General features: G+C 39.4%; 2 protein-coding genes and 1 pseudogene across 6 annotated transcripts; all 3 read left to right on the top strand.

Annotated features, from left to right (window-relative positions):
• LOC107762500 (putative transcription elongation factor SPT5 homolog 1) overlaps nucleotides 1-615 on the top strand; it is a 19,069-nt pseudogene extending 18,454 nt beyond the window's left edge.
• A 27,117-nt stretch (nucleotides 616-27,732) lies between these two features.
• On the top strand, nucleotides 27,733-58,368 carry LOC107818865 (WAT1-related protein At3g28050). Of its 5 annotated transcripts, XR_001655527.2 has the most exons (9): nucleotides 27,733-28,032; nucleotides 28,129-28,242; nucleotides 29,211-29,442; nucleotides 29,524-29,682; nucleotides 31,088-31,239; nucleotides 31,329-31,505; nucleotides 33,577-33,635; nucleotides 57,959-58,005; nucleotides 58,258-58,368. XR_001655527.2 is itself a non-coding variant. In XM_075240706.1 (7 exons), the coding sequence occupies exons 1-6, from the start codon at nucleotides 27,782-27,784 to the stop codon at nucleotides 31,477-31,479; spliced, it is 1,059 nt and encodes a 352-aa protein (XP_075096807.1). In that variant the 5' UTR covers nucleotides 27,733-27,781; the 3' UTR covers nucleotides 31,480-31,505; nucleotides 35,068-35,458. The 5 variants fall into 5 exon arrangements, 2 of the variants coding, with proteins under 2 accessions (XP_075096807.1, XP_016500408.1); XR_001655528.2 differs by lacking the exon at nucleotides 57,959-58,005 and having other exon boundaries at nucleotides 58,258-58,348; XR_012703697.1 differs by lacking the exons at nucleotides 57,959-58,005; nucleotides 58,258-58,368 and adding an exon at nucleotides 35,068-35,458.
• Nucleotides 58,369-64,558: 6,190 nt separating this feature from the next.
• On the top strand, nucleotides 64,559-68,641 carry LOC107818866 (WAT1-related protein At1g70260). Its single transcript, XM_016644924.2, has 7 exons — nucleotides 64,559-64,941; nucleotides 65,027-65,089; nucleotides 65,548-65,664; nucleotides 66,688-66,937; nucleotides 67,496-67,654; nucleotides 67,754-67,905; nucleotides 68,171-68,641. Exons 1-7 carry the CDS (start codon nucleotides 64,661-64,663, stop codon nucleotides 68,349-68,351), a joined length of 1,203 nt encoding a protein of 400 aa, XP_016500410.1. The 5' UTR covers nucleotides 64,559-64,660; the 3' UTR covers nucleotides 68,352-68,641.
• The last annotated feature ends 3,448 nt before the right edge of the window (nucleotides 68,642-72,089 follow it).

The raw sequence follows: 72,089 nt of genomic DNA, 5'->3' as shown, positions 1-72,089 counted from the left end.
ACTGTGTTAACTGCTTCACGTGTCGTAGCACACAAATCGTAGTTGTTGTTTACATAATTCTAAGAAGGTTAAAAAAGAAAAAAGATTCTAAGAAGGTGATTGCTTTGATCAGAGATTTTTTCTCCTATATGATCTCTGGCTGAGAACCATAGTTAAAATCTCCTTTTCAAAGAGGATAATCTGTCTTTTTCTTCGGAGAATAACCAAATGATCTTTAACTTCTGGTGCAGGACGGTTCCTGTAGCGTTGCTCTCAGATCAAGCGGCAGTGGTGACACTATCATCGCACACGCAACTGAAATTGAGATAGTTGTACCGAAGAAGTCGGATAAAATCAAGATCATAGGTGGCCCACAACGTGGTTCCACTGGTAAACTTATTGGTGTTGATGGCACTGACGGTATTGTAAAGGTTGATGATACCCTTGATGTTAAAATATTAGACATGGTAATTTTGGCGAAGTTAGCGAATGCAGAGTGAATATATTTCATGTCGTGTTAATCATGAATATGAGGTTAATCTTAAAGGTAATATTACTGTTAGTAGGTTGCAGGAGCGTCGATGGTTGTAGTAGTAAGTAATAGATTGCCCAAGTCATTTTTCTTTTCCGTGCTGTTGTCTGCTGATTTGGCAGTATGCAGATTTTGCACTATTTTTCGGGAATCGGCTTTTATTTTTTCTGGATCCGGCTGCTCTTCGTTAAAGATTCTTTTTATTTCCTCAAGTTTATAATTAGATAATTGACGCTTATCTTCTTTGAAATTTTAAAGGCTTAGATTAAATTAACTTAACAAAAATTTTAATCGTAATCAGTGAGATAAATTTTGGGGAAAAACTCACTATCATTGTTAAGCAAAATCTGAATTCCCACTAGTATCGCTACAACCACTAGTATCGCTACAACCACTAGTATAATTTTGGCAATGTAATCTTCTTTCTCTTTCCCTCTCATGTAACCTGTTATGCGGCGCCTTCCTGAGATATCTTGGAAGGGCGATGTAAGGCTAAGCAATCAATATTCGTGTAGTTATTAACCGCTAACTAGGATCCCCTCCGTACGTTAGACGAGTGTTGTACGGGAAAATAGATGTCAAGAGCAACTGAGAGAACAAAAAAGAGAATGAGATGAAAGAAAGCTTGATTGCATTAATGAAACCTATTACAAAAAGGCAATACGATATCGACGGGGAGATACAACAGTAGAGAAAAAAAGGACTTAAATTAAATTGTCTCTTTCTTTTTCCTCTCGACGCACCTTAGCATGCCTTTGCTAACTTGCGCCACCAGTGGAAAATGCCTCGGGGGAGACCGAAAAGGAATACTATGAAGCTCAATTTGATGGAGATTCTGACCACGAGAAGGAAGAAACTCTGGGAAAGGGGTGGTAATTTTGCCTCAAGTTGCGCAAAATCGAGATGTAGCAAAAACTCTAACTCATCCAATTAGGGTAGAAGATTCACAAAACCCACCTGCAAATACAGTGGGAAATGTAGAGAAAAAGATCGTAACGCCTACAATTGCCATCAGGGACGAAACAAAGTCAGATATGATAGAGGTAAGGATAGAGAAAATAGCAACAAAGGAGCCTGTCGGTGCACAGAGGAAATTGAATATGGCCGCTGAAAAATAGGGAAAGGCTTGGCATAACCTCTTTACGGGGAATAGATTTGCTGCAAAGGGGATGGATCTAGAGTATATTGCCCCATTGATACAGGATGGAGTCAAGGTGGTACAACTACAGAAAGAAGAAGTTGAAGCTGAAAATGATAAATAGAGGAAGACAATAATCTTGTACGTTGTCGGAGACTCTCCCACAATTGGGGCACTGGAAAGGTTCATTGTTGCTCAATGGAATTTCACAGCAAAGCCCAGAATATACTACCACCATGAAGGGTACTTTGTCGTTCTCTTTAATAGTTTGGATGACAAAAATGAGGCATTGTACTCGGGATCACATACTATGAATAATAGGCCACTTATTGTGAAATCATGGACGACAAACTTTAATTTTCACGATGAAGTTCTGAAAACCATTCCAATGTGGGTGCAGTATCCTAATTTGCCTTTGAATTGTTGGAGCAAAAAGTTACTAAGTAGAATTAGCGGTGGTTTGGGCACTTCTCTGTACGCGGATGAATGTACATCTAGTGTTGACAGAATTTCATATGCTAGAGTGTTAGTAGAGATGGACATTACAAGGCCCTTATCGAGAAGTACGCGCTGCAAGATCCTGAAGGGAAAGTGTTTGAACAAGTTGTTGATTATGATTGGATCCCAGAATATTGTAATGTATGTTTGCAAGTTGGCCACACGTGTATAGAGAAAAGCAAACAAGTTATACCATAATCTAAAAAGAAGATACAAAAGCCAAACCTTCAGTGGAGGAACAAACAAACACAAGATCAAAATAAAGAGATATGTGTTGCTACAACACAGGAAATAGAGGCAGGAAAGAATGATACACAGTCACAGAAGGCAAATACTGCTACCCAACCAGGAGTGATAATACAGGAGGGTAATCAACCATTGAAGGGTACTCAACAAGGTAATGAAGAGTGGCAAGAGGTTTGGGGAATCAGCAGGAAAGGCTCAACTAGTTGCAAATATATCTTCAAGTACGGTGCTAACTAACAATGGATAGTATGTTAGAGCAACAAAGAATTGAACCTAACTGTACAAATATAGGAAAGTACAGAGGAAAATGTAGTTTTGGCGGGACAAGTTCTGGTACTCAACCCTTATCAATTCCAATACGAAAGTAGTAACATGGAATGTAAGGGGATTAAATAATGTATATAAGCAGAAGGAGGTAAAGGAGTTTTTTAGGAATAATAAAGTTAGTATGCTTGCAATAACTGAGCATAGGGTGAATGAACAATATGCTAGTCAAATAATAAAGAAGATCACAGGTAGGTGGAGATGGTGTGATAACTACAATACATGCACAAGAGAGAGAATTTGGCTAATATGGGATTTAGATTTGATGGACTTTACTTTGATTGAAGCACATACTCAGTTCATTCATGGTTTGTCGAACATCTATGCACTAAATATGCAAATCACCATTACAGCAGTCTATGGCCTTCACACTATTAACGATAGAAGGGGATTGTGGAATGAACTTGGAAATATGGTTCATACAGTGCAGGGACCTTGGATAGCCTTGGGTGATTTCAACTCTATAATAGACACAGATGACAAAATAGGAGGGGCACCAATTCAAGATGTCGAAACTAGAGAATTTAGAAAGTTCCTATTAGACTCTGGTTTGGTCGAATTGAAAAGTGTGGGCAGAAGATATACCTGGACAAACTCACATATGTTCAGCAAGATCGGGCCTTTGTCAACTCAGATTGGATGCAAAGTCTACTATACTTAGAAGGTATAGTTATGGATCTGAGACCCCATTGCAATTAACTTTGAAGATGCTCCGGATATGGGTCAAAGACCTTTCAGATTCCTCAATTGCCTGGCTGATCATCCTATTTTCCTGCATCTTGTAAAAGAAACATGGACGATGCAGGATCATAACCAATCCATGTACAATGTATGTGCACGACTAAAGGGTATCAAGCAGGTAATGAAGCAGCTGAATAAAAAAGAGTTATGTGGCATTAAGCATAAAATTACTATTATCAGAAGTCAGCTTAATGAATTACAGTCAAGAATGAGGGATCCAAGTCAAACAACAGATCAATTTGAAGAGGAAAAATCTTTAAAGACTCGGTTGGAAAAATGGTCATTGATTGAGGAAGGCATAGCTAGGAAAAAGTCTAGGATACAATGGTTGAATGCAGGGGACGCCAACACCAAATTTTTCTATGCAAGTATGAAAGGCAGATAAGTACAAAATCGGATAAGAAGATTAGTAAATACAGAGGGAGAGCTATTGAACTCTATGACTAATGTTGAAGCTGAAATTACTGGCTTTTATAGGAAATTGCTTGGAACTGCTGCGACTCACCTCCCAACAATTGATCCTAGAATACTGAAGATGGGACATAGACTAACAAGATAACAACAATTATATCTCATAAAACCTATCACTGAACAGGAAGTGTATGATGATGTTACAAACATAGATGATAACAAGGCTCCATGAGTTGATGGTTTTAATGCATTTTTCTTCACAAAGGCTTTTTTAGTTGTGGGTAAAGATATTACTCAGGCAATCTTGGGTTTTTTTTGCTTCTACTAATATATGCAAGCCTTTGAATTGTACAGCTGTGACACTAATACCAAAAGTAAATAACCCTTCAACTATAAAAGAGTTTATACCCATATCCTATTGTACTACTGTGTACAAGATCATTTCAAAAATCATTACCGGAAGGATGCAAAAGGTAATGGATAGCTTAATTGACTCTAGTTAGGCCGCATTTATCCCAGGGAGGATAATAACAGATAATATTATTTTGGGACATAAACTAGTCAAAGGGTACATTAGGAAGGACATATCCCCGAGGTGTATGTTGAAAATTGATATGCAGAAGGCATACGACTCAATAGAATGGCCTTTCTTTGAGCAAGTTCAGATTCATCTATGCTTCCCTGAGAAATTTATAAAGTGGATCCTCGCATGTGTTAAGACAATATTTTATTCTATTGTCATCAATGGTAAGCCTACTGTACCGTTTGAGGCTAAGAAAAGATTGAGACAATGGGACCCCATCTCCCCCTTTCTTTTTGTGCTTGTCATGCAGTATTTTGGTAGGATATTAAAGATATTAGAAACTACAAATGGTTTCAAGTATCATCCAAAGTGTGCCAAACTAAGACTTATTCAACTTGGTTTTGCTGACGACCTACTTTTGTTCTGTAGAGGTGACATAACTTCCATCACTTATCTTTATGACTGTTTTCAAAAAAATTCGACTACATCAAGGCTGATTGAAAATATCTCCAAAATCTCAATTTATTTTGTTGGGGTTAAGGAAGTAGTACAACAACAGATTATCCATCTGCTCGGGTTTGTTAAAGGTGAGCTGTCATTTAGGTACCTTGGAGTGCCCATTAGCATAAAAAGGTTATCGATTATGCAATATCAACCTCTTCTGGAAAAGATGACTGATAGAATAACTAAATGGATAACCAAATTTCTATCTTATGCGGGCAAAGTACAACTTATCAAAAGGGTACTGTTTTCAATTCAGACATTCTGGTCCCAAGTATTTGTTCTGCCAAAGAAGATTCTCAAAAAGATTGAAGCATTGTGTATAAGCTTTCTGTGGACAAGTGGTGTTGATACATCCAAGAAGGCACTAGTTTCATGGGACAAACTATGTTATCCTAACTCAGCATGTGAGATTAATCTTATATATGCAAATATGGAACAAAGCAGCCATTGCAAAATTATTGTGGAATCTAAGCAAAAAGAAAAACACACTTTGGATATAATGGGTACTCATTTACTATGTGAAGCAAGGGCTAGTATGGGATACATATCCCAAGCAAGCCTCATGGGTTATTCAGAAGATATTCAGAGCAAAGATATATGCTGAGGAGGTTGGGTACGACTATACAAAATTCCAAGCAATGAAGAACTTCTCTATCAAACATTCTACCAAAAGTTACTTGGTGTATTTCCTAAGGTGCCTTGGAGGAGATTAGTGTGTAACAACTATGGAAGTCCTAAATGGATCTTTATTATCAGACTAGCTGCTTTGGGGAAATTGGCTACTAAAGACAGACTTGCAAAGTGGGGGAATAAATGTCGATATAAAGTGCCCTTTGTATTTGATTGAAAATGAGGCAGTGTCTTACCTTTTCTTTGAGTGCCAATTTGCTTCTAAAGTTGGAAAAAAAATGCTCCGATGGTAAAGAATAAGTCGACAAGCTTTCAGGTGGCAGGAGGAGTTGGAATGGATGGTAAACAATTGCAAAGGGAAGTCTGCCAGTTCTCACATCTATAGAATTGCTATTGCTGGTTGTATATACCATGTCTGGAAAGAGAGGAACCTGAGACTTTTTCAAGGCAAAAGTACAAGTGTAGAAGGCATTGTTAGAACTGTCATACAAGAGATCTTCTACTTGGGAAGCTTGAAGTCCAAGATTAAGTTGGAAAATCTAAATTTCTACCCTTCTTAGAACTAGGAATCAAGAATAATAGTTAGGTGTTGTTTGTTGTTGGACATGTGATACAGGGTTCCAGCAATTCTTTTCTCTCTGCTTGTAATTCTTTAATTGGTTAATAAAATTCTTTTATTTACCAAAAAAGGGACTTAAATTCCTACAAGGTAAAAGTAATTCCATTGGTGGCAACCTTGTCTTTAGCATCAGGGTCTGCACGTGACGCCGCTGGCTACAGGGCATGGGTCGATTGTGTTGACGACGGGCACGTGCTGGGCGTAACCTGCCAAGGGGCGCTGTTGGCATCTATCTGCGGCTGGGCGCTAGTGAGGCCTATTTATGGGGCGACACAGGCACATGCGTGCTTGTCACTTGGTGGCCAAGACCACTGGGACGTCTATGGCGCTAGGCGTTAGGGGCCTTGCTAGGGCGCCATGGGGCACATCCAAGGGGTCATGGGGCATGGTTGGAAAGCTGCTCATGACATTCTCCCCACCTGGGATGGCAATGTCCTTGGTGCCGTACTTGCAAGATAATCATCGATCAGACTCCTGTAAGCTTTGAGGTTTGTTCCCCTCTCCCAAGTATTCTCCTTTGTATCACAGTCCTGCCATTTTACCAAGAAATCTTTGTGATCTTTCCTTGAAGCGTGAACACTCGATCATTAATGATAGCTTCTACATGCCTTTTCCTGGTTGAATTGGGGCCTCGAATACTGTGTATTGTGAGTTGGCTCCGTGAAATATCCTCCATGTCTTCTCGAAAAGGTTTCAGAAGGCTGACATAGAAGACTGGATAAATCTTCCATCAAGCTGAGGTATCCACCCGGTATGCAATTTTTCCAATGAGCTTCTCAATGGATAAGGGCCCAATGTATTTTTGCAATAGGTGAGGGGCCATGGACCCCTATAACAAAGTGACGATTTTGATCAGCATGTTTTTTCATCCTCTTTTGGGCTTTCACAAGATAGTTTCGCACTATCTCTAAATTTTGATTTCATTCTTTCAAGAAGCTAGTAGCTTCAGGAGATTTTGACATGTTTGGGGCATTCACAGTGTGTGGGAGTAGCGGTTGTTGTCTGATAATAATTTGGAAAGCGCTTATGTTCATACTAGAGCTCTTTTGTGAATTGAAACACAATTGAGCAGCATCCAAAAGCTTCACCCAATTCTTCTGGGATCTGGTAACAAAATGACGAAGGTATTCCTCCAGTATTCCATTGAACCGCTCCATCTGACCATCAGATTGCGGATGAAAACTTGAACTGTGGCTCAGCTTGGACCCGAAGCACTTAAAGAGCTGAGTCCAAAAGTTGCTAGTGAAGCGAGAGTCGCGATCACTGATAGAGGCCAACCCTATACTACTACAAAGTAGAAAGAGAGGTCGAAGCAACTTTTACCCGAGAAGGTCGGGATAGATTTCCACAGGGAGATAGATATTGGAGTTGAGTTTCTATATAAATTGGTGTTGTGTAATTGTTCCTAATTGCACTGCTAATTATTGTTGGTTTTGATTTTAATTCTAATTTATGCTAAATTAAGCTAAGATTAAACTATTGAAGGTTGTTCAAATAGATAAAAGGCACTAGAGTAGTGACTTTCTTCTAGGTGGCTAATTGATGGATTCTTGAGTCTAAGACTAGATTGTCACATTTGGGGAGTATGATATAACCATTGCACGATTCTACTCACTCTATACCTCTCGGTAGTTCGAGTGATTTTACCCGAATTAACTTTCTCATGACCAATTGGGTATGATAATTTGTGCAAGCAATTGAGGTTCAAGTCGGGTATTACTATCTCTAGATTTAACCCTTTAATTGGGGCTATCAATCTCTTGAATAAGCCCCAATTCCTTGTTGGACCAATTTTATAGACTTAGGCTCTCTTTCTCAAAAAGAGCCAAAGTCAACTAGGCATAAACTAGTGTTTGCAACCACTAATTCAACATTAAAACCCTAAATTAGTCCAAATATCAAACACCCATAGACAATCAAGCATCAAAACACATGACCCACCAATTACCCACACTAGGGTTGAGCCACAACCCAAGCTAATTGGTCTAGGTACTCATAATTATAGAAGAAAACAAAGAAATAGATGAAGAAAAGCCCATAATAATTAATTACTAGATAAAACTTGAAGATTCAATGATGAAACTAAGCTAAAATTACTCAAAATGTAAAAGAGAAGTGTTCACGAGTGCAACCCTGTCCCAAAATCTATCTGATGACCTAAAAATGGGAAAAGAAACTATTTATGCTAGGCTGAAAATTCTGGACAAAAATACCCCTGCGGGGCTAGTGCGGGCTGCACTCTATCCGCACAAAATCGAGTGCGGCTGCATTAAGGCTCTTGACTGAATAATCTGCTCTCTAAAGTTGGCCACCGCGGACCGCACAAAATGCATTGTGATTGCGGTGGCTTCTATTGCGGTCCGCACAAAATGGACCACGGACCGCATTGGGCATAATCCTCCAATTGGAAACTCTATGATCTTGGGCTCTGCGGACCGCACAAAATCGAGTGTGGCTGCAATGAAATCAATGTGGTCCGCACAAAATCCTTTGCGGTCGTATTGCTTGGTTGCCTGAAATGTCTACTCTCTGAACTTCATCTTTGCGGACCACACAGAATGGTGTGCGGCCGCATTGGCCCTGTTTGACTGAGCTTGGCCTTGGTCTTGGTACTTGTGCATGTTTCACTCCTTTTCTAGCTAGTTTTTGACAAATTGTCACCTTGTTGATCAAATCCTGCAATCAAGTACAACATGTGAGCCTTTGGGACTATTTTGTACACATTTCTAATAAAAACTTAAGCAAGAAGGAGTGTAAAATGCATCATACTCCCTAGTTATCAACTCTCCCAAACTTAAGCTTTTGCTTGTCCTCAAGCAAACAAAATAAGACCCTCATTTAAGAGACAATCCAAGAAAATTCAGCTGACCTAAAGTGACCTCATCTAGCATCAATTGGGACTAACAATTGCCCTCAATTCAAATGAATCATTAATAACATTCACTCTTTTAAACACCATGGATTTAGTGCGACACAAGAGTATCAAGAGTTGACTCAACACATCAAAGAAACTTTTTCTATTACTTTGGTCGTTGTGGAACCCAAACTCACACATCCTCAGCTCTCCCTAAGCAAACCTCACCTTCAGGATAGTGGCACTCAGAACGAGGTTAATGGAAATTCACTCATCTTTCTCAAGGAAAAGTCACAAGTCCGACTCTAAGTACCATATGCTTTCCCCTTATGTGAGTCACTACTAATGTAAGTTTCATTCAACTCAAGATCATATAGGGCTTTTATGGGGACACAGTGAAGGCTTTTGGTTCAGGGTAGGAAATGTTTGGTCTAAGTAGGTTCCATCTTCCCTTTAGTACTTCTTTTGCTTCATTTTGGCACGCATTACTTGGCTTTTTAAGTCATTTCACTTCTTTCTAAGGGGTTATAGAGACGCACTGTCACTCTTTCTTGTACATTTCAAATCTTTTCTCCTTTCTCAACTTTCCACACCTTTCATTCTTTGCTTTTATTGAATCCCTTTATTCATTTCTACATTGAACATTCTTTTTGTCTTTTTGCTTTTCTTTTTTTTAATTGCCTTTCCTTTTCTTCATTCTGTACTTTTTACCACTTTGTTGCCATCCTCATCTCCCCCCCCAAACTTATACTTTTGCCATGTGCTAAGGAAAGATCGGGTGCCAAGAGAGGGTATCTTTAGAATGGGTAAAGGCTTGTATCGTGATTCTTGAAAGAAAAAGGTCTAAGGATCAAAAGGGTTGACTAAGGATTTTATCATTGGTGGGATATGGAAGTGTTCAAGATATCATTTGGATCAAGGAGAGCTTATAATCATGTCTCAAGTCAAATTACACTTAGAATTTCGCCTAGACAACATTTAGGGCAAGTTATAGACCAATGGCTCGGAACTTGGACTTGCAATGCAATTTCTCACCACACAAGCTTTGGGATCGCTAAAGACACAGTCGAGGGACCACAACAACCTTAGATAAGATTTAAGCACACAATGGTCCCGAAAAACCACTTGATGATTATCGACCAACAAGAGTCTCAAGGTCACAACTTTCACCATCCTATACACAACAATTTGTTTTTGACCATAGGATCAAAGGCAAATGTGTTAGGACCAAGTGAAGCTTTGCTTGAGGCACCCTTACCACTAACTACTAAAAAGCAAAAAGAAAACCAGACTCAAACCCTTAAGAAGGTTGTCATGCCATCCATCATCGGGAAGAGCCACTCGGTTCACACAAATTCTACCTTTGGAAAGAACCGTGACATTGAGAAAACCAAAGGCTTATTGCAAAAACTCAAAACAAGAAGCTACAAATATAAAATAAGAAGCTAAAAAAAAGGAAAATGCGGAAAGTAGAATGAATATGTACAAGAGGGGATTTAATCGAATATACAATAGGAGAGATGAATATATACATAAGAACATAACTTTTATATATAGACCTAAGGTAAAAAAAAGTACAAAAAATGTAATGAAATGCTGAAATTATATACATACCAAAGATAAAAAAGAAAAAAGAAAGAAATCATAAAATCTTCCATATGTACAGTCATCCAAATCCAAGTAGGGTCTACCCCCTCAAATGAAAGCTGGCATTGTCGTCACTACCAACTAAGCAAAATATGCACAAAAATAGATGAAAGAGGAAAAAGAGACTCCCTATAGGCCATCCGTCTGTATGAGATCGTGAGTTTGGGTCCCTGGGTCCTCTATATGCTCGGGAACCTTTGACTGGCTCTATGTGGTCTGTGGCTCTACTGGGACATGGGCTTGGATTGGCTCCTGAGCTGCATCTTGGGGCTGGCTGGATGAATCCTCCGGTGGGTCCGCCAACTGAATGACTGCATCGTCAGACTAGGGGATCACCCTCTTCCTCTTAGGAGGCCTCTCGGACTGTTCTGGCTGGGGATGGGCTGCTGGTGCTGGGTCATGTAGTAGCAAATCTAAAGGCAGGTGATCCGCCTTCAATCTCTCAACCTTGACCCGCAACTCCTTCACCGACTCTTTGGAAGCCCTAGCCTTCCTCATCTTTTTTTCCTCCCTAGCAAGCTCCTTGAGAGCCTTTCCATGTGAATCAACAGCGTCTATAAGCAATTTTTGAGTCTCTAGGATCTTGTTCTGGTTGTCCAAAAGATGCTTGAGAGTGTCCTCAATGGACTGTGGGACCTGTGGGAGGAGGAGGTGCTGACTGAGCTGCTACAATAGTAGATAATACAGACATCTTAGAAGTAGTTGTCTGCATCCAAATGTTGATGCTAGTGAGGGCCTGACTCAGACGGTGGGCAGTCAATTGATAGGCAGTGGTGGAGGGTATCTCTGGAGCTGTGAAAGTGGATGGACCTGGAGCCATGTCCACTGAAGTGGAAAGAGGTTGCGGAGTAGTCACTACCACTACTGGCTCTTCAGACTGGCCAGTTGAAGTAGTTGATTTCCCTTTGAAGTGCTTTCCCTTAGGGTTGTCATTACCCTGTAGGCTATACCATGAGAAAGGTGCCTTTGCCTTCACTTTCACGTCAAATTTGCACTTCTCCACATTGAGGTCCTCCAAATACATCGTCAGGAAGTTGGGGAATGGGTAAGACATGTCACCCTCATTCATTACCTGTGTAATGACCCGGGATATCACATTCCCGACATTGATCGGGTACCCTACCATGATGGATGCTACCAAGATCGCCTGCTGAATTGGGAGTGAGTTGTCGTGGGTGGTCGGGTCTAGCCTGCTGCACACAAATGTCTCCCACCCTTTAGCCTTAAAGTTCAACATTCTCCTCAATATCTTCACCCCCGCAGTCAACCACTCGGGGGGTGGTACCTGGGATTGCCAAGTACTCCGCCAATCATGGACGGGCTTCTTCACCCGACTTCATCTTGTCCAAGTATAGGGACTCATCCTCCTCCGTGAAGCCTAAGTAGTCATTGATGGTCTTGCCATCAAACTTCACCTTTAAGTTCCGCACTTTGGTGACTATGGTACCCTTTTTGATGTGGGTCACATTGGTGTAGAATTCTTTCACCAAGTGCTCATTGGCGTCATCCACATGCCCTATGAAGTAGTCCTATCCAGATCTATCTCTGAATTGCCTCAACACATTGGGGTTGTGAGGTAGAAGATCCTGGGTGATGATTTTTCTCTCAGGTATCAACCTTTTCTCGGGCCACCACTCTCTGAATTTGTGGTAGGTAATCTCACTAACAAACCAGTCCTCCCATGCCTCCGGGTTCCTAGTCCTCTCTACCCCGCCAACTTGGGTCTCACCCCCTTCTGCTTCTTCCCCTTCTTCTGCTACTGCACCCTCTCCGAATAATGAAGTTGTAGGAGAGGTGGAGTACTCATCCCTACTGCCTTTAGCTGACCCCTTAGACGAATCAGAAGATATATGAACTGAGGCTTGGGCAGTGGGGTATGCTGGAGGTGTATCTCTCAACCGGTTTCTCTCCGGCCAGTCAGGATAGTATTCTGGCACTGAATCTAAAGATGCCTCCTGGGCGGGCTCATACTCACTCTCCGATTGGTCAATAGTCCTGTCTGCAGCTTTCATGATCCTCCTTGTGTTCTTTATGTTCTGCCGGACTTGTGGGGTCAATCTTAACATTCCTTGCTTCCCACCCCGGGAGGACTCTCCTCTTCCTGGTTGTTTACCACCTTTGCCCCATGATTTCACCATTGTCTGCAAACAACATTCAATCATGCTTTGTTAGTATATAGGAACAATGAATTTTAAAGTTGCAGAAAAAACTATATTGCATACAGTTATATTGCAGAGTACGGACCGCACAAAATGCAGTGTGGCTGCAAAGAGGCCATTGCGGACCGCACAAAATCCATTGTTGTCCGCAAAAAGGTGGGGTTTAGACTACCCACTCTCTAAATCTATGCACCGCGGACCACACAAAATGGAAATGCGGTCCGCATTGAGGCACCGCGGACTGCACAAAATCCAATGCGGTCGCGGTCCTCAAATGTTCAGCTTTCAGGACTTTGTCATTGCGGTCCACACAAAATACCATTGCGGATTGTACAGGGGCACCACAGACCGCACAAAATCCACCGCGGCGCGCACTAAATGCCCAGCAGCAATGCCAACCTAAGGTTCATGGTTTGTTCAATTTTTGTCCAATTTATGCACCTATTAATGATTCCCTAAGTGTTGGCATTGTGTTTTAACTACCTAGTCCTAACTAAAACAAAACAATTAACTAACCTAAGCTACAAAATTGAAAGAAATACGGACAGGGAAAAAAGAAGAAACACGAAAAACAAAAATTCAAAGAAAATAATAAAATTAAACAAAGGAAAGGGTATTAAAGGTACCAGAAGTGAGATGTAGTGATGATGAATAAGCCTTAGCAGTTAATCACGTGCAATTGAGAGAGATGAACAGTAATTTTTTTATGCTCTGAGAGTAAAAGGGTCGAAAAGTTCAAATGTAGGGCCTCAGGTCCTATTTATAGAAAAAGGTCCTAGGGCCCAGCTTGCTTACCCATCGCGGACCTCACAAAATGGCACCGCAGTCTGCGGTGCTCAGAATCATAAGGCACAAACAAATCGACCACTGCAGTCCGCACAAAATGCAATGCGGCCGCAGTGGACCATTGCAGACCGCACACAATGTAATGCGGTCGCGGTGGAAAACTTTAGAGAGTCCTAACTTTTGTCAAATCATCAGTGCGGTCCGCATTGATTTCTTGCCCCCACACAAAAGTGTTTGGGGCCGCATAAGATGAGTGCAATCCGTATTGACAACTTCAGAGAGAGGTCATTTTCCAATTTTTTTCCTGCACTGCATCAACACAATCCTACAACATCTCACAACCAGTCAGTCCAAAAATAAATGCTACACTACAATGAAAATCAAAGAAAAACAAGAAGAAAAACACATGGGTTGCCTTCCAAGAAGCGCCTGATTTAACATCGTGGCACGACATAGGTTACCATCAAATCATTTGAGGTGAAGAAGTTCCCCCACGTGGCTGTCATTAATTTTTCCCAAGTAATGCTTGACCCTGTGCCTATTCACTCTGAAAACTTCCCCATTTTTGTTCTTCAAGTCAAGTGCACCAAACGAGGTCACAAACACCACCTTCAAAAGGTCCACTCCATTTTGACTGCTTTCCCGAAAACAGACGTAACCGAGAGTTGAACAAGAGAACCAAATCACCCACTTTGAACTCCTTGCTACAAGCATATTTATCATGAAGGTACTTCATCTTGTCCTTGTACAAGCACGAACTGGAGTAGGCATGGAATCGAAATTTATCAAGTTCATTAAGCTGCTCCACACGAAGATTTGCTGCCACATCCTATTCAAGATTTAACTTCCTCAAAGCCCACATGGCCTTGTGCTCTAACTCAACCAGTAGATGAAAAGCTTTCCCAAACACCAATCGATACAGAGGCATACCAATCGGAGTCTTGTAAGCAGTCCTATAAGCCCATAGAGCATCATCCAACTTCTTTGACCAATCGGTCCTATTTGCATTGACCATCTTTGACAATATACTCTTGATTTCCCTGTTTGACACTTCAACTTGGCCACTCGCTTGAGGATGATAAGGGGTGAAAACTTTGTGGTTGACACCATACTTTGCAAGTAAAGTGTCAAAAGCTCTATTACAAAAATGAGACCCCCCTATCACTTATGATTGCACGGGGAGTGCCAAACCTTGTAAAAATGCTTTTATTGAGAAATGCAACAACACTCCGGGCCTCATTGTTGGGTAAAGCCACGTACTCAACCCACTTCGAAATATAGTCAACCGCCACAAGAATGTACGTGTTCCCACACTAGCTAACAAACGGGCCCATAAAATCAATGCCCCCATACATTAAAAATATCAACCTCAAGAATGGTGTTGAGAGTCATCTCATCTTTCTTCGAAATTCCACTTGCTCTTTGACATTCGTCACACCTCTTCACAAGTTCACTTGCATCTTTGTACAAAGTTGCCAATAAAACCCACAACTAAGAACTTTGGAAGCCGTCATTGCCCTGCCATGATGGCCACTATATGGAAGGAATGACAAGCCTCCAAGATACTCAATTGTTCTTCCTCCGGGACACACCTTCAGATCACACCATCCATTCAAATCTTGAACAAGTACAACTCATCCCAATAGAAATACAAACTATCCCATTTGAGCTTCTTCCTTTGGTTAGAAGAGAGCTCATACGGGATTATACTAGTCACAAAGAAATTAGCAATGTCCGCAAACCATGGAATACCATTCACTGACACCAAAAGGAGTTGTTCATCGGGAAATGAATCATTGATCTCTAGGCCATCACGAGGCCTCCCCTCCTCCTCCAAGCGGGACAAGTGGTCCGCCACTTGGTTTTCACTACCCTTCCGGTCCATAATCTCCAAATCAAACTCTTGAAGTAACAAGACCCATCGTATCAGTCTAGCTTTGGAATCCTTCTTCGTCATCAAGTACCTGAGTGCGACATGATCGGTATGGACTATAACATTGGCACCCATAAGATACGGCCAAAATTTATCCATTGCGAACACAATAGCCAAAAGTTCTTTCTCGATGACCGTGTAGTTCACTTGAGCATCATTCATTATCTTGCTCACATAGTACACCGGATGAAACATTTTGTTCACTCTTTAACCCAAAACTGCTCGAACCGCAACATCGCTCGCATCACACATGAGCTCAAAGGGCAAGCTCCAATTAGGTGCGGTAATGATAGGAGTGGTGGTCAACTTGTGCTTGAGAAGCTCAAAGGCTTGCATACATCTCTCATCGAACACGAACTTGGCATACTTTTCCAATAGCTTGCATAAGGGATTCACTACATTCGAAAAATCTTTGATAAATCGCCGGTAGAACCCTATATGCCCAAGAAAACTTCTAACTCCCTTGACAGAATTAGGGGAGGGAGCCCTGAAATTACATCAATTTTTTCTTTGTCTACCTCAATACCATGCTTTGAAATTTTATGCCCAAGAACTATGCCCTCTTCCACCATGAAATGGCATTTCTCCCAATAAAGAACAAGATTGGTTTCTTCACAACGGGCCAAAACTCTATCAAGATTTTTCAAACACTCATCAAATGAATCACCCACAACACTGAAGTCGTCCATGAACACCTCCAAAATATCTTCCACCGTATCAGTGAAAATGGCTATCTTACACCGCTGAAATGTAGCCGGTGCATTACACAACCCAAAAGGCATCCGAGAAAAGGCAAATGTGCCATATAGACAAGTGAATGTGGTCTTCTCCTGATCTTCCAGAGCAATCAAGATTTGGTTGTACCCAGAATATCCATCCAAGAAACAGTAAAAGGCACTCCCAGCAAGTCGGTCTAACATCTGATCAAGAAAAAGCAATGGAAGATGATCCTTGCAAGTCATTTTATTCAACTTGCGACAGTCCATGCATACCCTCCAACCGGTGACGGTTCTAGTAGGAATCAACACATTTTTTGAATTTGCAACCACGATCATGCCACCCTTCTTCGGTACACATTGCACCGGCAAAGTCCAAGAGCTATCAAAGATGGGGTACACAACCACGTCATCCAACCATTTGATCACCACCTTTTTCACAACTTCTTGCATTGTTTTGCTCAACCTCCTTTGATATTCCAAGGAGGGCTTTGCATCATCTTCCAAAATAATCTTGTGCATACAAAATGCGGGGTTTATCCCCCGAATATCAGCTAACGTCCATTCAATTGCCTTTTTCTGCTTTTGAAGCACTGCCAATGTGGCATCAACCTGCATGTTAGTAAGACAAGAGGAAAGAATAACTAGCAAAGTAGAACTAGGTCCTAAGAACTCATACCTGAGGTGTGGAGGCAACAGTTTCAACTCCAACACCGGGGGTTCCTCAATTGAAGGTTTTGTTGGTGGAGTCTTCCTATTCTCAAGGTCCAAAGATAGTTTTCTAGGCTCGTAAGAGTAAGATCCCATCCCATATAAAACATTCACACACTCCACTCGGCCCTCATCATCATTGACATCAAGATTCAACAATACAACGTCCAGAGTGTCCTACACATTGTTCATTACACTGGTATCATCAACTATCACTGTCATGACAAGGTCCACAAAAGAGCACACCTTGGAACTGTTGGGCTACTTCATTGACTTGCACACATGAAAGACCACTTTTTCATCACCCACCCGGAAGGTGAGTTCCCTTGCTTTCACATCAGCTAAGGCCTTCCCAGTAGCAAGGAAAGGTCTCCCTAATATGATTGGAACTTCATAATCCACCTCACAATCCAAGATCACAAAATCAGTTGGCAAGATAAATTTGTCCACACGGACAAAGACACCATCAATAATACCCAATGGTCTCTTCATCATTCTATCCGCCATTTACAATCTCATGGAAGTCGGTCTCGGTTGCCCAATACCCAAAGTCTTAAAAACTGAGTAGGACATCAAGTTGATACTTGCCCCAAATCACATAGAGCCTTAGCAAAGTCCACACTCCCAATGGTGCAAGGAATGGTGAAAGCACCGGGATCTTCAAGCTTCGGCGCCATTGAATGCACTATTGCACTAACTTGGTGGGTAATCTTTATAGTTTCACAATCCATGGATCGTTTCTTTGTCACCAAGTCCTTTATGAATTTAGCATAGCCCGACATTTGTTCAAGAGCCTCTACCAAAGGCACATTGATGGATAAGCTCTTCATCATATCAATGAACTTTTTAAACTGATTCTCATTTTTATGCTTCACGAGCCTTTGAGGATAAGGTGGAGGTGGGCTTGGCAAAGGAGCCTTGGCTTTAGGCATAACCGGCTCCGGCATGTCTATTACGTGTTCCCTAGACGGGTTCACATCATTTTGAGTTTCCACCTCGGCATCTTGAATATCAATCTTCACTTATTCATTCACATTCTCATCAATCACATTTTCAACCACCAAAGGAACTCCATCTTCTTGCAACTCAACTTCATCACTCAAAATTTTCTTTTGTTTGGAGGCATTCACATCACCGCCTCATCCACTCTTTGTAGTTACCACCATAACATGATTGTTCCCACCCTTAGGGTTTACTACCGTATCACTTGGTAGAGCTCCCTTAGGGTGAGTATTCAAGGACTATGATATTTGGCCTAATTGCACCTCCAAATTTCTAATTGAAGTATTATGGGAAGACAACTGAGCATCATTATCCGCACTCTTTTTCATCATCTGTTCAAACATCATTTCAATTCTCCCCATGTCATTGTTGGAAGAACTAGGACCTTGGGATGAAAATGGGGGTGGATTGTTCGGTTATTTGTACATTGGGGGCCTTTGAAAGCCTTGCCCCCAGTTTCCTTGATTGTCATTATTCCACCCACCTTGATTGTTGTTACCACCCCAGTTGTTGTTGTTCTCATTCCAATTACCCTGATTGTTCTGATTGGGCCAGTTGGAGTTGTGGTTGTTGTTCCCCTAATTAGTATTGCCTTGTTGTTGTTGATTGCCCAAATTGCCTTGGGGTCTCCATTGTTGTTGGTTGGAAGAATTGTCCCTTTGTCCTTAATAATTTTTCACGTATTGCACCTCTTCATTCTGCCCATCATAACTATCATCTTGGAATCCGCCACAATCATTGTCAAATTGCTCTAAATTCCCTTGGTTCTGTTGACCTCTTTGTCTTCTTTTGTTGACTAGCATGTTGACACCCTCCATAACATTCACTTGGCGAGGATTTTGAACTTGTTGCAACTGTGACTTTGCTAGTTAGTTTATTGTAGTTGTCAACTCAGCTATAGCCTGCCCATGATCATGTAACTCTTTGTGCAAATAAGTAACCGTGGGGTCACCCTGGGGCACATTGGCTCTACTTTTCCAAGCAGAAGAAGTGTCATCCATTTCGTTAAGAATGTCACAAGCCTCATCATAAGATAATTTCATGAAGTTGTCCCCAGCAAGTTGGTTCACTATGCACTGGTTTGTTGTGTTAATGCCCCGGTAGGAAGTCTGTTAGATCATCGCCTCAGTCATATTATTGTTGGGGCATTCCTTTACCATTGTTCTATAGCGCTCCCAAATCTCATGCAATGTTCAGTGGGCTCCTACTTGAATACAGAGATCTCATCTCTCAATGCTGCCATATACCTCGGTGAGCAAAATTTTGCAATGAACTTGTCTGCCAACTCATCCTAGGTAGTGATGGAATGGTTGGGAAGTCGCTCAAGCCAATCCAATGCCTTCCCTCTAAGTAAAAATGGGAAGAGTCTCAACCAAAATGCATCATCGGACACATTTGTTTGCTTTCTACCCCAACAGGTATCCACAAAACCCTTGAGATGTTTGTAAACATTTTGATTGGTAGCGCCCGTGAAATACCCACGCTGCTCCAGCAATATCATCATCATATTGGTAATTTGAAAATTTCCCGCTCGGATCCGGGGTGGGACAATTGCACTTGCATAGCCTTGGTTTGGAAGCACTCGAGGAGCCATTCTTGGAGGTGGCAGAGGAGGGTCTGGAATATTGTCATTGGCATTAGCATTGGCCTGGCAGCCTTTACGTTGTCCTTGAGGTACAAGAGGCACCTCATCATCTCCGACATCATCTACCTCCTCCCCCGCAATCACATTTCCAAGAGGGTCATTGTTGTTTGCTGCCATTTGGTACCTAAAGTTGTGACATACACAATTTAGTAACACAGAAGGAAAGAAGAACAATACACAAAACTATTTAGATAGATAGCCAAAACTGTTAGCTCCCCGACAACGGCGCCAAAAAGTGATCGAGGACAATCCTGTACTACTACAAAGTAGTAAGAGAGGTCGAAGCAGCTTTTACCCGAGAAGGTCATAATCGATTTCCACAGAGATCTAGATATTGGAGTTGAGTTTCTATCTAAATTGGTGTTGGGTAATTGTTCCTAATTGCACTTCTAAACATTGTTGGTTTTGATTTTACTTCTAATTTTATGCTACTACGATGCTAAATTAAGCTAAGTAAAGCTAAGATCAAATTATTTAAGGTTGTTCAAATAGATAAAAGGCACTAGGGTAGTGACTTTCTCCTAGGTGGCTAATTGATGGATTCTTGAGTTTAAGGCTAGATTGTCACATTTGGGGAGTATGATATAACCATTGCACGATTCTCCTCACTCTATACCTCTCGGTAGTTCGAGTACTTTTGCCCGAATTGACTTTCTCTTGACTTTCTCAAGACCAATTGGGTATGATAATTTGTGCAAGCAATTGAGGTTCAAGTCGGGTATTACTATCTCTAGACTTAACCCTTTAATTGGGACTATCATCTCTTGAATACGCCCAAATTCCTTGTTGGACTAATTTTATAGACTTAGGCTCTCTTTATCAAGAAAAACTAAAGTCAACTAGGCATAAACTAGTGTTTGCAACTACTAATTCAACATTAAAACCCTAAATTAGTCCAAATATCAAACACCCATAGATAATCAAGCATCAAAACACAAGACCCATCAATTACTCATACTAGGGTTGAGCCACAACCCTAGCTTATGGTTCTAGGTACTCATAATTATAGAAGAAAACAAAGAAATAGATAAAGAAAAGCCCATAATAATTAATTACTAGATAAAACTTGAAGATTCAATGGTGAAACTAAGCTAAAATTACTCAAAATGGTAAAAGAGAAGTGTTCATGAGCGCAGCTCTGTCCCAAAATCTATCTGATGACCTAAAAATGGAAAAAGAAACTAATTATACTAGGCTGAAAATTCTGGACAAAAATACTTCTGCGGGGCTAGTGCGGACCGCACAAAATTGAGTGCGGCCACACTAAGGCTCTTGACTAAATAATCTGCTCTCTGAAGTTGGCCACCGCGGACCGCACAAAATGCATCGCGGCCGCGGTGGATTCTATTGCGGTCCGCACAAAATAGACTGCGGACCGCATTGGGCATAATCCTCCAATTGGCAACTCTCTGATCTTGGGCTCTGCGAACCGCACAAAATCGAGTGCGACCGTAATGAAATCAATGTGGTCCCCACAATCCTTTGCGGATGCATTGCTTGGTTGCCTGAAATTCCTGCTCTCTGAACTTCATCTTTGCGGACCGCACAGAATGGTGTGTGGCCGCACTGGCCCTGTTTGACTGAGCTTGGCCTTGGTCTTTGTACTTGTGTATGTTTCACTCCTTTTTGAGCTCGTTTTTGACAAATTGTCACCTTGTTGATCAAATCCTGCAATCAAGTACAACATGTGAGCCTTTGGGACTATTTTGTACACATTTCTAATCAAAACTTAAGCAAGAAGGAGTGTAAAATGCATCATACTCCCTAGTTATCAATCACTAACAATGTATTTAGGCAGGTCCCAATATTTGACAATATTAGCAAAGAAGAGTTGAGTTGTATCTTCTACTGATATATACTTTGGGGCTGCTATAAATGTAGTGTATCTTGAAAACCAATCTACCACAACCAAGATAGTTTTAAGATCTCCGACCTTACGCAATCAGGTGATAAAATCCACTAACACGCTTTCCCAAGGTCTCTTTGGAATTGGCAATGGCTCCAAAAGACCCGCTTGTGTCAAGTGGTCAGACTTGTCTTTCTGACATACTAGGCAAGTCTTCACATACTAAGCAACATTATATGTCATTTGAGGCCAATAATAAGTACGGTGCAATAACTCCATGGTACGTTTTTCCCCTGGGTGGCCGGACCACAATGTATCATGGCATTCCATCAGAAGAATCCTTTGCAAATCTCCTCCTTTATGAACATAAAGTCGGTTCCCTTTCACCTTCAGGAACCCATCTTCATGTAGAACTGGCGAGTTTTGTCTTGTCCTGCCAGGTCGAAAAAATACTGTGCAAAAGGATCCTCGATGAGTACATCCTATATTTGGTCTTTTATAGTGGTGGCCACTTCACTCCCCCTTAGAGTGGTGAGTAGGCACACCGATGCTAGGTCAGCCCTCTAACTAAGCACATCAGCATCTTGGTTGGTCTTCCCATTCCGGTGCTCCAGGTCGAAGTGAAATTTTATTAGGAGTTCCTGCCACCTGGACTGTCGGCCATTCAGTTTTGGTTGGGTCATGAAATGATTAACATCTGTGTTATCTGTCTTGACCATGAACGGGGTTCCCAACAGATAGTGCCTCCAAAGGCGTAAACAGTGGACGAAAACCAATAATTATTTTTCGTGGGTGGCATAGAGTCGTTATGTATCCTTTAACTTTCGACCCTTGTATGCAACTGGATGTCCCTCTTGTAGCAAGACTCTGCCTAGAGAATAGTCGGAGGCACCCATTTGTACTTCGAACGGCTTGGCCAAATTAGGAAGAGCCAAGATGGGGCTACTAGACATAGTTGCTTTCAATGCATTGAAGGCTTCTGCTCGCCTGGGACCCCAATCCCAAGGGTGACTTTCTTTAGGAGTTCTGTAAACGACACTTCAATGAGAGTAATTTTTCAGAAATCATCGATAAATTTGCATAAGCCAAGGAACACCCTCAAGGCGTGGATATCCTTAGGCGACGACCAATCTGTGACAACCTAAATCTTCTATTGGTCCATCTTTATCTGTCCTTCTCCTTCCTCGTTGACATGTTCGAGGAAGTCGATCTATTTTTGGGTGAAGGTATAATTCGTGCTTCCGGAGTCGATCTAAGACCTTCCGCATTTGCTCCTAGTATTTGATAAGTGTGGGTTTTAACCACTTATTAGTACCATCTTGCTTTAGTTTTAGTCCGAAAGTAGTGATTTTGGTTTCCAAATCTAACAAAATTGTGTGAATTGCACACATGTTGGAGGATTGGAGCTCAATGAAGAAATCTAACTCAAAAAAAAGTATTACAACTCAACAAGGCAAAAAGGAGAAATGCAAATAGAAGCGCGGTCCGCAGATGATTGTACGGTTCGTAGAAATAAGTGTGGTCATAAATGAAGACTTGAAGTCTGTGAGGAGTTTTGTAGAAGCGTGATCCGCAGACCAAATTTTGCATTTTGCGGGTCGCACTGACAAAGTTTGATAAGTTAAGAGAAGGTGCAGAATACCAAATGCGAAGCCTCTTAAGAATGCGGTCCACAATCAAAATATGCGGCCGCAAAAGCTGAAGTGCATCCATAGAGATAATTATGCGGCCGCAAATGTCCTCCTAATGCAAAAGCAGAAAAAAGTATGGTCTGCATATGAAATTTTGCGGCCGCAGAACCTCCCGCAGGGTATTTTAATCAATGAAATTTTAGACACTATAAATAAACGGGAAACACTTTTTTAGGGCAACTTTTGTATTCCTAGCAGCTGTAGTGGTTATATTTTATCTTTTTTGGGCAAAACGTGATCAAAATTGAAGAAGACCCACTACTTTTATTTTTTTAATTATTGTTTATGTCTTTGATTACTTCTTCTATCGTAGTTTCTATGTTTTCAAGTATGAGTAGCTAGATTTTAACTAGGGTTATGACCCAACCCCGATGTGTAAAACTTATGGGTTATTAATACTAGTTCTTGTTTATGATTGGGTATTTGTTATTTAGTCGTATTTATGCTTTATATCTAGAATTAATGGGTGCAAATATTGATTCATGCCTATTTGACTTAGTTCTTACTTGAGAAAGAGGAACCTAGTCTAGGCAAACTTGGCTAACAAGAAATTGAGCTAGTTAAGGTTTTAAACTAGAGACAGGGAAAAACCGACTTGAATTCATATCAATTGCTTAGATTGCTACCCACTTGGACTTGAGAAAACCAACTTGGGAATAACTACTCTATGACCGAGAGGTATTGAGTGGATACTTGAGAATTGAGAGTCATAATACACCCCGATCTACCAAGAAAGCACTAACTTAGTATACCCATTAGGTTTACACTTAGGCGAATGTTACATCCCTAGGATTTTCCTTAATTGATTAAAAATACCAAAAATAATTCATTCTCTAGTTGCTATCTCTTAGTCTAATTACTAGCTGTTAACTTTGAAAACAATCATTCACTTTGTTTGAAAGTATAATTAAGCTATTTCACGTTCTCTTCTTGAGTACTTACCTTAATACCGATCTTAATCTCTCTATGAAATTCGACCCCGACTTAAGTTGGGTATTATAATTACAATGACCGTTTCCTACTTATTATTGAGTATGGATTGGACGTGATCAGTATTCCACCAACTTTTTGCTATATACCATATTATCCAAGTAGAGCACAATGAATTCGTCAATGTACTCTCGGAAGACTTGGTTCATTAGGGTGCAAAATGTGGCTGAAGCATTAGTCAAGCCTAATAGAATGACCAAGAAGTTGTACGACCAATATCTTGTCACACAAGCCGTCATGTGTTCATATCCCTCAGCAATCCGGACTTTCCAATAACCTATTTTCATATCTCTCAGCAATTCGAACTTGCTAGAAACGTGTCTTCATATTTATTTAGGTAAACACTGTAGCACCACCCGATCTATTGAACAGGTCCGCCATTAGCGGGATATGGTACTTGTTCTTTAGGATTTATCTTGTTTAGGGCCCGATAATCCACATAGAGTCGTATGGTGCCATCATATTTCTTTTGGAACAACACAGGGGACCCATAAGGGGCCTTGAAGGGGATAATGATCCTTGTGTCCAGCATCCCCATCAACTGTATCTGAAGCTCAGTGAGTTCAGGTTGTGACATTCTGTAAGGCGCCCGGGCGGGTGGCTTTGCACCCGGCACCAACTCAATCTCATTGTCCATAGTTTGCCTAAGCAGGAGCTGCTTCAGCATGTCTTGTGGCATGCATCTTCAAACTCCTTTAGTATCTCCTTCACAGGTGCATGAATGAGACCCGAAGAGCATTTAATATATTTAATACACTGGTATATAGAAACTTAGGTTCATGTCTTTTGACTCCCTTCTTCAACTGTAGGGATGAGATGTTCCCCGTGGATATCTTTATGGTTGTGCATGGGATAATGTAGGGCTTGTGCCCGTTTACTCCCATCATCAGTAGCATGTCTGCATAAGGTACGGGAATGGTGTTGGTTTGCCTCATGAATTCCAATCCAACTATCAGTTCGAAGTCATCTATAATCACCACACGTAAGTTGAATTTTCCTTCATAGGGATCCAGCTTCACCAACACTCCTTTGGCTATTCCACTCACTAGCTGAGGCAGTGAGTTGATATACTTGACATGGCCTCTGCCCTTTCCTATGACTAGACCAAGGCACTCTACCTGAGTTGAGGCTAGGTAATTGTGAGTAGCACTCGTGTCTATCATCGCACGAATGGGCTTGCTATTAATTTTAATTTCGGCGAAAATTAGGGTCTTCTCCTGGTTAAGAGGAGACTTCTCATCCGCCTCCGTATTCCTTTTCTTGGTGGCTGTACATGGGTCTTTCTTCTTACAGATGTGGGTACTAGTTCCCGTTAAGGCCTCATAAATAGAACAAATAAGTGAATTGAAGGCACCTATTGGTTCTGTCTGGTCAGCATCGTCATTCGTCCTATCATCAAAAGTTTGATGGGCGTTCATTTATGCTTGTGGGCATTCATTGCTCCAATGCGGCCTACTGCAATGACAACATCCTTAAGGAGGCTTCCTCCCCCGATCATTATCGTGAGAGGCTTAGATTTGCTTTCACCTATCTCCTCCACTTCTGCTAGGGCCACCATTTCTAGGCCGACCCCTTTTGTATCCTCCACGGACAAGTGGTTGAGGCCTATCCTTCCGAGCTTCCACTTGATAGACCCCAAGGCATTCCACTGCCTGGATCGCCTTGGGTAGGGTATATACCCTTTGTCTTTGCAGCTCCACATGGGCATAAGGTTTCAAACCTTCCAAGAACGAGAAGAGTTTGTATTTGTTGCCTATATCCCGTATGTTCAACATAAGTGTGGAGAATTCACGCATGTAATCCCAGACTGACTTGGTCTGACGGAACTTTCGGAGCCTTCTCCATGCATTGTATCCAACATTTTCAAGGAAGATTGTAAGCGTACGGCTGCCTTCAGGTTTCCCCATGTATCACGATTATCTTCACCAGCCCTGGTAGCTTCTTATTTCACCCTCCACCAAAGTTTAGCGTCACCCTTAAGATACATGGTAGCCGTTGCTATCTTCTTTGTTTCTTCTAGCTCCCCCATAGCATCAAAGTATTGTTCGATGTAAAATATGAAGTTCTCCACTTCTTTAGCATTTCGAGCCCCATTGTGGGGCTTCGGTTCAGGGATATTGATTTTTTGTGGCATAGGGGCGAGGTTCACAGCACCCCCGATGTGGTTTCCTCCTCCTCGGAGTAGGCCTTGTAACACAGCGTTGCTAATATTATGCTGACCCGTCAAGTTATCTATAAATTATTGCATGACAGTCACCATGTATGCCTCTTATTGCTTATGGGCTAAATCTTTGGTCCTCTCCTGTTGGAGCCTCTCGAATTTACTGAAATTTCGGCTGCCTCTGTGACTACCATTTGTCGGTCTCCTTCAGAGTGGCAACTGATAATTGCAATGTCTCATTTGGCCTACCGCATCATGCTGTCCAAGTCGTCCAACCTTTGCACTAGGCTGATTCTTAGATCATGCACTGTACTCGCAATGGGTCGTAATACATTAACCGTCTCTTCAAGGGCCGCAATGCGGTCCCCATGATCCACTATGGTCTAAAATAGAGGTAATGGCAATTTGTTCCTTCGTCCGATATCGAGCCGAGGCTCTGGTACCAACTGTTACACGACGCCTTCCTGAGATGTCTTGGAAGGGCGATACAAGGCTAAGCAATCGATGTCCGTGCAGTTGCTATCCACCAACTGGGGTCCTCCGTACGAGACTGTCAGTGAAGTAGGGAAAAATCGATGTCAAGAGAAATTAAGAGGAAAAAAAGAGAAAGAGAATGAAAGAAAGCTTGATTGCAGTAATGAAAGTTATTACAGAAAGGCAACACGACATCCAGGGGAAGAGACACCAATACAGAGAATTGTTTGCTTGCTTGAAAGTTTAACTACTTGATCCCCCTAATAATGCTTAAAAAAAAATCAAAGTTACAGGACTTGACATAAATAAGCTAGAGATTCATAATGGAAATACAGGAAGTAAAACTACTATATATTTACAACAAAAATGACTTAGATTCGCACAAGGTAAAAGCAAGTCCGTTCTGGCCGCAGGGCATGGGTCGATTGCGCTGACAATGGCACGCGACTGGGGCATAGCCTGCCGAGGGGCGCTAATGGCATCTGCCTGTGGCTGGGCGCTGGTGAAAGCTATTAATGGGGCGACATAGGGACAAACACGCTTGTCACGTGGCACGACCAAGACCACGAGGCCGTCCATGGCGCTAGGCGTCCGGAGACAGCCAATTTTTAACGGCCAAGACCACGAGACCGTCCATGGTGCTAGGCGTCCGGAGACAGCCAATTTTTATCTCTATCTTAAACTTCGAAATGAATTGTTTTTTTTTCAATGCATTTAAACTAGTAAGTGATCCTCAACTATCGTTTAGTTTACAATTACATAATAGGTTTTAAAAAAAATGTGGGAGATAATATCATTTTATCTATGATTAATTAAGATAAATTTTATATCTTGATGTAAAAAAATATACTAATTGATAAAATATGATATGGAAGTTGATATTTCCACAAATATTTAATTTTTTTTTTTTGGGGTTATTTTGGGACCCACAATAGAAAAGTTTTCCTAGAAGCACATGTTGGATTTTGGAAGTGTACTGAATAAAGTCCAAGTTCAGGGTCAGCTAACAAGAGACTGAAAAATGGCGATGGAGATGAAGATGAAGGAAGCTTTGCCATACATAGGAATGGTTTCAACACAATTTGCACAAGTGGGTTTAATGATTGTAGGCAAAAAAGCCATGTCCACTGGAATGACCAACTTCACTTTCGTCTTCTACTCCAATGCTCTTGCTTCCCTTATTCTCCTCCCTTCTTTCTTCTTCTATAGGTCAACTCGTCCTCCACTCAATTTCTCACTTATATGTGGATTTTTCTTGCTGGGAGTTCTTGGGTATGGGATTTCTCATCTTTCAATTAGCTGGTTTTTGATTTAGCAATTGGTAAAGGTCTAATATTTGGGTTATGGGTTTTTCATGATTTTGTGTAGTTGTTCAGCTCAGCTAACAGGGTATGCTGGGATTAATTATACTTCTGCTTCATTTGCTTCAGCTATGCTCAATCTCATCCCAGGTTTTACTTTCGTACTTGCCGTCATTTTCAGGTTTTTACCCTCTTCTCACTTTTGTTCTAGTTGATTTTAGAGTAGAATGAACACCAATACTCAATTCGTTTAATTTTATATGATCATGTTTGATTCGGCACTGAGTTTTAAAAAGAAAGAAAGGCTAGCACGAACTTGTGGTCTTAACTATACCACGGCATTTCTATAGCTAAGAGTAAGGGTAAAATGAGAAATTTAAAGTTAAAAGTTACCAAATATGGAAATGATCATCTTCTTTTTGGAAAATACTAAAAAAGAATGAGTGTGATATAAAATGGAATGGAGGGAGTATTAAGCAAGCCAGTTTATTCACTTTCTAGCTTATGAGAAAACAGATTAGTATATTGTTCCCTCCGAAGTGAAGTGTTCGTAATTTGAATTTTCTACTTGGTATACTTATGTTTTCAATGTTACAAATATTGCAGTGAGTTCTATGTTTGTTTTCATCGGAGTTTCTTTGTTTTCGATAATCAGTATAATTGTTTTCTAATTCAACTGAATGCTCATTTCCATTCAATTAAAGAGCATGTGTAACCAGAAACAACGTAGGAAATTAAGGAACCATGGAAGGAAGAATAAAATGGTGGAAATAAAACAGAATATTGTACAGCACCATGAGTTTAGCTATCTATAATTCTTTATTTGTTAAACTAAAACATGTTAGCATTGAACTGGAAAAAGTGAATGTATACAAAAATGCCTCAATATTCTTTGTTGAGGGTGCTGTGTTTCATATTTCTTTTCATCTGCCATTTGGTTATGAAGATTTAAAAGAAAATATGAAGTAGGAGCACATACACATGCACATTAGAAGGTCATATCATTTTGATAAACCTGCTAAAAAATCATTCAGTGCGGTCTCCTCTCTTTGTAAGCTTTATTGATGTAATTGGATACTATAGATATCTTCGATCACAAGAGACTGGAACAAATAACAAAAATGCACATTTTTCTTTGCTTTCTATCAGGATGGAGAAATTAGATTATCGAAGTACAAGTACCCTGATTAAATCTGTTGGAACCGTCGTCTCAATTGCCGGAGCCTTCACCGCCACTCTTTACAAGGGACCGCAAATTTTTTTGAGTTCCTCATCTTTGAAGCCTCAAAATTATCTTCATTTTCAGGAAACTGACTGGGTGATTGGAGGACTATATCTTGTAGTGGATTGCATAGCGGCTTCAGCGTATCTAATTGTACAGGTGTGAGAATAACTCATTGAAAGCCACACCTTTGTTAGTTGAGAATCGGCGCTAGAATTGATATATTTATGCTTTTTACAGGCTTCCATCCTTAAAAATTATCCAGTTGAGCTGATTGTGGTCTTCTTTTACTGCTTCTTTTCCTCCATTCTATCAGCAATAGTCTCTCTGTTTATGGACATGAACATAAATGCTTGGATGCTACAATCTGGTACGAGATTGTTCGCTGTTTTATACTCAGTAAGTAGGTAAAATGTGTGCATTTTACATTATAGGATTTTCTCATATTGTGACCATGCTAAGATAATAATCGACGAAGCACTTGTCAGGCTCTGTTTGAGTACTTCAATAAATATATGATTCATGCTCAATTGCGAATGGTATGAATTTACTTAATCTGGTTCTAGCTTTCCGCCTGCTTTGTATCAGAAGTAAATTCAAGCTAATTGTACATTTTTCTCCACTTAACCCCTTGATCTGAACATTATCTTTACTTGGCTCAGTTTGTTCCTATTAGACTAGACTCTCCCAATTGCAACCTAAGGATACAGTTTTTTTTCCTACTCTTAGTTAATCTAAGTTAGTGTGTTTTGCTAAGGTGGGATCAATCTCGGTACTAAACTAGACAAGGAGTTTGTTCTAAAATATGAATCTGAAAACGCTAATACAAAAGAAAGGTCGAGAGGGATAAGCTGGGCCAATGTGAGGCTTATATGTTTGCACACTGAATTTAGTGGCTGTTCCAAGGTTTTCAGGTTGGAAAATATGTGCTGTAAATTAGTGATACGAAAGTGAGAAGGATAAGAAGATATTGGCAAAGTGATCAATGAATAATAGATACTTCTAATTTTAGAAGAGTTTCTTTCTTCGTGGGATCCGCTTAAGATTGAAAGATTCACATACTGCCTTTATACGGTTAACTAAATTTTTTGGCAACAAATTGCTTCAACTGTGGAAATATCTTGACATATCGTGTCTTCTTAACAGGCAAACCTTTCATGTGCTTAGTGCCCATTTCCCTTTCAAAATACACTGAACAGTGAATTTGGAACCTTTAGTGGTAATTAGAACAGTTTTTTCACTATATTGCTATATCACTAGTATATTGAATTCTCTTACTTACTTTCTCTACCAGCTTGCTAATGATATTTTAAATTACAACTAAGTGCTTTGCTATTTAAGGACAATTACTTCCAAAGACTACTAAACCAAGACAAATCAAAACTGTCCTCATAATCACTTAGTAAAACAAGACATAGGCTTACATAACTTCTATTGATGTGCTAAAACCTGCTAAGGAGTGATATTAGCTTTGAATTTGGTTTATCTTGTGTTCAAGAAATTATTCAAACTACCCTGGCCTAACAGTTGTCCATTTATGGTGGTTTAGCTTCCATCTTCTTCTATCCAGCTATTACACTTTATTCCCAGTGGTTCCTTTGAGAATACGTTAGCTTGTGCATCTTAGAAGAAGCCTAATTACAAGAAAATTATGTTGAGCTTTATCAATTGAGAATAATGAATTTATGGTTGCTTATTTGATCAGCATCGAGAGGTTCATCAGTTTCCTTCTACAGCATATCTCAACCATCTGACCCTTCTTCAGCATATCTCAACCATCTGACATGTATTTTGCTTTTCTTAGGGAGTATTTGGCTCTGCATTTCAAGTCAGTGTAATGTTTTGGTGCGTTCGTAGAAGGGGACCTCTCTTTGTTGCTATGTTCCATCCTCTGGGAATCGTAATTGCTGCTGCATTGGGTATCATCTTCTTAGGAGATATTTTCTACCTTGGAAGGTATTGTTATATTTCTTTGACAACCTTACAAATCTATAGAAGTGTTGGCAAAATGGACTACATGTGCCTAATCATCACTTTTGTTACAGCTTGGTGGGGTCAATTGTAATTGTTGTTGGCTTTTATGCTGTGATGTGGGGAAAAACACAAGAAAAGAAGGTAGATGAAGACCATCTGTCAAGAAATATCAATTCAAAGGCCCCACTCTTGCAAATAAAGGATGCAGAGACAGAAGTTTAAGCACAAGATAAAAGCATATATCATAGGTACGTCCATTTTTTTTAGCATTTAACTGTTTAAAGCAAACGGGGAATACGATTTCTGTGTATCCTTTGTGTATAACTATATCAAGAGATACTCGAGCAAAGTCTCTTAGAGCAGTCTGCTTCACTGTGAAGATGATTTAAGTGTATACGTAAATCTCCTAGGTCTTTGTAGCTTATTCCAAGAACATTATGTATTTAGTCCATATGACTTAGTTAAGAAACTTCAGGGGACCGAAAATGATTAAATATTGGGCTGGATGGGGTGTGGTTAGGACAATTTTGACTCATGCTCCTTCTGCTTATGTTTTCTTTGAATAAGGATGTAGACAGAGCCGTCACATCCTATTTGGGCTCAGACCCTTGGATAGAGTATAAATCTCAAGAATTATAAGAAACAACAAAACAAGGGAATATTTGGTAAAAGTACTCTCTTTTTAATTCTTGCTCACCAATACTATAGCCAATATGTAGACCCATATGTATGACATCCTTGAATCAAACATTATGTGGAACATGTCGGTCCTTCCCAGAGAGAACATTTTTTGTCTTTTTTTTTTAAAGTACGTCCAGGAGACGTTTTAGGATTTAATTTAGAGTTTGTTTCGTAAGAGCAAGTGTAATGCAAGAATATTGTCCTTTCTGTTACGTCTCTGTTCTTGGCATGTCAATGATTAATATGGTAACTATTCATTATCCCTATATGCTCTTCCGATTTCAGAAATCGGTGCTGTCAAATATGAATTTGGTATTCAATGTTGTGGCATTCCAATTTCCATTTATAAGGGGTTCTCCTTTGTATTCAAAAGATAGCAATTTAACATAATGTTTATTTAGAAAGATGAGATTTTGACATGGATGCAACTTGAGGAAGTGATACTTAAATGCCGATAGGCCTTTTGTCACAGAGATCAAGTGGGAGTTAGAAGTAGAGAAGTGGTTGGCCGTGGTGATAATCTAGTTAAAAGTTCCAAATTTGTGATATATAGGCATTTCCTAGTATATTCGCTACAGCTCTGCCTTAGTTTTGGCAGCTTGTAACATGTAAGCTACATCTGAACCAGTCCATTGAGAATTTCTTCAATTTAGAGCTGACGTCCACCATAATTCAATCTCATCCTTTTAGTCTATGTTGAATTCTTCTGCGTAAACCCTCCCAGATGCAAACCTATTGACTTCAATGTATATATCGTAAGTTAGACGGCTTGTTTTCGGTATTATAAATTGTAACAGGTCGTAAGGATTATATGTAAAAAGATGAGTTGGATAGAAAAGGTCATATTAGCTTCAAAGTGAAGAAAAGGTGTGGATAGCCTGTGGTGTCCAATGTGCCAACCATCCTGAGGAATTACTTTATGATATTATTGAAAACATTCTAATTTGTTAAAAATGCACTTATTATTGGCTTGCAATAATCTTAATAGTATGCATATTTTAGGATGTAATATAACCTTTGATTTTATAGCGCAGTTCGTCTTTTGAAACCTTTTTTCTTCAACCTACATACATCCTCTCCTTATCTTCTTTTATTTCACGGATCTGTTATGTTGGTGGATTGAGCATCAAGTAAAAGAACTAGCTGTGCTTTACAGAAATGAATTGTAAAGTACAGAAGGACTGAATGATATATTTGAGAAGAAAAATGGTGAATCAGTTTTTAGCGGACAGACTATTAGTGATCTGAAAGCATATGCGGCCCATAATAATTTTATCTTGATGAAACTTATGAACTAAATTATTAATAAGAATGATGCTTTGCATGACTTGAGAAGAACAAGAAAAAGAGAAACCTACCCTTTTTTGATAAATAAATGAATCATAGAACACCATAGATTTTTTTTATCTATGAAACTAGAAGACATATCTTTCTGTGTTTGAAGAAGTTGACATTGTGTGTTATAGTGTGATATATATGTGCATTTGGGGATTTTATATTAAAAAGTGAATGTATATGTTGACATAACATTGTATTTGACGTTTCAAAATGCACTTGTCGTTGACATTTTATGTTGAATAATCTGAATGGAAGCAAAGAACTGATAAGAGGTTTTTTTTTTTCGAAAAAAATTGATAGAGCTTGTCTCCTCATGTTACTGAAAGCAGCATTGGTTATTACAAAGTCAAGTATGACAGGTATGTATAAGGTAGCTCATTCTTTGCCTCTAAAAAGAAAATTAGATAACTCATTGCAAAATGCCTGATGCCTCTGTGTGGAGGGGGCACTTTAGATGGTTGTGTCACACCTCCTTTTTGCGCGCCCGGACCCGAAGGATAAATGCGCGAAGGGAGTTTTTCCAATTTAAGTGACAATATTCGAAATGGGATTATTTATTTAATTCAGAGTCGCCACTTGGGAAAGGTTTGGCTTTTGGTGTCCCAAGTCACCGGTTTATCTTGAATCCCAAATCGAGGAAATTTTCGACTTTTCCAAATGAAGTCTGCGAACCAGAAATTCTAAGTAAGGAATTCTGTTGACCCGAGGGAAGGTGTTAGGCACCCTCGAATCCCGTGGTTCTAGCACGGTCGCTTAAATTGTTATAATGACTAAACATCTGATTTAAATACATGTTATGACTTACGTGCTTTTATTAAGTTTTAAACCGCTTTTATTATTATCATTTATTTTTATAGAATTGCAACGTCGTGAAAATGCATCTCGAACCACGTCACAATCAATGCACCCGTGATCGTCAACACATTTTGATTCCGTTGAGATTTGGATTTGGGTCACATCAATGTGCACCCGAATCTAAGAATGTGATTTAATTAAGCCGTGCCTAAAGGGTCTAACGCGTTATTATTTTGTAGAAGGCCATGAAATTCACTAAACGGCCTATCCTGAATTCTAAATAATTATTATGGTTATTTATTGAGGGCCCCGCAATTTTGCACCTTTATTTGGCGAGGCTTGTCTCTATTTTAGAAAAGGGTATCCTAAAGTGGCTACATTTTTATATATTTGCGTCAAAAAAAAAAAAACTAAAAGAGAAGAAAGATGCTAAATTAACTATATGCTTTTGTCTAATCCGGACTCTTATCGATTTCTGATTGATTATTTACAAAGCGGAAGGATGCCATAACTTATGAAACATACTTTAATTGGACAAAGAAATTACATTCGAGATTGACCCAATATTATACTTGTGTCCAAACGTTTCTTGAATTGAATTTTACTAGACTTATTGGGGCTGAAATGAAGGAATTAACTACTGGGCGTTGTTACTAATGGGATTTGAACATGATATTATGTACTGCCTAACGAGACCCAGCAAAGACTAAAATGAAACAAGTCAGCATAGTGTAAGTTTGGAGTATCCATACTTTGTATTAACAAATAGCTACGAACTAAAACCTGAAGGACCAAACTCAGAAGTGTATTAGTTAACAATACATTTTCGTACTATTGAACTGGGAACTAACAGCTACACAGGCCCCTTAATATGCCATGAATATTACAACAAATGATTCTGAACTTCTTCAACCTTTTCATTTCATGCTTTCAAGCTGTTTCAATTACATCAATATGGGCCTGAAATGTGTACCTGGAAATGCTGAATGTGCACAGGAGAAAAAGAAGAAGATGTTGAGATCAGCAGCAAAATAAACAGGACTAGCAATAGCAACAGGACAGAGCAGCAGCAGAACAAAACGAGCAGCAGAAAAAGGGCTCAAGTGCAGAAATGCAGCTATGGCCAATAGAAAGAAATAGCCAAACGAGAGCACAACCCAGTGAAGTAGAATCAAGAACTCCAAGCAGACCAAACCAATAGTGAACCAATGGAAAACACTTGACTAAATAGACACAGCTGGAACTTCAAACAATCAGAATGGATTTCAGCGAGTTAAACGACTGAAAATCCAAATAACAAATAGGAGGAAACAATTCCCGATTGTAGATTGTATAATTTCTGTATCTCTTTGTATGTCTTTCAAGCTTTCTCTTTCAACACTCCTCACAGTGTGTGTATTTTCTTTCTTAGTTCTGATTCTCTCTATCTTTTTTATGCTCCTCCTCACAGTGTATCTATTTTCCTCTTCAGCTCTCTTTCCCCAGAAAATCCTCACTGTGTGTTTATTTTTTCTTTTACAGCCCTCCAGGTCCAGTGTGTGTATCCTCCTCCCTATATCCCTGTCTGTCCCCTTTTATAAGCCTCAAACTCAAACCTTTATCAGCCTGTTGGATTAATCAAATAACCCCTCCCATGTGCTCCCTTTTTCAGTTCCACTTAGCTATTTAAGTATTAATCCCATGACATTCCCTTGGCAGGCTTTAACTTTTCATTTTATTATCTAAAAGCAAGTATGGGCATTAAAATATATCTGACAGCATATACTGTCAGATTGTTTAAAACTTAAAAGCTTCTTAATGCAGAAAAACAGGCTGTGCACAAGGCACATGAGGTGCACCAATGCACATGCTGTGCACGAGTGCACATGCCTCCCAATTCAGGATTTAAACATAAACAATCCCTTTTTTACATTGACTGATCCAAATCAACAGCTATAGGTAAACAAAACTGGTTCTAAACTGATTTCAACAAATGTTCAACAGAAGCAAATCGATTTACTATGCTCAGACAGTTGAAATTAATTGACGACACATGTCGACTCGACTATATTAGTATTAACATACACAATCGTAGCCAAAAATCAGACATTTAAACAGTATTGATACATGGTTCGTATTATACTGACTAAGCAGGAATACACTCGAGGAGTCAACTAGTCAGTCCAAACTCGAAAACCAGCTACTTGCACAAACAAATACATAATGCCTTATCAGAATAGGAGGGGGGAATTTAGACAAACAAACAGAGGTTCAGGCGAAGTAGTTGAAGCACAGTTGATAGAGGTTAAGGACATAAACAGCACACGAACAGACCCTTACAACAATCAAACAAACCAAAACAACTAAGAAAAGAAAAGAAAACTCACCTTAAACTGCAAAAAGATCGAAACCTTAACTCGGACTTGGCCAAACCTTTCTTAAGGCTGAACGGACTTTAAACGAAGTGTTTCTCAGACGAGAAACACTTGGATTAAAGTCCATTAGACCTTAACCTCTTTGGTTCGAACGGATATGGACCAGTGACGAAGAACCCACAAATTCCAAAACTCAGATCTGGGATTCATGCTTCCCTGATCAGATTCGGACCAAACCAAGTATGGTTTGGTCACGAGGGGGGTCTGGGGAGTATCTGGTACAAAACTGGGATTGGTTGGGTCAGATCGAGTTTTGACTCGAATCTTCGAATGAAGATTCGAGGACCTGGGGGGTGATTCGAAACATGGGGTTGGTAGATTTGGGTTCAGGATGGCCTGGGGGTCCTATGGTGTTCAAGGGAAGGTCACCGGCGTCCATGCCGCCGGCTTTCATGGCGGAAGTATGCAGAGGCGGCTAGGGTTTAGGGCTGTTCGTTTGGGGAGACGAAGCAGCTGGGGTATTTGGATAGGGGGGGTAGGGTAGTGTTATGTACTTATATAGTTAGTGGGCAAGTGGATCCTGGCCGTTGGATGAGACGAGATGAAGGGCCAGGATCCTTCGGCTAACAGGGAACGACGTCGTTCCAAGGGTGAAGGGTTAGGGTCGGTCCGGGTGAGACGGGTCGGGTTTATTGGTGGGTTATGGGGATTGATCTTGGACCGTTGGATCGGCTTGGTTTAAACGGTTGTGATGGGTTGGCATCGAAACGACGTAGCTTTGGTGTTAAACTACGTCGTTTCATGGCCTGGGGGTGGGCTGTTTGGACTGGTGGCTTGGGCTGTCCGTTTGGGCTGAGTTCGTTGGGCCAATTTTAACAAATTGGCCCAAGTCCGGAAGGGGTCTTTCCTTTCCCTTTTTTTTCTTTATTTATTTTTTTTCTTCTTTTCTTATTTATTTTAAAACAAAGCTAAGCCAAAAAATCAAATTAAAATTAAATACACACTCAAATACAATTATTTGCACACATACTAAAACATTTCAAAATCGGTAAAGTCAAACCAAACAAAATCACGGACGAAAAATGCCTATTCACGATCTTCTATTTAAACGACCGAATTACGGTTTGAATTACGCAGGACACATATATATTTTTTGAATTTTATTTTAATAAAGTAAATAAATAAGAATGGGCCAAAAGCACAAATAAATCCACAAGGTGCCGCACAGAAATCCGAAATTGTACCGCGGGGCCAATTATATATTTTTTATTTCTTTTTGGAGCGATTGTCGTGTGAAGCAAAAATCACGTGCTCACAGCTGCCCCTCTTTGTTCGGAAACACGAAGGGTTTTCGTGCAAAGATCAAGTGAGCGTGTATGAGCGATTTTGCCTATAGACCACTCCGTATGAAGCATTTTTGAAAGATCTGACCGAATCTTGCTTCAAAGATTTCCTACATATCCTGGGCTAAACAGGAATCAGGTCAATGTAGTTCGAGAAGTTTTGGTAGCTGGGGCTACCATGGGACTGCAATGCTTGCCGCTACTGCTGCTGCTGTTGTCACTGCTACGTCACTGGCCGCCTTATTACAACCAAGCGAAAATTGGAAACTGAACTAACTACTTTTATGTATGTCAACTGCTAGTTACAAGATTCCTATCTATGATTCTTTTACGACTTGATCTTGGGTCTTAGCTGATTCTGCTTGTAGACTCTGATCTGAATCTTGATGCTTGCGAGTTGCGGCGACTTGTTTTTTATTCCCCAGGATACCGAATAAAATGTGACCGGCAGAGGTCAGGACTTTAGTCAAATGTTGGAGTCGATCTGCTTTCCCTTTACTCTGATATCTCGGGATATCTCTTTTTGTCTTTTTCTTCTTTGATTCCGAACTGGGATTTATCTCGTGGGTCATTTCGATCCATGTGGCTCGAGGTCAGACCTGCGGGAGAAAAGAAACAAACAAACGAAATTTTCTGCCCCAGTTTCACTAGGAAAATTTCGTTACTTATTCACCAGGAAGTTCATAAAATTGATGAAAGAGGATATGCGTGCTCAGTTCAGGGTTGGAGCCCTAATATCGACTAGCTGGGGAAAAGTTCAGTGTAGGGTTTTAAAACCCTTACGCCAAACAAAGGAAGAATTCAGTTTAGGGTTTAAAACCCTAATGCTGCCTAAAAGGAAAAAGTTCAGTTTAGGGTTAAAAACCCTAATGCTGACTAAAAGGAAAATTCAGTTTAGGGTTTAAAACCCTAATGCTGATTGCATTGGAAAAGCTCAGTTTAGAGTTTAAAACTCTAATGCTGGCTAAAAGGAAAAAAGTTCAGTTTAGGGTTTAAAACCCTGATGCTGACTAAAAGAGAATTCAGTTTAGGGTTTAAAACCCTAATGCTGATTGCATGGAAAAGCTCAGTTTAGAGTTTAAAACTCTAATGCTGGCTAAAAGGAAAAAGTTCAGTTTAGGGTTTAAAACCCTAATGCTGACTAAAAGGAAAATTCAGTTTAGGGTTTAAAACCCTAATGCTGATTGCATTGGAAAAGCTCAGTTTAGAGTTTAAAACTCTAATGCTGGCTAAAAGGAAAAAAGTTCAGTTTAGGGTTTAAAACCCTGATGCTGACTAAAAGAGAATTCAGTTTAGGGTTTAAAACCCTAATGCTGATTGCATGGAAAAACTCAGTTTAGAGTTTAAAACTCTAATGCTGGCTAAAAGGAAAAAGTTCAGTTTAGGGTTTAAAACCCTAATGCTGACTAAAAGGAAAATTCAGTTTAGGGTTTAAAACCCTAATGCTGATCGCATTGGAAAAGCTCAGTTTAGAGTTTAAAACTCTAATGCTGGCTAAAAGGAAAAAGTTCAGTTTAGGGTTTAAAACCCTGATGCTGACTAAAAGGAAAATTCAGTTTAGGGTTTAAAACCCTAATGCTGATTGCATTGGAAAAACTCAGTTTAGAGTTTAAAACTCTAATGCTGGCTAAAAGGAAAAAGTTCAGTTTAGGGTTTAAAACCCTAATGCTGACTAAAAGGAAAATTCAGTTTAGGGTTTAAAACCCTAATGCTGATTGCATTGGAAAAGCTCAGTTTAGAGTTTAAAACTCTAATGCTGGCTAAAAGGAAAAAGTTCAGTTTAGGGTTTAAAACCCTAATGCTGACTAAAAGGAAAATTCAGTTTAGGGTTTAAAACCCTAATGCTGATTGCATTGGAAAAGCTCAGTTTAGAGTTTAAAACTCTAATGCTGGCTAAAAGGAAAAAGTTCAGTTTAGGGTTTAAAACCCTGATGCTGACTAAAAGAGAATTCAGTTTAGGGTTTAAAACCCTAATGCTGATTGCATGGAAAAGCTCAGTTTAGAGTTTAAAACTCTAATGCTGGCTAAAAGGAAAAAGTTCAGTTTAGGGTTTAAAACCCTAATGCTGACTAAAAGGAAAATTCAGTTTAGGGTTTAAAACCCTAATGCTGATCGCATTGGAAAAGCTCAGTTTAGAGTTTAAAACTCTAATGCTGGCTAAAAGGAAAAAGTTCAGTTTAGGGTTTAAAACCCTGATGCTGACTAAAAGGAAAATTCAGTTTAGGGTTTAAAACCCTAATGCTGATTGCATTGGAAAAGCTCAGTTTAGAGTTTAAAACTCTAATGCTGGCTAAAAGGAAAAAGTTCAGTTTAGGGTTTAAAACCCTAATGCTGACTAAAAGGAAAATTCAGTTTAGGGTTTAAAACCCTAATGCTGATTGCATTGGAAAAGCTCAGTTTAGAGTTTAAAACTCTAATGCTGGCTAAAAGGAAAAAGTTCAGTTTAGGGTTTAAAACCCTAATGCTGACTAAAAGGAAAATTCAGTTTAGGGTTTAAAACCCTAATGCTGATTGCATTGGAAAAGCTCAGTTTAGAGTTTAAAACTCTAATGCTGGCTAAAAGGAAAAAGTTCAGTTTAGGGTTTAAAACCCTGATGCTGACTAAAAGAGAATTCAGTTTAGGGTTTAAAACCCTAATGCTGATTGGTTGGGGGCAAAGTTCAAGAATACTAAGCGACCTCTCTTTTTTTTCTTGTTTTAGTAGAAGATACAAGGGAGTTTCGTGGAAACTTACCTTTCGAGTGAATTCCTTATTGCCAAAATATTTCTTGCACCCATGTACCTTCTTCTTTGGGCGACACCTGCTCCTTGCACGGTTGTCTTGGATTACACCTGTTTCAACTTTTCAGACGAAGGACAATTGTTAGTTCGGAAATGACGGTCGGTTTGGTGACCTTGATCGTTCCCGGTTGCTTTGTTGCGTCTTTATTCCTGTTGTGAAGTCCTGCCATTGATTTGATTCATATGCCGAAACCCTTTAGACCGCTCAGGCTTGTATTTCCAGATTCTGTGATGATTTGCCTCGTAAGGCTCTTTTTTTTCTTTCTCTTTTTTGTGTCCCGTTTTGCTTGGAGATTCTCAACGGGGATTTTATTGGAGGTATTTTGTGGGGATTTGTACAAAAGGGAAGCTTTGTGGGGAATATTTACAAAGTGGATTCTTCATGTGGATTTTTGTACAATGGGCATGCTGGGGATTTATTTCAAAGTGGGATTTGGGATTTGTTGGGGTAAGCTTGTTGGGGAATATTTACAAAAGGACTTGCTGGGATGTGCTGAGGAGATTCCATTTTTTTTTTTTTATATTGAGGAGATTCTGTGGGAGATTGTACAAGACTCTGTTGGGATTTGTACAGGGGGAGACTCTGTGGGGATTTGTCCGAAGGTGGACTTGCTGGGGAAGATTTCAAGATTTCTCTCTTTTTCCTTTACTCCGGCACACCATCAAACGTCATGATCCATCATGCTTGGGTAATCATATCAACGAGATGAGGTGCTTTCCTTCATGAGACGGGATTCCGTGCAAACAAACCATGCCACCTACTCTTTCCGGTGCATCCTGAACTCTGGGTTAAAATGCAAAAAAGGGATTCGAAAAGAAACAAAGCAGGGGAAAACAAATCAGAAAAGGAATACCCTTTTCGGGACGAGAAAGACTTATCTGAGGAAGATAACGCTGGCTTTAAATGACATGACATGCCTTTTGGACTGGACGTCTGACCTTCTAAGAGCTTGCGTTTTCCTGAACCAGAACGGACCTGTGATTCCAAACTGGTGGGATTCTGCCGAGACTTTCTTGGGGTGGCGTCATTCTTTTCGGCCAACAGCGCCCTTTGCGGGTTTTCGCTGGCTGACCTCTCTCATTTCTCTTCCTGTCATCGCTTGATAGCACTCTTTGCGAGTTTTTACTAAACAAGCTCTCTCATTTTGGTTTCTCTTCTCCCGTCGCCTCATGGTGCCCGAAGGTTTTCACCGCCGAGACTCTCTCATTTTATTTCTCTCAACTCAGGGTGTGCCGGTTTCCATTTGTGATGCTTATTGGTTTCCCACTATCTTTGGTAATTGATTTGAAGGCTTGTACTTGGTAAAGAGAGGTAGCTGATACTAAACTTCTCAAGTGTCCTGACATGCCCCGGTTTTCAATTTCAGGGCTGCTGGGATTTTGTTGTTGGTGCGACTGAACCTCAGGGAGAGGCTGCCTACGTATCCTTTCGGAATCAAGTCAAACGTAGTTCAGGCCTCAATCAATTTTTTTTTTTTTTTTTTTTTTTTAACGGCTCAAAAGGTGGTAGCGAGAATTGGGTAGTGTTTGGGGAGTAGTGGGGAATAAACACCTTCGCCCTTTTCAACGTGTCAGGACCACTTGGAGTGTGATCTAGACGTAGTACCTCTTGACTGCATCTGCATTCACCGCTGTGTCAGGGTCATTTCCTTCGATATCACCTAAATACAATGCTCCTCTTGGCAATATTTTCCTTACGATGTATGGGCCTTTCCAATTTGGGGCAAACTTTCCTTTTGCTTCTTCATGATGCGGCAGAATACGCCTCAGTACCAATTGTCCTACTTCGAAATTCCGAGGTCGGACTTTCTTGTTGTAAGCACGGGCCATCCTTCGTTGGTATAACTGTCCGTGACAAACTGCAGCCATCCGCTTTTCATCAATCAACGTCAATTGCTCCAGTCGAGTCTTAACCCACTCGCTGTCCTCGATTTCTGCTTCGACAATGATTCGAAGTGAAGGAATCTCTACCTCTGCCGGTATTACGGCCTCGGTTCCATAAACCAAAAGATAAGGAGTCGCTCCCACCGATGTGCGCACCGTAGTGCGATACCCCAATAACGCAAAAGGTAACTGCTCATGCCACTGTCGGGAACTTTGTATTGTTTTCCTCAAAATCTTCTTGATGTTTTTATTTGCAGCTTCTACAGCACCATTGGCTTTTGGCCGATAAGGAGTGGAATTCCTGTGTGTTATCTTGAATTGCTCGCACACGTCTCCCATCAAGTGACTGTTCAAGTTTGCTGCATTATCTGTAATGATAGTCGCAGGAATACCGAAGCGACAGATAAGATTTGAGTGTACAAAATCCACTACAGCTTTCTTGGTGACCGACTTGAGAGTGACAGCCTCTACCCACTTTGCGAAGTAATCGATGGCAACCAGTATAAACCTGTGTCCATTCGAAGCCTTTGGTTCAATTGGTCCAATGACGTCCATGCCCCAAGCGACAAATGGCCAAGGTGCGGACATGGGATGCAGTTCCGTGGGAGGTGCATGAATCAAATTACCGTGCACCTGACACTGATGACACTTCCGGACAAAGCTAAAGCAATCCTTTTCCATGGTCATCCAGTAATAACCTGCTCTAAGGATCTTCTTCGCTAAGACATACCCGTTCATGTGAGGTCCACACACACCTGCGTGTACTTCGTGCATGATCTTTCTCGCTTCCTCGATGTCGACACATCTTAAGAGATTGAGGTCCGGAGTCCTCTTATATAACAATTCACTGCTCAAAAAGAAACCACTTGCATGTCGCCTAATGGTCCTCTTTTGATCTCTAGTTGCATGCTCGGGGTATTCTTGTGTCTTCAAGAATCTCTTGATGTCATGGTACCAAGGCTGCGTATTTGATCCCGCCTCGATTACACTGCAGTAACCGTGTCTTTCCTTGATTTGGATTTCCAAAGGATCGACGTGGGCGTCGCCCGGGTAGGGTAGCATAGAAGCCAGAGTAGCAAGTGCATCTGCCAGTTCATTGTGACACCTCGGAATATACCTGAATTCTATTGAGTTAAAGCGCTTGCTGAGGTCCTCCACATGTTGTCGGTATGGGATGAGTTTGACATCCCGAGTTTCCCATTCGCCTTGAACTTGCCGGATGATCAGGTCAGAATCTCCCATAATCAGTAAGTCTTTGACATCCTGATCGATTGCCATATGTATGCCCATAATGCAGGCTTCATATTCAGCTGTATTATTTGTGCAGAAGAAACGAAGTCTAGCTGTGGCGGGATAATGCTGACCGGCAGGTGAGATCAAAATTGCCCCAATCCCTATACCCTTGGCATTCACGGCTCCGTCAAAGAACATCTTCCAAACATGAGCTTCCTCTGAGATCACTTCTACGGTGTTTACCTCTTCATCTGGAAAATAGGTATCCAATGGCTGGTATTCCTCATCGACCGGGTTTTCGGCCAAATGATCTGCTAACGCCTGGGCTTTCATTGCCGTGCGAGTGACATAAACTATGTCGAATTCCGTAAGCAAGATTTGCCATTTAGCCAGTCTCCCAGTAGGCATTGGTTTCTGAAATATATATTTCAAGGGATCCAACCTGCTTATGAGGAATGTAGTGTGGGCTTGGAGATAATGCCTCAGCTTTTGAGCAACCCATGTGAGAGCGCAACATGTCTTCTCCAACAGAGTGTATTTGGCCTCGTAGCTGGTGAATTTCTTGCTCAGGTAGTAGATCGCTTGTTCCCTTTTCCCGGTCACATCGTGTTGCCCCAGGACGCAGCCAAAGGAGTTCTCCAAGACTGTCAGATACAAGAAAAGTGGCTTCCCTGGTTCGGGAGGGACCAAGACTGGGGGATTCGAAAGGTACTCTTTGACTTTATCAAAGGCTTCTTGACACTCCGTGGTCCACTTAATCGCCGCATCTTTTCTTAACAACTTGAATATGGGCTCACACGTGCTTGTCAGCTGGGCAATAAACCGACTGATGTAGTTCAGTCTGCCCAAAAGACTCATCACGTCTTTCTTCGTTCTTGGGGGAGGTAGATCTTTGATAGATTTTATCTTAGTCGGATCTAGCTCGATACCTCTCCTGCTTACGATGAAACCCAAAAGTTTACCCGACGGAACTCCGAAAGCGCATTTGGCTGGATTTAGCTTCAAGTCATACTTCCTTAGCCTCTCGAAGAATTTCCTCAAGTCTTGGATGTGATTATCCTGTGTCCTGGACTTGACTATTACATCGTCCACGTACACCTCTATTTCCTGATGCATCATGTCATGGAAAATGGCGGTCATGGCCCTCATATAAGTAGCCCCAGCATTCTTTAAACCAAACGGCATGACCCGATAACAGTAGGTGCCCCAAGGCGTGGTGAAGGCAGTTTTCTCGGCATCCTCTTCATCCATCAATACCTGATGATACCCAGCGTAACAATCTACGAAAGACTGTATCTCGTGCTTGGCGCAATTGTCAACGAGGATGTGGATGTTGGGCAGCGGGAAATTATCTTTAGGACTTGCTCTGTTCAGATCTCGGTAATCTACACATACTCGAGTTTTCCCGTCCTTTTTCGGTACTGGAACCACATTCGCCAACCATGTTGTATATTGGACTACCCGGATCACTCCTGTTTTCAGTTGCTTGGTGATCTCCTCTTTAATTTTGTCACTGACCTCGGTTTTGAACTTTCGTTGCTTTTGTTGAACCGGAGGACAATCAGGATGAATCGGCAATTTGTGAACCACTAGATCGACACCTAGTCCCGGCATGTCATCATATGACCAAGCAAACACGTCTTTAAATTCAAGAAGAAGTTGAATTATCGCCTCTCGCGTTTTCTTGTCCGTGTGAATGCTTATCTTGGTCTCCCGGATTTCTTCCGGGGTTCCTAAATTTACCGGTTCAGTGTCATTCAGATTTGGCTTAGGTTTATTCTCGAAATATTCCAACTCTCGGTTTATCTCCCTAAAAGCCTCTTCCGCATCATATTCTGGTTCTGGATCCATTAATTCGCAGTTAAATAGCTCATTGTGATCCGGGCGTGAAGTCCGCAAGCATGTCATATTTAAAGCCGCATTATTAGGACTGAAAAGGAAGATAAGAGGAAAAGTAATAAAATCAGAACGAAAGAAAGAAAGGAAAGCAATGAAGATTTTTTTTCATTTTCTTTGGAAAATTGGAAGACAACAACGTTTACAACTAGGAATTCGGAACAAAAAATGAAAAGAAGAAAACGTTCAAGTTATGTCCCGGAGATAACTTGTGATACAAGAAAGGTGGCAGGACAGGTCTACCCGGACTTCCGTCTAGTTGGGAATGGCGTGATCTCCCAGTTTTGGAGCTTGGCGTTTGGCCCCATGTATATCATCTCAGCAGTGCTCGTGCCTTCGCCTGGTTGAACCATATGGACCTCGTAGAGCATTTCCCTCATTGCCCCACATATTTCCTCGATTTCCTCAACCGTGAAGACCTCATCTTCTTCTTCTTCAGTGTACCCTGGCCTGACAAAAGTCGCATGTAAATCCGGCAGTGGTTGAGGCAACTTCCAGCCCTCATTTCTCCTTTTCTTTGCCCATTTTTCGTCTGCTGGAGTAGGTTTGAAACCTAGTCCAAAAGGTTTCTTGATGACTGGTAAAGTAATGGGTTCCGTCATTCCCTGAAGGGTTCGTCCAAGCCCCTTCCCTGGCCTAAATCCGTGTCGGATCATCTCTTTGGCCACCATAACCGAAGCGTTAGACAAGAAAGGCTGGGGGCAAGGTACTCCCTCTTCGTGCTGCTCTGCCAATACCACCTCGAAAGCTTGATAGACCGTATGCTCACTCCCTTCTCTTGGTTCAAGATACGGGATAGATGGGTCCCGATAAATGGCATGTTCATCTTCTCCATGGACCACGATCTCTTGGTCTTCATACTCGAACTTCACCATCTGGTGAAGAGTAGAAGGCACGGCTCCTGCCGCATGGATCCAAGGCCTGCCAAGGAGGAAATTGTAAGATGTGTCCATGTCGATCACTTGGAAAGTGACTCGAGATTCGACTGGTCCTATGACCAGCAACAGGTCTATTTCTCCCATGGTGTCTCTCTTGATACCATCGAAAGCTCTCACGCAGACGTTGTTGGGTCGAATTCTTCCGGTCTCAATTTCCATTCTTTGCAGCGTGGAGAGCGGGCAGATGTCAACACCTGATCCCCCATCCAGCATCACCCGCTTGACATAGTAGTCCTCACATTTGACGGTTAAATGCAATGCCTTGTTGTGTGCTGCTCCTTCCGGGGGTAGATCGTTCTTGCTGAAGGAGATTTGGTTGACGGCGAAGAATCTTTCGGTCATCCGCTCTAGTTGCTCCACCGAGGTTTCGACCGGTACGTATGCTTCATTCAGGGTTTTCAGCAGGATCTTTTGATGCTCGGTTGATCTCATTAATAGTGACAGCATGGACACCTGCTCAGGGTGCTTGCGCAGCTGGTCTATCACTTCATAATCCGGCATCTTCATCTGCTTGAAGAACACTTCCGCTTCTTCAACACTCACAGGCTCCTTTGGAGGGAAGCGCCTTTGTGTGGCGTTGTTCAATCCTTGGGTATTTGAGTACCCTCCAACGAAAGTATTTTCTGGAAGTTCTTCCATGACCTCCTTACCTTTGTATGTTACCAAAGTCTTTTGATAATTCCACGGTACTGTGGACGGGTTGGTCATCGGCTTTTGTGGCACGCGTCCGATAACCACTGGCTCATTCAGCCGAGGTGGTTGAATCGTCCCCCGGACCACATAGGCCCCTTTTGGCACATACATAGGTTTTGCCTTTTTGATCCCGAAGTTCTGCGTCTTCTTGGCTTGACCCCGCGGTACGTAAAGAACTCCACCCTTTGCTGGTACTACTTTCTTCTCCACCTTCTTTTCAGGCTTGCTTTCTGCAGCCTTGGCCTCTTCCCCCCTTTCTGATTTCTGGTCTATTTCAGGCCTCCTCCCTGTGTCGACAATGGCAATTATGGCTTTCAAGGCAGGGTCGAACTCTTTGTCTTCACAAATCATGCCGATCAGCGGCCCATTATTGTGAGCGGGCAATGGATTGTTAGTTACATTTGGGATCTCTTCGTCCCTTAGCACTATCTTCCCCTGCTCTATCAAGTTTTCGACCACTCTTTTCAATGACCAGCAGTCGTTTGTATCATGTCCTTCGGCCCCTGAATGATAGGCGCATCTGACTCCGGCTTTGTAAGAAGGAGATGTCGGGTTTTGCCTCGTTTGGGGAATTGGTTGCAAGAAACCCAACTGGACTAGCTTAGGGAACAATGTGGAGTATTGTTCACCGATGGGCGTAAAAGTCCGCCGTCGAGGCGGCTCTTGGGGGCGGTAGTTATTTTGCGGGGGTTGTGGGTTATAGTGATTGCGGTAAGGAGGCTGATTTCTGGGAGGTGGATCTGGGCCTCGGTTGGCTTGTTGTGGTGAATGGTTATAAGGTTGGGCATTCATGACCATATAAGGTTGATGAGCATATGCCACATTTGAGTGGGGGTAGTAGTGTTGTGGGGCCCTTTCCGGAAAATGGGGCCTGGGATGACGATACTCCCTTGCTTCAGAGGCTGCCATAGCCGTTTCTTCCTTCTTCTTCCCCCTTGTCGTTCCTCCCGACCCGCTTTGGACGGCCTGGGAGGTTGCCCTTATGGCTGCTTGACTCAGAATCCGACCCGTTTTCAACCCATTCTCTACCATCTCTCCTATCTTGATTGCTTCCGCGAATGGCTTACCCATGGCCGACATCATGTTTTGGAAATAGTCAGACTCTTGAGCCTGGAGAAAGGTAGTGACCATTTCCACTTCATCCATGGGAGGCTTCACTCTCGACGCCTGTTCACGCCACTTAATAGCATACTCTCTAAAACTTTCCGAAGGCTTCTTCTTCAAATTCGACAGAGAGTTTCGGTCTGGCGCAATGTCGATGTTATACTGGAATTGCTTTACAAAATCTCTGGCGAGATCATCCCATATATGCCATCGGGACATTTCCTGATCCATATACCATTCCGAAGCTATCCCTACTAAGCTTTCCCCAAAATATGCCATGAGCAGTTCTTCTTTTCCGCCGGCTCCCCGCAATTGGTTGCAGTATTTCTTAAGATGTGCAATGGGGTCACCGTGCCCATCATATTTCTCGAATTTGGGGGTCTTGAAACCCGTTGGCAGGTGCACGTGAGGGAACATGCACAGGTCGGCGTAAGAGACGCTCTTTTGTCCACTCAACCCTTGCATATTCTTCAAACTTTGTTCAAGGCTTCTCATTCTCTTAGCAATCTCATTTTGTTCTGCAATCCTGGGGTTCTGATCCTGTCCCGGTGCGAGTTCGCACTGAGGCGGTAGAGGATTATTGTTGGTAGCGAACCTGGTTGGTTCCATTGAGAACGATGGTGCTTGGAATGTAAAAGAGGATGCGTCAAAGCTTGGCTTGTATGTGGCAGGCTGTGCCGTAGCTGGGCAAGGTGATGCAGTAAAGATGTTCATGCTTGCATCAGTGGCCGACATTCGGGGATGAGGCTCAGAAGGTGATCCTGCGGAGAGAGCGGAGTTGGCTGGGTACCCGAATGGGGTAGCAGGGTAATTTATGGGGACATTAGAAGTCCCACCTGACCTGGAGAATAATTCAGGGAATCCGGGGACGACACTTGGCGGCTCTTTCCCATTGCTCCAGTCGTCCAGCATTTCCAACATGCGGAGCCGTAGGATTCTATTTTCTTCCGCAGTTGCGGATTCAGGCGTGAGGACGGCTGAGATTGAGCTCTCCTCAGAGACGGGGACTGTTTGCAATGGAATTTCCGAAGACATTTCCACACTTCCTTTTGACCTGGTGAAGTAAGTGTGAGTATTGCTTCTAGTCCTAACAACAGGTAGTTGAGCACCTCTCCTTGATCTCGTGAAGTATGAATGCGAGGCCAGACTTTCACCAAACCAACCGTCTTTTCAAAAACCCTGGATATTGCTCAATGACAAACGCACGGTTAATTTGCAGCAAATAACAGATAGTTAGTCTCACATAGGGCATGATGCACCTATACAATTAAGTGGATTACTATATGTCTGCTACGAGAGCATGCGTCATTCCGGTATTTTTCCTTTTATTTCCCCCCCCTTTTTTTTTATTTTCATTTATTTTTCTTTTATATTTTTTTTTGTAGCAAAATAAAATGCGATCGGATCCGATGAGGATTGCCTACGTATCACGATACTCACGTGAATCAGATCATTACGTAGTTCGAAAACACAAATGAGCATGAAAGAAGCAAATTCTTTATTATTGAAGCAGTCTATTACAAACTACATTTTGCAAAAGAAAAAGCAAACTTTGAAAATAAACCTAGACTCAAAAATAGACTAAAAATCACCCTGATGAAAAAAAAAACCAGGCAGAAGATGCTAAGATACAGATTTGACCTATGAATGCATTATGGTTTTAAAAATTGGTTTCCGCGGGGCGTCGTTCGGCCTCGCCGCGGTCCTAGGCGTGAGATCCCTCTCAAGTTGCTCTAGCTCGTGCATAGTCTGCTTGACATAAACCATTACTGCCGAGAGGAAGGTAACACTAGACATGTTCTCACATCGTAGACATCGTCTGGTGATGGCGTGGGCAACGGCTTTGATCCTATCTCTGGTTTGCTTCTTCTCTACAAGCAGGTGCTTTATCTGATCGCTGCATATCTTGAAGACTTGAACATCTTGCACGTGTTGATGCTTCAATCGCCGTACTTCCAATTTCATATGGGCTATTGTGTCATACCAGTATCTGCTTTCCATTTGGAAATCCTTGGCCTGACTAGCTGCTTTGATTTCAAGTGCTGCCATCTCTCTCTTTATTTTAGCAATAGTCTTCTCGTGGTCGCCTTCCAATTGATTCAGGTGTCTGCGATGCTTATCTGCTCTTGTATCCCACTGTGCCTTGAGCTCTGCTATGATGTTTTCAGATTTCTCCAAACCATCTCGCCATTCCCTGATTTCACCTTTTAGCCCTTTTATCAGCTGCTCGTCCGATCGACGCCTTGGTTGTCTATCTGCATCCCACCTTATCTGTTTGATCTGGGCTCTGAGCATTTCATTTTCTTGAATCAATCTGTTCCGTTCTCCCAGATCGGTAGCAACTTGCACGTTGTGTTCATATTTCAATTTTTCCACTTGTTGCTTTAACCCGCTGATTTCGGTGCAATAGCCTCTTTCTTTTGCTAACCAATCCCACTGCTTTTGTGATGATTCGGTAAAATTCCGGATGTGGGGTCTCTTAGCTGGCCTTTCGTGCTCGAGTTCCCTTCTGTACCATGCAAGGTAACCTGGCGCCGTTTCTCCTTTGGCTTGATCCCGCACGCAAGTATCTGATTTCAAATATTGACCCTCATTCCAGATTTGGCGAATCTTTGCTTCTGGGAACTGTCCGTTAGGACTTATCTCGATTGCTTGAGTGCTTAGATCTTCCTCACGAGGTACTGTCTGGCATTTTCCGAACTGTCTTAAAACTCGGCCGGGTGCGTAAGGTTGAATGCTCTTAAGCCCCATTAGCAAGAAATGAGTTTTAGTCGCTGACATATATAAGACCTCATCAACGGGCAACCATCCCAACTTCCATTGTATTTGGCTGGCAGTAAGAGCTTGAAAGAACGAGGTCCAAGCCAAGACTCCTTCGGGCAAACTGATCTCTTTGGCTCTTGCGTAAGATTCTTCTATGCGGGTCTTATCCGGGGAACCACGGCTCAAAATCTCGGAATGATGGCAAAGGTGCTCGGTCACCCATATCTGCAGGAGCAAGTTACAACCTTCGAAGAAATTTCCCCCAGCTTTACAAGCTGTGAGAGCTCGAAAGATGTCGGATACCACCATAGGCGCGAGAGTACTGTCACTTTGCGTGAGTAAAGTGCTGACGACCCCCGATATCTTCAAATCAATGTTTCCATCTTTCCTGGGAAATACCAGAAGTCCCAGAAACGTTATCATGAACGCCACCCGTCTGTGCTCGTCCCACTTCTGACGAACTCCTTTGCTGCACAGTTTGTTGATTGGATTATTGAATCCCCCCTCGTGACCGTATCTATCATATATGAAGCATGGAGTACAGAATCCGGCTGCTAGATCCGGGTTGTGGACTGTTCTAGGTATTTTCAATGAATCCAGGAACCGATGTACTGTGACGACTCTTGGGGCGACCAAGTATTTTTCCCTCAGCGGAAGTTCAGTATTCCCGATGTATCCGGCCATTTCTTCTAAAGTTGGGGTGAGCTCAAAATCAGAGAAATGGAAAACATTGTGCGCCGGGTCCCAATAGGTAACCAAAGCTCTTATGATATCTCCCCGAGGCTGGATTTCCAACAGACCCACAAGACCTTTCAGATTTTTCTTAACCTCATTTTGCCCTTCAACACCTAGATCATTCCACCATAGCCGTAACTTGATAGGGATTTTGGTCATTATTGAAAAATGTTCATTTTGCATCGTGCTCATCCTGCACATTTATTAAGGTGATTTTAACAAAAATGACTGACTCAAAATATTTTACAGAGGGGACCAAGCTTTGAACACGGCCTTTAAGCACTTCGGGGAAGAAGATTTTAAGGCTGTGTGGGTCTAAAAATGCTAATGAAAACCCAAAAGTGGCTATTTATGCAAAGTCAACCTTCCGGCGTCCCTTTCGAGAACATTCGGCTATTCATGTCAAAAACAGCATCACCTGACTTATTTATGACTCTTTAAAAAATTTGAAACATATTTTTTTTGATTTTGGCTATTTTAGCAAAATGGGGGTTGAACCCGACGAGGGTTGCCTACGTATCTCACATCCGGTGAGAATCAAACCGGCGTAGTTCGGGGATACCGCGAATAGAGAAAATTAAATAAACCTAAAAATCAGAAATAAGTATTTTTTTTTTATTATTCTTGAAGAAAGATAAAGACTAAAGAAAAAATAATTTTTTTTTGCAATATTTGGACTATCAGTCTGAATTTATGAAAAGGGTATTACAAAAGAAAGAAATTTTTTTTTTGAATTATGAGTTTTCCATTTTTTTACTTTTAAAATAAATACCATTTCTTTTTTTTTTGATTTTGAAAGTGAAAGAATTTTTTTTTTATATATACCCCCTTTTTTTAATAATTCAAACTAAGAAGACAAATTTTGTTTTTATTCTTTTTTCTTTTTTCTTTAGAACAATTCTGGTGAGGTTTTGACAATACTTGAACATTGGTTTTATTTTTCCAAAATAAGTAATTATCCTTCCACGTTGCTATTTTCCTCTTTTTTTTTTTAGAAACCGGTCAGCATGCGGAACCGAAGCAAATAAATGCACAAAACAAATAGGATGCAGCAGGGTGGTCTTTTCAATTTCTGGTTGCCTGTCCTAGACGGACCCAACCCCTGTGTTGAGTCCCCTAAGTCAAATGCAATATGATGCAAACAAGCGTTCCTACTAGGGATCCGGCATGAAGTTTCGTTATACTAGGTTTAAACCTTGGTATATGTTCTAGACTGTGTACCCGAGCGGACAACTCGAGTCGAGGAGGGGGCTACGTACCGGGGACCCGCGAGATCGTCCGGCTTTGTAACTTGTCCAACCTCTTTCTTATTTCAGGTATTGACACTAACAGAATAGGGAGTCTCGACCAGCGAGCTTCTCCCCGGAGGTAAGAAGAGAAGGGTTTCGGCACAGTTTATATACAGTTCAGATAATATCAAAGCGGTAAAAGACAGCATTTAGCACATTATGCAAAAACATGTAATAAAGATCAGATAATAAAGCCAAATATAACAATTATTCTAAGCTCGAATTCTTGAACCCTGAACCAGTGGTTCTGGGTCAACCTGTCCCCAGCAGAGTCGCCAGAGCTGTCACACCTCCTTTTTGCGCGCCCGGACCCGAAGGATAAATGCGCGAAGGGAGTTTTTCCAATTTAAGTGACAATATTCGAAATGGGATTATTTATTTAATTCAGAGTCGCCACTTGGGAAAGGTTTGGCTTTTGGTGTCCCAAGTCACCGGTTTATCTTGAATCCCAAATCGAGGAAATTTTCGACTTTTCCAAATGAAGTCTGCGAACCAGAAATTCTAAGTAAGGAATTCTGTTGACCCGAGGGAAGGTGTTAGGCACCCTCGAATCCCGTGGTTCTAGCACGGTCGCTTAAATTGTTATAATGACTAAACATCTGATTTAAATACATGTTATGACTTACGTGCTTTTATTAAGTTTTAAACCGCTTTTATTATTATCATTTATTTTTATAGAATTGCAACGTCGTGAAAATGCATCTCGAACCACGTCACAATCAATGCACCCGTGATCGTCAACACATTTTGATTCCGTTGAGATTTGGATTTGGGTCACATCAATGTGCACCCGAATCTAAGAATGTGATTTAATTAAGCCGTGCCTAAAGGGTCTAACGCGTTATTATTTTGTAGAAGGCCATGAAATTCACTAAACGGCCTATCCTGAATTCTAAATAATTATTATGGTTATTTATTGAGGGCCCCGCAATTTTGCACCTTTATTTGGCGAGGCTTGTCTCTATTTTAGAAAAGGGTATCCTAAAGTGGCTACATTTTTATATATTTGCGTCAAAAAAAAAAAAACTAAAAGAGAAGAAAGATGCTAAATTAACTATATGCTTTTGTCTAATCCGGACTCTTATCGATTTCTGATTGATTATTTACAAAGCGGAAGGATGCCATAACTTATGAAACATACTTTAATTGGACAAAGAAATTACATTCGAGATTGACCCAATATTATACTTGTGTCCAAACGTTTCTTGAATTGAATTTTACTAGACTTATTGGGGCTGAAATGAAGGAATTAACTACTGGGCGTTGTTACTAATGGGATTTGAACATGATATTATGTACTGCCTAACGAGACCCAGCAAAGACTAAAATGAAACAAGTCAGCATAGTGTAAGTTTGGAGTATCCATACTTTGTATTAACAAATAGCTACGAACTAAAACCTGAAGGACCAAACTCAGAAGTGTATTAGTTAACAATACATTTTCGTACTATTGAACTGGGAACTAACAGCTACACAGGCCCCTTAATATGCCATGAATATTACAACAAATGATTCTGAACTTCTTCAACCTTTTCATTTCATGCTTTCAAGCTGTTTCAATTACATCAATATGGGCCTGAAATGTGTACCTGGAAATGCTGAATGTGCACAGGAGAAAAAGAAGAAGATGTTGAGATCAGCAGCAAAATAAACAGGACTAGCAATAGCAACAGGACAGAGCAGCAGCAGAACAAAACGAGCAGCAGAAAAAGGGCTCAAGTGCAGAAATGCAGCTATGGCCAATAGAAAGAAATAGCCAAACGAGAGCACAACCCAGTGAAGTAGAATCAAGAACTCCAAGCAGACCAAACCAATAGTGAACCAATGGAAAACACTTGACTAAATAGACACAGCTGGAACTTCAAACAATCAGAATGGATTTCAGCGAGTTAAACGACTGAAAATCCAAATAACAAATAGGAGGAAACAATTCCCGATTGTAGATTGTATAATTTCTGTATCTCTTTGTATGTCTTTCAAGCTTTCTCTTTCAACACTCCTCACAGTGTGTGTATTTTCTTTCTTAGTTCTGATTCTCTCTATCTTTTTTATGCTCCTCCTCACAGTGTATCTATTTTCCTCTTCAGCTCTCTTTCCCCAGAAAATCCTCACTGTGTGTTTATTTTTTCTTTTACAGCCCTCCAGGTCCAGTGTGTGTATCCTCCTCCCTATATCCCTGTCTGTCCCCTTTATAAGCCTCAAACTCAAACCTTTATCAGCCTGTTGGATTAATCAAATAACCCCTCCCATGTGCTCCCTTTTTCAGTTCCACTTAGCTATTTAAGTATTAATCCCATGACATTCCCTTGGCAGGCTTTAACTTTTCATTTTATTATCTAAAAGCAAGTATGGGCATTAAAATATATCTGACAGCATATACTGTCAGATTGTTTAAAACTTAAAAGCTTCTTAATGCAGAAAAACAGGCTGTGCACAAGGCACATGAGGTGCACCAATGCACATGCTGTGCACGAGTGCACATGCCTCCCAATTCAGGATTTAAACATAAACAATCCCTTTTTTACATTGACTGATCCAAATCAACAGCTATAGGTAAACAAAACTGGTTCTAAACTGATTTCAACAAATGTTCAACAGAAGCAAATCGATTTACTATGCTCAGACAGTTGAAATTAATTGACGACACATGTCGACTCGACTATATTAGTATTAACATACACAATCGTAGCCAAAAATCAGACATTTAAACAGTATTGATACATGGTTCGTATTATACTGACTAAGCAGGAATACACTCGAGGAGTCAACTAGTCAGTCCAAACTCGAAAACCAGCTACTTGCACAAACAAATACATAATGCCTTATCAGAATAGGAGGGGGGAATTTAGACAAACAAACAGAGGTTCAGGCGAAGTAGTTGAAGCACAGTTGATAGAGGTTAAGGACATAAACAGCACACGAACAGACCCTTACAACAATCAAACAAACCAAAACAACTAAGAAAAGAAAAGAAAACTCACCTTAAACTGCAAAAAGATCGAAACCTTAACTCGGACTTGGCCAAACCTTTCTTAAGGCTGAACGGACTTTAAACGAAGTGTTTCTCAGACGAGAAACACTTGGATTAAAGTCCATTAGACCTTAACCTCTTTGGTTCGAACGGATATGGACCAGTGACGAAGAACCCACAAATTCCAAAACTCAGATCTGGGATTCATGCTTCCCTGATCAGATTCGGACCAAACCAAGTATGGTTTGGTCACGAGGGGGGTCTGGGGAGTATCTGGTACAAAACTGGGATTGGTTGGGTCAGATCGAGTTTTGACTCGAATCTTCGAATGAAGATTCGAGGACCTGGGGGGTGATTCGAAACATGGGGTTGGTAGATTTGGGTTCAGGATGGCCTGGGGGTCCTATGGTGTTCAAGGGAAGGTCACCGGCGTCCATGCCGCCGGCTTTCATGGCGGAAGTATGCAGAGGCGGCTAGGGTTTAGGGCTGTTCGTTTGGGGAGACGAAGCAGCTGGGGTATTTGGATAGGGGGGTAGGGTAGTGTTATGTACTTATATAGTTAGTGGGCAAGTGGATCCTGGCCGTTGGATGAGACGAGATGAAGGGCCAGGATCCTTCGGCTAACAGGGAACGACGTCGTTCCAAGGGTGAAGGGTTAGGGTCGGTCCGGGTGAGACGGGTCGGGTTTATTGGTGGGTTATGGGGATTGATCTTGGACCGTTGGATCGGCTTGGTTTAAACGGTTGTGATGGGTTGGCATCGAAACGACGTAGCTTTGGTGTTAAACTACGTCGTTTCATGGCCTGGGGGTGGGCTGTTTGGACTGGTGGCTTGGGCTGTCCGTTTGGGCTGAGTTCGTTGGGCCAATTTTAACAAATTGGCCCAAGTCCGGAAGGGGTCTTTCCTTTCCCTTTTTTTTTTTTATTTTTTTCTTCTTTTCTTATTTATTTTAAAACAAAGCTAAGCCAAAAAATCAAATTAAAATTAAATACACACTCAAATACAATTATTTGCACACATACTAAAACATTTCAAAATCGGTAAAGTCAAACCAAACAAAATCACGGACGAAAAATGCCTATTCACGATCTTCTATTTAAACGACCGAATTACGGTTTGAATTACGCAGGACACATATATATTTTTTGAATTTTATTTTAATAAAGTAAATAAATAAGAATGGGCCAAAAGCACAAATAAATCCACAAGGTGCCGCACAGAAATCCGAAATTGTACCGCGGGGCCAATTATATATTTTTTATTTCTTTTTGGAGCGATTGTCGTGTGAAGCAAAAATCACGTGCTCACAGGTTGTGTCCCATCTTTTCATGTCAATGGAAGTATGATCATGACTTATTCTCACATGTCATTTTCTTTCTTATATCAGTATGTAATGTGTCATTAAAAGTCTTTTGTTCTCAATAAAGATCTATTTGCATGACTGCTTATTTGGTTGATACCAGTTTGACTATAAGCTCTAACCTGACTTTGTTATCGATTTTACAGAGTCATACATGACTGAATATATCAGATATCTCATTCTTTATGTATAAAAAAGAAAGTTAGATAACTCTTTGTCAAATGTCCGACGCCTCTGTGCAGGAGGAGGCACTTTAGATTGTTGTACCCTCTCTTTTCATGTCAATGGTAGTATGATCCTGACTTGTTCTCACATCATTTTCTTTGTAATAACATCATGTAAAGTGTCATTAAAAATCTTTCATTCTTGATTAAAGATCTATTTGCATGGCTTTGCTTATTTGATTGATGCCAGTGTGACTGTAAGCTCTGGCCTGACTTTGCATCGGCTTTTACAAAGTCATACATGACTGAATATATAAGATAAATCATTCTTTTTGTATGAAAAGAAAACTAGATAAGTCACTGAAATGTTTCTGTGCAGGTGGAGGCACTTAAGATGGTTGTATCCTCTCTTTCATGTCAATGAAAGTATGTCCATGACTTGTTCTGACATGTCATTTTCTTTCTAATAGAATCATATAAAGTTTCGTTAAGAATCTATTGTTCTCGATAAACGTCTATTTGCATGACTATGCTAGTAGGAGGGTAAGCAAGTACTCAATGGAATAGTCGAGATGTGCACAAGCTGACACAGACACCACATTATAAAAAAAATATAGCTATTTGCATGACTTTCCTTATTGATTGATGCTGGGACTATAAGCTCTTGCCTGCCTGCAGACTGGAAGAAGTCAAAGCAAGGTGACAGGGCATATTGTGGAAGTTGCAGACATGTAAGCCACAACCAGATGGAAGTCCTCCTTTACTGAAGTTTGTATAAAATTGTTGGAATACTCATACAAAATTCTCACTGTTGCTGTAAATGCAGAGTAGATAAACCTATAAAATGCAAAATGATTCCCCGTAATGACCTGGTGCATCACTCTTTTATCAGTGTATATAATATTGTTATTCTGGTCAGCATTCACATTCTATGCAAAGGATGCTGTTATTTGTTATAGAAATGGAATATGGTTTTCTCATTTCAAAAGTTCAAATAAAATGCTCCGAATGTGAAATAATTCCCATTCATGTGGTTCATCATAATAACCATAATCAGCAATTAAGCACACATCAGTGATATTAACAGCCTTTTGGTGAAATGCAGGGTAAGACTGCTTATAATAGACTCTTGTGGTCCAGTCCTTCTCTGGACCCCGCACATATCGGGAGTTTGGTGAAATGCAGGGTAAGACTGCTTATAATAGATTCTTGTGGTCCAGTCCTTCTCTGGACCCCGCACATATCGGGAGTTTAGTGCACCAGACTGGTTTTTTTTTTAAATGGTTATGCATATCGTGGGCTAAAGTTATACCTTAGTAAGTTAGCATGTCTCGTAAAAAAGAACTTGTTCTATTAAAATAATAATAGGACAGGAGCTAATATAGACCTTTCAATTAACTTGGTCTTATAGATAGATGGCCTAGGCACGTTCATCCCTTATAAATGTTGGACAGAGGTATTGAGTCTTGGAAGTCGAACCAAAAGAAATAGAAAACTAAGTTTGGATTTTATCGAAGTTGGACCTTGTGTGAAATATTAGAGCTTAACTGTCCAAAGAAGAGGAATACAAAAAAGTCAACATCTGAAAGTAATTAACAGCAAACCTAACAACAGTATAATAACCACAACGAGCTAATTTGTTATTTATTCAGAGAAGTGAAAGACCTCTAGCATGAGATTCTTCACTCTAGAAGTATTATACATGGAAGTAGTTAGCAAAAATTTTAGCAATATATTAATCTAACTATTCCGTACTAAATGGTTTCATTACCATTGATAAACAAAAGTGATTATTTGAGTTGCGTGTAAGTCAAGAAATAAATGAAAAGAAAGAGAAACACTAGATGTGAATGCTAGATTGAGTGAATGAGAGAAGAAACGATAAACTATAGATATTTATAAGAACGGAGCTGTTTTTTGATTGTCAACAACCTAGTCAAGTTGTGACTTGTGAGCATTCATTTGTATTCGGTAAGTTGTATTCAATCGCGTAGTATGGTACCAAGAGAAATTGAAGCAGTTTCGGAAAGACAATATATTTCTCATTATTTAAGAGCCGAAGATAATATTTGAAGTTGAAAAATCTACTGAGGGCGTGTGTTAAAAATTTATCACCACTTAATATCCCAGATATCTCAATATAGAATCCAGAATTCAAGTATAAGAGTTTGTAAACTCGAAATTAGTCTTTAATTAAAGTCGTAAATTCAATTGTATTCCTCACCAGTCACCACCATATAATATATGGTGTTCAGCTTCACTTCAAATGCCGGCTGCGGGAAGAGATCACTGACAGCTTCCTACTTAATTAATCTATATCTGTCTATATCTATATTTATATCTATATTATTATAAAAGTGGGAAGACCTAAACTAGAAAGTTAGATTATTAAAATGCCCTTCTTAAAGATCTAATTATCCTACTTACAAATTATAAGAAAACTCACCATCCGAAGAGGTGCCTTTTCTTTCGGAAAGGATGTCATTTAACGAATGAGTCTTGGATTTTTAAGAATAACACAAAGGAAAAAATTGGAAGGAATAAAACACTTAAAAGTTGAGAAGAAAAGATAACTATAGTAACGATGCAAATATGCGGTTAAGTTCAAAGAAATAAAGATCCTACAAGATTGTGGTGTTCTTGAGTTTCAGAAGTTCTGAAAATCATAAGACTGATTATTTTTCTATTCAAAGAAATAAAGATCCTACAAGATTGTGGTGTTCTTTGAGTTTCGGAAGTTCTGAAAATCATATTATTTCCATACAACGTGACAAATAATGTAGAAATTCAGAATTAAGGATGTCATTTTTGAAGAAAATTAAGTCAACAGACAACAATTATTTGCGTACAGTAATATTCTTTTATTCTTTTCACTCCTTGATCTTTTGACTTCTCTTAAAATTATGGAGATTAAAAAGAAAATCATTGAAGGAGTTCATTATGCATCGAATATTTTTTCTTCAATCTGTAAGCTAATTTCTCTATATACAACGGCGCAAAGTTTTTTTTTTTTTTTTTTAAATAATGTTTGGAACTTGATTGTCTTATTATCATTATCGACCAAATTTTCCCCGTGTGATAATAGATGTACGACTCTGTTTTTTTGCCTTTTGCATTGCATATATGTTGGTTTAGTTAGTATGTACTACTATAATAATAAGTTTCTCATTTAATTTCTTTCCTTGATCCGACTTAAAAAGAGAGATGACTATGATCTTTGTGAAGTATTTTTTTTATATACTTTTTCACGTGAAGGAAAGAGAGATTAAAATATAAATATGTTTAGGAATGAAAATATAAAAATTATAAAGATGTAATGGAAAATTTGCAAACTTTAGACAGATTTGTACACTCTCATGATTTTTATGAATAAAAAGGATAAAACACCTTGATTAATAATATGTTTTTATCAGGCAATACTATGGTGGGAGAGTTTTTATAGTTATCTGTATCTATTTTTGTTACAATAAAATACATTACAACAAAAATAAAGTTAAGTTATTACAAGAGAGTTACAAGAGTGTCTATAGGTAGACTGAAATATTGGAATAGTTTATACGAGTGATTCTTGATTTAAAAAAACCCCAACAAAATAAGAAATCTATGTAATTCAATGATTATCAAGCTATTATATCGTAAATTAGTGCACATATCTAAATAATATCAAAGCACTTACCATTTAAGTGAAAGGCAAAATAGAAAAAAAAAAAAATCTGGTGTATGGAAGAAGAAAACACATATTTAAATCATCTGAATAAAATATCTTTAGAAATAAATAAACAAAGTATTTTTGTAATATATTTCTCTTAAAAATACTTTAATAAATTAGAAACAATTACAAAGAATTCAAATCTTTAAATGATAATTTATTATAGACGCAAACGAAAGTAAAACACTATGCTGTGGGAACTGGTTGAAAGAATAAATTCTAACTATGATATTAATCTTTTTTTTATATCTTTACTTCTTATGGGATAGAATTAATACAGTCCTTTCAACATCCATCAATTAAAAGTAATTCGATAACGATAATAAACTCTTGCTTCACAAAAACATAACATCTGAGTGCATGAATATGTGCTTGGACAGAGAAATTAAGCTTTCCTAGAATAAAGAAACAGTGGATCAATTAAAATATGGTGGTTTAATTGCATTTTTGCGATATTGCTTTATTCTTTTCTAATTTGTTGGAAACTATTCTTATAGTATTTCTTATGGATTAAATGGCATTTTGTGTATTTTGCTGGTGAGAAGAAAAAAAAAAGACATCTTATGTTCGTCACCTGACCATTTTATTTAAAAGGAAATAACTTTTTAAGAAAATTCAGAAAAATACCTAAATCTTCTAGAGTATTCATGCTAAAGCTAAAAGGGAAGCATGATAACTTGTGAAATTGAAGTAATAAAAATATAAAGCTTAAACAAATTTAAATTGAATATATTAGCTGAGATGGTTGAGGTTTCATCCGGTACAATTGAGTTGGCTAACTAAGAATCAACAATCATCATTTTCTTGCATTTACAGTTTTGTCTTTATCTTTTACTCTATAATTCAAACACAACTTCATTATTATATTTATGTAATTTTTTCAAAAAAAAAATTATACTTATGGAGATGAGATACACGCGCAACGCATGTGCCGGAAACTAGTTGAAATGAAATATGTACTAAATTATGCTAATATAACAGCACTCTCAAACTGACTCCATTTGCCCAAAAAACGCCTTTACGTATACAAGAAAGGCTGCATATATAAATAATATGACGCCTATTAACACGTACAGAGTTTCTTTTTGAACTTAATTATTTAATTTAATAAAAGGACGATAAGGTACATTTTTTATAAGGTACTTAATATTGCCAAAAAAAATTACGTCAAGATATAGCAATAATTTGAAAAGAAAAAGAAAAAAGAAATAAACAATCCTTAGCTGGAGCAGCGGTAAATCCAACTGCTTAGCTATAAGTTCAATTGAATTCATAGTTTTTATCCTAGACCTAGATTTTCTATATAAAATTCATTAAAATTGATTTAAAAATTGAGCTATGAACCCATAGCTCACAGAAGGTGACATGTTCAATGGTTGAAGTTGAATCTTGAACCAATAAAATTAAAATTATGAATTCGCCTTTGAACGGGAGAATAATATGTTTAATGTACAACCATAAAAAGTAATCACATTGTTAGAATATGAATTGACAAACAATAGTAAGTTTCTACTGTGGTAAAAATAGCTTATTGTAATTACTGATGTTGAAGACTATTTCACCATAATCAAATGATTCAATTAAAATAACAGCGTCAACTATATGCCCTAGAAAAAGAAAAAGAAATAAATTAAGTTAAAGAAACACCTAAAATAAGGTTTGGACAAACAAACATTTGACAAGTATGAGAAGAGCAGTTGGGTCCAAAGATGACAAAAGGGTTCACCTATTATTTCAAAAACATGGTCAGGGCCTCAGGGGTCACCACTCTGATGACGTTTTACTATAATAATCAGTTTCGGGTCTTTTTCTTCCACTTTTAATTGCTTACGTAACATCGGGAAGGATCCTAATATATTTTTAATTAAATATTTTGAGTTCGAGCTTTAAGTATGAAATTATTTTTGTTAAGGAGTATTTTATTTTTTAATGTAAAGTTTTCCCATACAAATTCGAATTCAATCGAACTTCAAGACAGATTCCAAATACCCGGTGACAAAACAAAACAAAAAAAATGCTTACGTCTATTGTTTAAACACAAACGAAACTCGAATTGCTGATGTCTTAAATTCTTCTAATTTCTTTATCACTTGCTATATCAACTACCCCCTTAAAGTATCACAACCAGCCAATCAGTTAAGAGTATGTTAATTAACCTTGGATTCTTATGCGTGACTGGTGTCATCTCTATTTTCTTAAAACAGATTTATGGAGAAGGATGTAATCTTTATCTTTTTGTACGTTATAAGTTTCGATTTTAGGAGAATAATCACATAACCTTTCTGGCCCAAATTAACTGACATTAGTTTCAATTTTCAGAAGAAAAAATAAAATGTATAGTTCTCCGTCCCAAATTGTTCATCCTTTTGTGCCTATTGGCAATCAATTTAATGAATCCTCAGAGTAAAATTGGATATGAAGTAAATACGTTATTTACAAATGATATGGATACTAAAATGATAAAAATTATTTTAGAACTCACTTAAACTAAAACTATTTAAATTCTTCATAATTTAACTTTTATTTCCACCTTACACTAATATTTGTTTAAACATAGTTGACAATTTAAGGCGACACTATCCACAGAAAATTCACCCATAGCTACGACTACGACTATAGTATTAGTTCTGATAGATCAATAGTGGGTTACAAATAGGTCATAAAATCAACATAAAGCTATGAAAGAATATTTGAGGATTTCAACGCTGGTCATAGTTAGATGTTCACTTTCAATCAATTAGGAAAAACTAGAAGATTTTTCATCTCACCAATTGACTTACGTTACGTTGTTTTTTTCATTTCCTCGCTAACCCATCACGCTTTGAAGTTATTTAGTAAAAATGAAGACTATTTCCCAGAGAAACTCTTCTTTAACTATTGCAAAAAAATAAAAATAAAACACATTGGATAAATTAGGTCAAATGGATTATAAATTAATCATAGATATTTGTTTAGTAAAATATTAAGGCAATCATCCTTTGTTCGATCGTGTCACTGAATTGTCTCATTCTTGTGTGAAAAAAGGCTCTGTAATCTGGAATAATATTGGAATTGTGAGGTGTAATAATGGAGTTGCGAAAAAATATCTCGTAGGGACATGATTAATTTGAACCACAAAGACAAACCTTGTGGGGACTATTTATTATATTTAAATAACTTAATGTTATACTAACTACCTGAAACAATCCACGTAGGACAAATAAGAAGAGTTTCTTGAATAGAGTATAGTATTAATAAAATACTAATTGTTGAGTCACGGCCTCTTGGGTCACTCGAGTTGCTCGTTCCCTTTAAAAGTAGCTTAACCTTTGCATGAAAGGTTAACTTCTTCTGTTAGTATATAGAAAAGTTATCATTGCCTTTTCTCCATAAATGGGAGACACACTAAACAAATTAGCCAAACGAGCTAGAAGCTTAGATAATACAGAGATAGAAAGTGGAGGAGAAAATATGGGTGTAAAAGCTGTAGTAGAAGATATTTTGCCATGCACAGCCATGGTTTTAATAGAAATTTGCACTATTTTCTTGACAATTATGGCGAGTACAACCATGTCAAGATTAGGGATGAGCCCTTTTGTTTTTGTGGTTTACACGAACGCTCTTAGCTCTATCATACTTCTTCCTTATTCATTTCTCTACCATAGAAGAGACAAGTAAATTTTCAACACCATTCTTTTTGTTATTTTTGATTGTATAGGATGTAATCTGTGTTGATTTTTCTTTCTTTACTTGTTGCAGGATACAAGCGCCATTGTTTACTTTTCCACTACTTCTTCGTGTATCCCTCCTTGGTCTTGTAGGGTTAGTTCTTCTTTCTAATTTCTCTTTTCTTGCTGAATAATATATTAAGAATTACAGAAAAGAGAGTGCGAGAGAGAGAAAATAGAAATCATCATTATAACCTAGCTAGGTTGATCATAGGAACAAACTAATTAAGAATAGTGGTTGATGATCCAGAATTTAATCTTGATAGATTCAACATTAAACCTCTTACACCGGATATTTGTATTTTCTAAATTATAATTTTAAAATTTAATATTTATTAACATTTTAGTGGTTTTTCGTGCACGCTCACATATATATACACAGTTTAAAAAAGACTGAGGTTCAGTTTATAAACCTATTGTATCAGCCTCTATTTAAGAACATCACTTACTTATTTAGCGATTTGAATAAATCATTGAAAGTAACAAAGACAGTATTAACATCACTTGAAAAGTGTGATAGAAAATTTGATTAAATTATGGTTGTTTTTACAGGGTAACAATAGCTCAGAATCTTGCATTTGCGGGACTAAGTTACAGTTCACCAATAGTAGCATGTGGCATGGCCAACCAGATCCCAGCCTTTACTTTTATTCTCGCCATATTCCTCAGGTTCTTTCTTCAACCTCTATTTAATTATTTATTTATTTTATATGGCTTCTATTGGATGGAATCTTGAAAACTAGATACTAAAGCTGTAGACAAAAAGAAAAAGATTTGCTCCCACCTTTGTTATTGTGAGATCCTTTAATTTCTTGCAACTTGAAGATGAAAAGAGGAGAAATGACAAAAGATGATGTAGAAAGAGAGAGAGGAACTTGTGGATGATGTTGGAAGTGGGACATCAAGTTTGATTAATTAGATTTAAGAGACGTGTGTGTATATATTAAGGTGGGCACAAGCCAATATATTTGGATCCAAATTGATGGGCCATATATACCACAAGAGAGATCGAAGGGTAGCTATTAATTAATTGGGTGTAATTGGTTGGTACAGAGATGGACCTACTACCAACATGCAACTAGTTTTACATGTAAAAATCAAAAACTGAAATGTCAAACAACTCCTTCCAATGAAAAATTATGAATAGATTTCCTAAATAGTTTCGGCAAGAATAAAACAGACAACACCCAGTAATTTCAGCCTCACTTCCACGTTGGTCTGTTATTGCAACTAATAAACTCAAAATGAATTTAACTTATATTTCTATGGATAGTATCAATAAATTGTGACTTGTCGTAGTGATATAAATTATTAGTTCCATTTTCTTTGAACAGCTACTTGAGCAACCAATCATCATGACTAGTTGGATATCTTTTGTGCATTTATTCTCTGATCTTTAAATTTGTTATATATACATGAAAGATTTGGTTTTGTAGTCTTTTGAAATAAATTTTTAGTTATATGTTCTTTTTCGCAAGAGACCAGTAAAAAAGAAAATAAGAGATATGTAAATTAAATAAAATATAGGAGATCTTTGTAGAATTATTTTCTTTATTCAAATTATAAGTGAACATAAAAAATCAGTAAAAAATAACACAAGAGATCTGTACCATTTCCTTATTATAGGCCATCTTTTAGGAAGTTACGTTAATTATCATTAATCATTTATGCTAATCAACATAACCATTTTAGGAAAATAAAAGTTGATTTGAAGAGCCAAGGAAGCCAAGCTAGAATAATTGGAAGCCTAATATCAATAATGGGGGCATTATCAATTACATACTACAAAGGTCCAGTGGTGAAGCAATACTCCCCATTTTTCCTTCAGCTAGCCAGGCCGCGCCTCCTTGCTGTATTCACTTCAACACATGAGAACTGGGTTCTTGGCTGCTTTTTATTTGCAGCTGCTTCATTTTCTCTTTGCATTTGGAATATTATTCAGGTTTAATTATCATTCTTCTTTATTATTATCTCTTTAATTTTCTCATTTCCCTCTTTCCTTGGCCATTGGGTGGATATTTTGTATTAATTTGGTACGACATAAGTCGTTTTTCAGAAAAATATTTTTCATGATGAGGGAGTTATTTTTGGTGTTTAAAAAATATTTTTTTTAATCAAAAATAACTTTCTTCACTTATGAACAAAAGTCGTTTTCCTTACAATTATCTTATTACTAACTTTTAACTTCATATTAGTTAACACTTTGAAGGTATCTCATTAACATGTAACTTCATAACGTGATCAAGTAACACTGAGACATTATTATTATCTAAGCACTCAAACAATTTACTAAAACACTCTTGGATTCGTGCCCATTATTATTATTAATAATTTATAATATGTGATTTTTAAAAAAAAAATTATTTTCTACTCACAAGCTGATCAACATCGAAAAATACTTTTTTTCAGAAAATAGGTTCATGAAAAATGGCTTCAGTCTATATCATACACACTTTTAATTGCGGTGTATTTACTTGTATTTCTTTTTACTAATTTTCAGGCTGGAACTATTAGAAAGCACCCACAGGTGATGAAAATAGTGTTTCTCTATACTTTATTTGGGACGATCCAATCTGCAATACTTGCTTTACTGATGGAAAAAGATTTGAGAGTATGGAGACTTGAGCTTAACATGGAACTTCTTGTTGTTGTTTTAACTGTAAGCCCAATAAGTACATAAATTTTCAAAATTTGACGTACTTAATTTCTAGTTAATTTAAACTAAATTAACATGCAAGTTTTTTTTCTTAATTACTAGGCTATTTTCGGCAGTTTAATACGTAGCAGTGTACAAATGTGGTGCATGCGTTTGAAAGGAGCTTCATTTCCTCTATTTTTCAAGCCAGTGGGAGTCCCAACAGCTAGTACTTGTGGCTGTTTACTTTTTGCCGAAACTTTTCACTATGGAAGGCAAGTTTTATCTTCTTTCTTTTTCCTTAAGATTTGAGTTATACATGTAAAAAAATAATAAATTTCAGACTATTACTATAATTTAACTTGTTATAATATTTGAGTACTTATCATTTATTTAGGTTATCGATATCCAATGCTTATTATATAGAGTTATTTGCAATTATCTTTTTATCAACACAGATATATATTTCTTTTTTTCTGATGTTTAAGCAATTAATATTATTGTTCTTTCCTAACACGAAAATACTAATCAATATTGCAGCATGTTTAGTGCAATTATATGTGGATTGGGTTATTACACTACACTCTGGGGACAACTCAAAGACGACGAAACAAATAAAAATATTAAGGGTAGTACGTCAACTACTTCTGATGAGAAAGTTCCTCTTCTGCAAGAAAAAGAAGCGGAGGAAGAAGAAGAAGAAGAAGATTCGCCGGTTTAAGATGGAAGAAATTAAGATGAAGATATTTATATGTTAGGAAAGTTGTATATATGTGTTGGAGGATGTATTTTTTGAAGCCTTCCATCGCAAGTTGAACAACTGAAATTGTTGTTCAGCTATATTTTGTATAGTTAGGGGTTATGCGCGCTCGATTTGATTAATTTGATGGAGAAATAATTTTTACTGTTTAGGTTTGTAAATATATTGTAAGCATTGGGTTTGAGATTGATGAAAGATTGTGATTATATGACAATGAGTTTAAGTTATATATATCTTTTTAGTGTAACAAACGTTTTACACTACCAGGAGAAGATATTTATAAGAAAATTGTAATCTTAGAGATATCTAACCCGTTATAACAGATAAAACTAACATGTTGGTGTGATGATGTGTGGATAACTTAATCTCTATAAGAATTATTTCCTTCCACGTTTTTGGTCGACTATATATCGGAATAATGCTCCCGTTTCAGAGCTTACTCAAAAATTGACGTATTGTTTCCTAAAGGCATACAAATAAGTGGATTTTTTCGCAAAACATGAGCAGAATTTACTACAAGGATGTTTCAACTTCCAGCTTTTATCCAGAATTAATTACGATTGCGACAAATTTTAGAAAGTGCAAGGACCTTTCTACTTCCGAGTTGTACAAGATGATTTTATTTCTTCTGCTAACACAAGATGATTACCTACTCTCGTTGTTAGCCCAAGTAAAGGTGAAGTTTTGAAAACCGACAAAGGAACTGAGACATGGACCAGATCCATCTTGTGAAGTACAGTTATAATCAACCCAAACATGTGAGATGCACGTGAAGGAGATAAACTAACTTATCAGAAGTGATATCTCCCGATCATGATCGAAAATGTTGCATATTATATAAGGGGAAAGACTCCTTACAGAAAGAGAACACTGTTTAGGAAAATGATAGAATTAGAGTATGAGATCAACTAGAACTCTTCCACCATGGAAGAGTAGCATCTGTATCCTAGTCAATCTCTAATTACTAACTCCTTAAATATTAGTGTTGTTCTCTTTTATAGGTAATGCATATAAGCAGAAGTAAAACGTGAATTAAGAGCAAAATAACAAGGCAATTTTGCAAGCAATTTATGTGTAATTCAAGCGTGCAAATCTGAAGCTACTTGAACCAGATAGAAGAACTAGTTCCGAGTGTCTATCTTTTATTCTAGTTCAATTGTAGTAAGTGATTTTACATTGTACCTTTCAGCTTATATAGAAGCAATTATATTAGGTACTTAGAGTTTTCAAGTTAGAGTTAACTTGAAGTTGTCGCAACAGTTGAGGCTGTGTTCCACAACGAGGATTAGAGTTAATCCTAGGTTTACAAAAGAATTTTTGTAAATGCAGTTTTTGGCTCAGTGATTTTAGTAGAGACTTTGGGAAAATCATACTGGAAGGTAGGTCGTGGTTTTTCCACTTTTTGAGCCAGGTGTTTTCACGTAAAATCTCTGTGTTCATTATTTTCTGTATTTATTATTCCGCAACAGTAGTAGTTGGAACACATAAAAGAACCAAGTTCTTCTATAATCAAATTAAGCGAAAATTGGGTACCACACAAATCATCCCTCCCTCTTGTGTGGTATTGAAGTATAAAACATCAATTGATATTAGAGTAGGTTATCCTTGAAGAGGCTAACACCTTAGGAACAGATCAAGATGAGTACACCACCTGGAAACAGTGAAGGACAATCCACTGCTAGGCCTTCACTCTTTAATGTCCAGTACTATTCTCGGTGGAAGAACAGGATGAGAGACCACATCATAGGAGAAGACTATAAACTTTGGGACATTGTTACTGATGGTCCCCTGGCTACTACAAAGAAGAATGTTGAAGGAGTGGACGTGCGAAAGACGAGAGCTGACTGTACTGCTAAAGATTTGAAGAAATGGGAAAAGAATGCCAAGGACAAGAAATGGCGTGTGTGTGGACTAGGTCTAGACGAGTACAACAGAATTCAAAGTTGTACTACTACTAAGGAAATCTAAGACACTCTACAAGTTTCCCATGAAGGAACTCCTCAAGTAAAGAGATCAAGAGGAACACTGTTGTATTCTCAATATGAGAATTTCACCATGAAGGAAGGTGAAACCATCCAAGAGATGTACACAAGGTTCACAACACTAATAAATGAACTTAAGTCTCTTGGAAGAATTATCCTTGAAGAAGACAAGGTTGAGAAAATCTTGACAAGGGTCTTGCCAGTAACCTGAGAAAGCAAAATCACTGCTATTCAGGAATCTAAGAACATTGCTACTCTCAAGTTGGATGAGCTGATTGGAAACCTCACTGCCTATGAACTGAGAAGGCAAACCATGAAGATGGATGCACCCAAGAAGGAAAGAAGCCTAGCTCTAATAATAGCTGAAGGTGTAGACTTGGAGGATGATGAAATGGCTATGATCACAAGTGATTTCAAAAAGTACCTAATAAGAGGAAAGGGTTCTTCAAGAGGTGTAACTTAAACAAACCAAGGGCCCCTGAAAAAAATAGACCAACGAGGGCTGCTACAAATGTGGCAAGACTGACCACATGATTAAGAACTGTCCTGAGTGGGAAATTGAATGGAAGAAATAAAGGGTTGAACAAAGAAACAGGAAAAAGGAACATGTTCAACCCAAGAAGAACAAAGGATCAACAAAGGCTATGGTTGCTGCTTGGGGAAAAAGCTTAGATAAGGATACAACAGATGAAGATGGAGATGAACAAGCACTTATGGCCATTGGAGAATCAGACGATGAACAAGAGGTAAGTGTAATTCATCTCAAAGACAATATTAAATTTTTGTCTAAAGAAAAGCTATCTGAATTATTGCTAGACTTCATTGATGAGTGTGAGGTCATAAACAATGAGAATGAATAACTTTCTAGGGAATGTGTGATCCTAAAAGCCAAGTGCAAAAATCTAAAACTCAGGGCTAGTGAAAGTGACAGTAAAAATACTGAGTTGAAGAGACATGTCCTTGAACTTGACACATCTGTCTTAGAACTTAGATTTGAAAATCTAAAACTGAAATTAGGAACAGGTAGAAAGAAATCTGATCACACACATTTCACCTTAGAAGAAAATCTAGGAAAAATAAAGAATGAGCTGTACAAGAGAGATGAGCAGATAAGAGTCCTAAAAGAAGATCTAGGCAAGGTGAAGCATGAACTAATAAGTCATCTGATGCACTATCCTGGCAATAAGAGCACCACAATAGCAATAAGAGAGGACTTGGCTGTGGGACCCCAACACCTAAGTGGGATCCCAAAAGCAAGTACATCACACTTCCTGAGAACAAAATTTACACACATTGTGGCAAGACTAGTCATTACAAAAGTGAATGTAATGCAAAAGAAAAGGTCAGTCAAAAGAACAAAATCTTTGTTCAAGAGAAAAATAGACTGCCTGGATGAGCTAAAAGGAATTTAATTCACCCATTTGCCTATAGAAAGGGACCCAAACTAGTTTGGGTTCCTCAGACTAACCTCTGATTTCGTTTTACAGGTCCAAGTGAGAGGAAGTAGCCAAATATGGTACATTTGGATATTGCCTACTCAAAGCATATGACTGGAAGTAAGAACCAGTTCCTTTCACTTGAGGACCTAAAAAGAGGTAATGTCTACGTTGGAAATGGAAAGAAATATGAGATCATTGGGGTTGTAAAGGTAGGTAAGACAGACTCATATTCCATTGAGAATGTCTACTTGATAGATGACTTGAAATATAGCCTAATC

The sequence above is a fragment of the Nicotiana tabacum genome, chromosome 20, assembly GCF_000715075.1.
Source record: "Nicotiana tabacum cultivar K326 chromosome 20, ASM71507v2, whole genome shotgun sequence".
Taxonomy (NCBI): Eukaryota; Viridiplantae; Streptophyta; class Magnoliopsida; order Solanales; family Solanaceae; genus Nicotiana; species Nicotiana tabacum.
This window is presented reverse-complemented; position numbering and strand designations above follow the sequence as displayed.

Bases quoted from the DNA above. Each gene is read 5' to 3' on its own strand.
- LOC107818865 (XM_075240706.1), top strand. From the start codon at position 27,782: ATGGCGATGGAGATGAAGATGAAGGAAGCTTTGCCATACATAGGAATG. The intron at 28,243-29,210 runs GTTTTTACCCTC...GCTTTCTATCAG, and splicing joins GTACTTGCCGTCATTTTCAG to GATGGAGAAATTAGATTATC. The intron at 31,240-31,328 runs GTATTGTTATAT...CTTTTGTTACAG, and splicing joins GATATTTTCTACCTTGGAAG to CTTGGTGGGGTCAATTGTAA.
- LOC107818866 (XM_016644924.2), top strand. From the start codon at position 64,661: ATGGGAGACACACTAAACAAATTAGCCAAACGAGCTAGAAGCTTAGAT. The intron at 65,090-65,547 runs GTTAGTTCTTCT...TTGTTTTTACAG, and splicing joins TCCCTCCTTGGTCTTGTAGG to GGTAACAATAGCTCAGAATC. The intron at 66,938-67,495 runs GTTTAATTATCA...ACTAATTTTCAG, and splicing joins GCATTTGGAATATTATTCAG to GCTGGAACTATTAGAAAGCA.